Raw genomic sequence first — 62,208 nt, forward strand, 5'->3', positions numbered from 1 at the left:
CGGTATCCGTAGCTATTACCGGTGGACCGTCGGCAATAATTAATGTTATTACTAATGTTGTTAATGGCTTTCCACTTCCTCTCCATTAAGCAGGATTACAGTCGTCTGGTGCATAGACAGACCGACCCCGGCAGTTTAACGTTAATCGGACTCGACGGTGCTCTCAGTAGGTGGTCCAGGTTCACTGGCTCCATCCTCCTCCTCCTCCTCCTCTCTCTCCTCCTGCTTGTACCGGCCGTGCGGGACTGATGATGGCTGCTGCGTCTCTCTCCGGCCGTATGCTTGCTTTTGTTGTCGGTTCAATTGTTTTTTTTATTTCTTCTCTGTTTTTTTTACAATGGAGATCCCTTTGGTCCTGAAGGGGGGGGGGGGGGGGGGGGGGCAACATTTAGTGTTCAATCACCATGTACACCGTCCTCTATGTACATCCCAACATATAAGACACATTGTTAAGATACATAATATGTGCAGCCTGTAATATAGACCACATGATGCTTGTATGCTATAACGTTATCCTAAGGCTTGGCAATGTATTCATAACGCTATATTGACTTTGCAGTGCAAATCAATCGATTGATTGTCTTGATCGATACGCAGGCTTATATATTTATTCAAATCAGATCATCTTGTTTCCGTTAGCCTACTTGATCTGAACCCGATTAGCCTACAACAGATGTAGCCCAATTATGTAGTTGGCTGTATTTACTGTTAAATAATTAACCACTGTCTCTCTGTCGCTAGGTAAAACAGGGTTTACGGTCAACACCCCCACGCATGCACACACACACACACACACACACACACACACACACACACACCCCTCCCTCCATCCACCCATACATAGTATGTATACATCCCTCCCTCCCTGCCTCCCTGCCTCCATCCATCCATCCATCCATCTGCTGACATCGCCTTTCAAACACACACACACACACACACACACACACACACACATAGTCTAGTCTGCATCTGTCATTTAGAGAGAGAGAGAGAGAGGAGGGGAGACCTTAGAGGGGGAGACACGTACCGATAATGAATGCGGTGTGTTTGTTGCTATGGAGGATTCCTCCCCGGCTGGTCGCCGGTGTGCGGGTGTGTGGCAGGCTCGTGGGCCAGTAGGTAGGCTACAGTAGGTCGACGGGCGGTATCCCCGTGGATAACGTCACGCGCCGGCCGGCCCCGGTCCTTCCCGTTGTGTCGTGGGTGTTGCTGCTGCTGCAGTACGGGGAGGAGACAACACATATACACACACGCCACGCCACGCGACGACACGTACCGCGGTCCCTCCGTGACTATAGTGTCCCCTCTGACTGACGCTCTCTACTGCGAGGAGGCGCCAGACAGCATGGCCGCTGCTGAGAGAGAGAGAGAGAGAGAGAGACCGCGCACACAGCACTGACTGCAGCCCAGAGCCCACCTCTCCCACTGTCTGCAGCGCTGCTCTCTCTCTCTCTCTCTCTCTCTCTCTCTCTCTCTGTGTGACAGCTCCTCCATCAGGTGAATGATGGATGGAGCACAAAGAGGACCAGCAGCTCCACCACCTTCCTCCATTTTCAATTCATCACATGAGACATGCACTTGAAATATACAGTAGGCCTATATAGGCACTGGGCAGCAGGCTATATATGCAATAAAATAAAATAAAACACCATGTAAGAAAAGACATGTAAAGACTATTAAGAAAAAAACCCATCTAGGCCTATGTAGTAGGCTAACTAATAATTCCATTATTACAACTAACATAATTAGCCTATACTACTACTACCACTACCATCAATATAGGCCTATTACTATTATACTATTATCTTACTACTGCTGCTATATAGGCCTATTACAACTTCTAACCTAAAACTATTGTAGTCTTAAAATATTTTGTTGTTGGATAATTTTGTCCACAATTCCGTTGATGTGCTATACGAGAGATAACAGGCAAACGATCAAAATAACACATTATTGTACATTATCTAATTGAGTAGACCTAAATTAAGCAAATGTTTAACAATAATTTAACCATAGCGTAAAATGAAACCAATTGGACCCGTAATGGTCCCCTTTTTTTATTGTACTCTCTCAAGAGTAAAGATCCAATAAGGGACCTGGAAGGAACCGCCTCAAGGACCACTGGTGGTCCCCGGACCACTGGTTGAGAACTACAAACAAATAATAAGGCAGGACTGGATTTATGAACTATTAAAAAAAGAAAAATCATACCCAAATTACCATTATGCCTGCATGCATTCATAAATAATGTTTCCCATTGTGTCAGGTGTAAATATTTGATGATGCTGCATGTCATCTTCTGTAGCTACGGTACATACGGCGTGTGGCTATTCTGACTGTCCTGACTGACAGCTGTCATGTCAGCTGTTAACCAGGGTTTACGGCCATTAAGGTGTGGTCTGAAGATGTGTGTGTGTGTGTGTGCGCGCGTTTGTGTGCGTGCGTGTGCATGTGTGTGTGCGTGCGTGTGCATGTGTTTGTTTTTCTGCAATTTTCCAATATAGGGGGGGAAAAAAACGTAATTTTCACATTTTTATTATAGATTTTCATCAATGCAGGTTAAACAAGCAGTGTTTTTTTCCTTGTATGTACCTGCAGGCTACACAAGACATAATTATTACCAACTTAAACCCCGTTATTCTGGGAAAACCTTCACAGAACATTGCCGATAAGCGCATAACTCATCATGAACTTCGATCGGCTATTTTGAATGTATACAGTTGGGTGCCACCGATATTGTCCCTTATCATTTGACCCATTTAGGCCTGACCTCAAAACTTTTAAAAATCCTTCTAAATCCTGAAAAAATCCTTCTAAATTTTCACGATTTTTCAAAAATAGCAACCTACAAGCTCGTAGCGCGCCACGGTGGCGCGCTATGAGCTTGTAGATCTGCTATTTTTCAATAGCTAAATTATAACATGTTTAAAACACCAAAAGGGGTTCCCGCCCAAAATGGGTTAACTGTCCTTTTACGCAGATCACGCAAACCTCAGCAAAAAGAAAAGGACAATATCGATGGCCTCCAACTGTAGCAAAACCACAGTATATAAACCTGAGGGACTTTGCTCAGCAACGGATAGTGGGGGCACGGTGGCGCAGTCGGTAGCTCTGTCACCTCACAGCCTACATGTCCCGGGTTCGATTCCCGCTGGGGATGCTATGGGTGCTGGGGGCGTGTTCTCTCCTCCACGTCATCAGCACCCATATACCTTATAGGTGGGGTTGACAAAAGGGCCTTTCTGTGTGGAGCGCTAGCGCTAGTTTGCATGTTCTCCCCGTGTCCCTGGCCTAGGGTAGGTGCCCTCACAAAAAAACAGTAATTTTGGTCTCTATACTGCCTCCCCCTGGTCAGCCTGGGCGCCTGATGGAGGGGAAAGGAACTGGTTGGAATAACGTGTTCCTTCCACGCGCTAAGTCCTATACCGGGGAAACTCCCCCAGGTCAGGAGATAAGAAGCAGCCTGCTGAGCCCTGCTCACTCCTCATGCATTGAAGGAAGCATGAGTTCAGTTCGGGGCTCTCCCCAGGTTGGCAGAGGGAGATTAGCGCCCAGGATTACAGTTTAGGCAATTGGCAATGGGTTACAAAATCGTGGGATAAAAATAAAACATTAGAGATCATCTCTCTATAAATTGGAAAAAGTTATGCAGTTATATCCAGATTTGTATTGAATTTATACTATAGAGGAGAGGTTGCACGACGGCACAATGGTAATAGATACATTTCTGGACCACAATTTGATGGATCCCTGAAAAGTAGGCGTGGCCAGGTTTATGGCCAGGAGTAATTGTTTACTAATAAGTAATGGTTGGAATGGATTCAGGACCCCTGCAAACCTATAATTAGACATCCCACAAGTTCATGTTGGCCAATTCAAATACAATATTCTTGAAAAATCTGTGTGCATATTTAGCCACTTGTTCGAATGCCCCCGCCCCCTGTCAAAAACAGGTAAAATCATTAAAAAAATGAAATGAAAGAAAGCAGCAAATTATTTTTTTCTCTAATATCAACATGAACCTTCGTTAAAAAAAACAAAGTTGTCCTTTAAACTAGAAAACATAATAAAAATGCACATGTAGGCCTAACTATGAGACGAAAATTACATTTAAAACATTGTTTTTGTTTTCCATCTGTTTATTATGTACGCATACAGTTTCAACATCCTACCACCTTTTTCAGCATCAATAATTCAGATTTTCAAAAACGAAACTAAAACTATGGTCATTTTTCCTACACAACATGTTTCCTACTATTTATGCACTCGTAAACTAAAGTAAAATGAAGTATGTTGTAATATAAAATGGCATAATGGTGTTCTGTGCGCATGCGTTGCATTCCAATGCAGTTGGAACATGCATGCACGTGTGTGGGACGTACTGTATGTCTGCGCACACGTACGGCGTCATTAAAATAGCGTCCCACGACTCCCACCAGTTCAAAAAAATCACCGCTAGACCACTGGGCTCAATAATAAATTATGATCATAATCATAATGGTAATCACAATCATGTCTGTTGGACATCTCATTCACGATAGCTCCGATATGATGCTTCTCTGCGTCGAAAACCGGCGCCCTTGGTCCAATGTTTTCACTTTGATCAATGCAACACAACACACTTTTAGGTTAGTCCACTGCAGTATACACCACAACTGATACAATAAGATGTAATATAAGTTGTATAATGACATTGAGCCCGTAATGTTGGGCTCAATTTAGAATATCGAATGCTTTAAGAACTTAGTTTAAATACATCTTTCGGGATAAGAATAAAGTAAAGCAATAGAGGAAACATATACAAACATTACATGATTCACAATTCATTAAAGGTTATTTCGATATCAAATTATTATGAATGAAGAACCAGGCACAAAGTCATACAATGCCTATTATGGAAACTGTCCAAAAAGCTGTCATTTTTATGAATCAGCATTTTTTTCTTCTTACAATTCAACCATATACACGTAGGTAAATTCTCAACCTCTAAACTCAGCAGCTCTGAACTATATTAACTATGGTGAATTTAAGTAGAAAGATCATGCAGGTTCTTCCTCCTGGAAGTCCAGAGGACACTGGTAGTTGGACATCACACCTCCCATGACTCCAGGCTGCTCATCGGAGCCTGTGAGAGAAGTGAATAGAACAAATGGCAAAGACAGGAGGACATATATTAACATGCACCAGGGTCTGACAAAAGTGAGGACGCAAATTGTGATTGGCCAGAATGAGATGATACAGTATGTATACAGTATGATGATGTACGATGATAAGACTAGTGCCCCTCACTTCACGCGGGTGTGATTTATTTCCCCTAAACAAAACAGGTCTTCAAAATAATCAGTAAAACATGTGGGAATGAATTGTGGAGTTAATTAAACCAATCCTTCTGAAGAGGTTATCAGTCTCAGAGCCATTCAGATGAGCATAAAAATACAATAATCAAACGCAAAATAGCAGCTACACAACACTGCCCTACAAAGACAAAGTGCAGTAACTATGTTTTTGGACTCACCGACTTATTTGTGTATCCCAAAGGTCAAATTTTATGGGGGGATAAACGATTATCTCAAGAACATATTTACAAATAGTGTAATATCACTTATTTGCCGATATCTAATTTGGCTGACCAGTCGACCTACTATTGACCTACTATCAGTCCAAAAAAAATCCCTGTAGTTACTGGATCTTGGCTTTGTAGGGCAGAATACAATATCAATAAATAAAACTATACGAGATAAGGGAGAGGTGGCCTCCATTACGGGGACTGCCCATAAGTCCGACATCCCGTTAGTCCGACCTACGTGGCCGGTTAAGACTGAGGTTAGGGTTAGCGACCTACATGGCAGGTTAAGACTGAGGTTAGGTATGCGACCTACGTGGCCGGTTAAGACTGAGATTAGAGTTAGGGTTTGGGATAGTGTTAGTAATCGGTCGGACTAACGCGAGGTTGGAACAATGACATGTTACCCTCCATTACGAGCACCTACCTGGACTGTTGACCGACTCTTCAGCAGCCATTTTCATCTGCAATTTCTGTCCTACACAAAGTTAAATTCCCATTGATAATGAATGGAGAATTTATGTCAAATGTAGACTAGCAAATCAGCCATTTTTGTCCTACACAAACATTAAATTCACATTGACAATGAATTGAGAATTTATGTCATACTGTATGTAGACGAGCAAATCGGCTATTTTTGTCCTACACAAATATTAAATTCCCATTGAAATGATAAGAGCGCCCCTCACTTCACATTTTTTTTTATAAAGAAAGGACGCATTATACCAACCATCGCTGTGTCCATAGTACACACACTACTTTATCCTACTATAAATGAGGGTCAATGAAACTTACTGAGGTCCTGGAGGTCATCAGCTTCCTCCTGTTTAATACAGGTGGTCCTGGTTGGGTCGGGTTTCTCTCCAGTAGGGATTCGATGATGAGGCTTCTCTCTAGTGTGAAGTTTCTGGTGCACTTTGAGATCAGACAAAGCAGTGAACTTCTCCCCACACTGGTCACAGCAGTAAGCCTTCTCTCCGGCGTGAATTCTCTTGTGTTGACTGAGGCTAGAAGTTTTAGTAAAGCTTTTCTCGCACTGGTCACAGCTGAAGCGGGGACGTTTCTGTCCGGTGTGAATTCTCTGGTGTTGTTTGAGAGCAGACAGTACTCTGAACATCCTCCCACACCTCTCACAGTAGTAAGGCTTCTCTCCTGTGTGTATTCTCTGGTGTTCTTTATGAGTACACAATGTAGTGGACTTTTTTCCACACTGTTCACAGCAGTAAGGCTTCTCTCCTGTGTGAGTTCTTTGGTGTATTTTGAGATCTGCTTTAGTGTGGAACCTTTTCCCACACTGGTCACAGCCGTGACGCTTCTCTCCTGTGTGAATTTTCTGATGTAATGTTAGTCTACCCTTAAGAGCAAACGTTTTCCCACACTGATCACAGCAGTAGGGCTTCTCTCCACTGTGGATTGTTCTGTGTGATTTGAGAGATTGCTTTGAACCGAACCCTGTCCCACAGAGGTCACAGCAGTAAGGCTTCTCTCCCATGTGACTTCTTTGATGAACTCTGAGCCCATTCTTGGTATGGAAGCTTTTCCCACACTGGTCACAGCCATAAGGCCTCTCTCCTGTGTGAAATCTCTGGTGTATTTTGAGATAGCCCTCTTGGTTGAACGTTTTCCAACACGTGACACAGGCGAAAGGCTTCTCTCCCGTGTGAGTTCTCTGGTGTTTCTTCAAACTACCCGAGTCATAGAACTTCTTTACACATTGGTCACAGCTGTAACGTTTGTCTCCAGTGTGATGTCTCTTGTGTATCCTAAGGTGACTAATTTGTCTGAAGGTTCTACCACATTGGTCACAACGGAAAGGCTTCTCTCCGGTGTGCGTTCTCTGGTGCATTGTGAGAGTAGAGTTTTGTGTGAAGCTTATGCCACATTGGTCACAGCTGTACGGTTTCTCACCAGTATGGACTCGCCGGTGTTTTTTTAATGCACCCTCACCGCCAAACCGCTTCCCACACTGGTCACAGCAGTACGGCTTCTCTCCCGTATGGACACGCATATGCAATTTTAGGTGTCCAGACCGATTAAAACACTTCCCACATATTTCACAGCTGTAAGGCTTCTCTCCAGTGTGAATTCTCTTGTGTTTCAACAGGCTAGCTTTTATAGTGAAGGTTTTGCCGCATTGTTCGCAACAGTGAGGCTTCTGATCCATGTGAATTTGCCGGTGTACTTTGAGATAATAATATGAAGTAAAGCCTTGTCCACACTGGTCACAGCACCAGGGATTCTCTGTGGTGTGAATTCTCATGTGGTTTCTGAAACTATCCTTGTGAAGGTACTTTTTCCCACACTTGTCACAACAGTAAAGTTCCTCTCTAGTATGGATATGCTCATGAGATTTTAAGGCGCTATGCTGAGCAAAACACATCCCACATTTTTCACAGCTGAATGGCTTCTCTCCGGTGTGAAGTGTCCGGTGTCTGTTGAGTTTCGACACCAGACCGAACCTTTTGCCACATTGTTCGCAGCTGTAAGGTTTCTCTCCGGTATGTACAACCTGGTGTTGTTTTAAGTGTCCGGCGCGAATAAAACTCTTCCCACATGTTTCACAGCTGAATTGCCTCTCTCCTGTGTGAACTTTCTTGTGTCGCACGACAATAGATTTTCCGGTGATGGTTTTCCCACGTTGTAGAGAGTTCATCTTCACCTGCAGTTTGGACTCCATAGACAGATCTGGAATGAAGGAATTTAATTGACATTAATTCAGGGTTCACTAAGTCAACTCCATCAATAACAGACACTATTGTGGGGGTGATATGTAACAAAAAATAGGCTCAGTTGTTCACTTCCACCAGGATTCCATATGGAATCTTTGAAGTATGATGATTCAAGCCGTTTTCTCAAAGGATCTGGGCGTAAAATGAGAAGTAATGATGGCCACCAGTGTTATTGGTTCATTAGGTTTCGTATTCCAATCTTTGACATTTCATCACTTGAGTTGTGAAACCACTTTTACTCTGTTTTGTTTTTATGAAGTACAAATTCTAATGCAACAATATTTAGAAAATGTAAATTTCTGTAGTTGCTTTTGGCAGCTTGAGTCTATGTGAGTTGTATATAATGTATATTATCATCTTAACCTTAACTAACCTTAACTAATAATTAATAATGCCACCTTTTGTAATTAACCCATTTAGAACTTAGACCAGATTCTACAAATGTCTTATAAATCCTGACAGTTTTCTGAAAAAACTATGTTTCTATATCAGTGGTTCTCAAACTATTTCATGTCAAGGACCCCAGAAATCATATGCAATCGGCCCCCGACCCCCATCTGAAAATATGTTGTTTCAGGGATGAGCTTGTAGATCTGCTATTTTTCAATAGCTAAAGGATAACATAATGCTTAAAACACCAAAAAGGGTTCCCGTTAGTGGTGTGTCGGTCATGAACGAACAAATCAAATTAACTAGTTATTCATGGTGAACGAAACCGACCCGGTTTCGTTCACTAAGATAGAGGCCGTCCGTTCATTTGCAAACGAACATAATAAGCTTACTGAAACAGCACAAACTCATTACTGGACAAGGACAATGTTGGTGTAACCAGGAGATTCGATAGGGAATGTATATTTTAAATACACAAATGAACAAGTAAAAAGAAAGAACAAGCTTTAAAGCGGCTAGTGTCTCAACTCCTCCCCGCTTATGTGTTGCTAATCGTGGGGCACGGGAGGTGGTGTTTGTCTCGATTTCTCCACGGTACGCAGAGGCAAACCGATTTTACAGCTCGCCTCCTACAAATCAAATCAAAACAAATCAAACTAGAAAAAGTGCCCTTCTGGGCACAGGTCTCCACCAGGAGGATAGGAGTGTGTGTGAAATGGGCAAAATGTTTAGGAGCAATATAAACGTGTGTGTGTGTGTGTGTGTGTGTGTGTGACGCAGCTTGGCCTGTTGTAGCGCCACCATGAGGCTGATTTGAAAACTGTCAGTGGCATTTCTTCCAAAGCCTAGTGGGAATATGCATGCACAGTTTCACCACAATCGGATGCTGCGTTGAGTAGTTGTGGCGATTTGTACAAAACGGGTACAAAGCGGGCTACTCCTGAAAGGTTTAGAAGCCAATCGTAGGCAATGAGGGTGGATTATGAGAAATCAAACAAACCCGTCTTGATCACATGACTATGGAGAGCATATGTACCGATTTGCGTGAAATTTGGATAAAATCTGAAAGAGTAATAATAGAAAATGTGTTTTATATATGTCGGCCTCCTGGTGGCGCTATAAAGAGCAGATGTGAAAAATTCCAGGCAAAGGTTTTTCCTTGGCCTCTAGGGAGTTGGCATACAAAGTTATCCACAGATCCGTGCAGTTAGAGGTAAAAACACTTTTAGGCCAGTTATAGCGCCACCATGAGGCTGAGTTGAAAATGTTCCAGTGGCATTTCTTCCTCGGCCTAGTGGGAATGTGCGTGCACAATTTCACGGAAATCACATGATGTGTTCATGATTTGCAGCATTTTGTTTGAAACTGAGCACTCCTGCGAACTTTGGAAGCCAATCTTAGCCAATCAGGATGGAGTCTGAGAAATCTGAAAGACCTGTTTCTTTGAATGGCTCTAGAGAGACTGTGTACCAATTTGCGTGATGTTTGGACAAAATCTGTAGGTGTACTGTCCAAAAACTTGTTTTGCACAAAGCGGCCTCCTGGTGGCGCTATAACAGGCCGTTCTGGAAATGGGGGCAGAGGTTCATCGTTGGCATCCAGGGAGTGTGTGTGCAAAATTTGGCATCGACCGGGTTAACGGTGCCAGAGATTAGCTGTTCACAGACGGACACACGGACGGACGGACAAGTTATTTTTACAAGCACGGAGTGCAAAACATACTCTCTCCCCATGCCTTCGGCCTGGTGGAGACAATCAACCTTTATTTATATAGCATCAAGAAACCAGCGTGAGACATGGATAATAAATAGGTGCCTAAATAGGTTAAAATCAGTTCACATTGAAAGCCAGGGAAAAAAGGTGCGTTTTAAGAAGGGATTTGAGAATGTCAATGGTTTGAGCAGCTCTAATATGGGCGGGGAGGTTGTTCCAAAGCTCAGGGGCTGCCACCGCAAAAGCACGGTCACCTACAGACATTATCCGCCCACGGTACCTCTCCTCAAAACGCAAAGGAGGTTATCTCTCCTCTAACTGGCAGGCTACCTCTCCCTACAGTATATCCCCCACCGGTCCGCTCCCCAGCCCTGAGCCGTCCTTTTCCCCTGGGAGAGAGACTCAAACCCGAAGGAGATTCTGCACTCACCTCCGCGACCGAAAATCAACATGGCGGAAATTGTGAACAAAGTTGAAATGCTAATTTGGAACTGAAGAACCCAATAGGAGGAGGGATTATACAAAGTAGGGCGACATGGCTGATGTTGGCCGTACAACCAAATCAGATTAACCGTTTTACATAGAATATACATAAAATCCCTTATGTATATAGGATGAGAAAGCCTGATTCAAAAATGGGACTTTGTGGGGATAGAAAATACATAGGGGAGCCCCAAAAACACCAAAGAATTGAAAAAGTTGACTTTTATGTGTGGCCAAGTGGAAAATAGCATGTTCCCAGAAGAAACCACTAGATGGCACTAAACCCCTATGGGTCTTCCCAGGGCCAGGTGTACCAGAGAGGAAGTTGTAGTCAGGGACGGATTAACCCCCACAAGGGCCCGTGGGCCGGTAATTTTCTGTGGGCCCCTATAGTGCGTGTGCGTGCAAACGTTTTGTGTTTTTATCATCTTTTTGACCTAAATTTAACAAAATCAACAGCCAATGGAGGGCCTCAAACCCAGTACCGCACGGTCCAATTTCCCCGAAGGGCCCCTGAGAGCCAAGGGCCCCTGGGGCACGGCCCCACCGGCCCAATGGATAATTTGTCCCTGGTTGTAGTAGAGGAAGCAGGAAGTGCATTTTACTGCCACTGTCCATGATTGTGGAGAGTTGTTTATATTCTAAAACATGATTGTGTTCACATGCAACAGTAGTGAGCAGAGGAGTGTTGTACAGCTTCATGCTGCAAGCATTTGCTGAAGGAGGTTGATGACCTGTGTTTCATGTGCTGTGAGAGCACCAAAGAGTTCATGTAGTGACTAAGAGGTATCACTACAGTTATTTGTGCACCTTAATTTCAGTTTAGGATTGTTACTGTACTGTGAATTGAATTCTGACCCAAGCCTGGGGTCAAGGACTGTAACCACAACTGGACTGTAATAAGGACAGAGTATTGTTGTTAGCAAAGACAAGCTGCTCTTTTTGTTTTGTGTTTTTGTTGTTGTCTTTTGTTGTCAACCTTAAATTGGAAACTAACTTTAAAACTGTTCTCAAAACTGAAGGACAGTCTGATAATAAACAACCCCAAATGCAGTATTGTGTCCGGTGTCATCCATATCACCAGGTCACATATGTTATAGCTCCTTCCCCTTGTATGGCAGTGGTTTTCACCCCTTTTCATATCAAGGTCCATTATTTACTTTACATTTGAGCCATGGACATGACATTTAGCCTCTCAGACCCCAAACTTAGAATATTTTGTTATCATTGGATAGGATTCTGTCCACAATTCCATGTTGTATTGATGTTGGTACCATAGGAGAGAACAGGCAAATGTTGATCAAAATAACAATTCTTCTACACACTCTAATTGTGTAGGCTTCTTGTAAATTAAGTAATGCAGATCTTTAACAATAATTCTCTTGCGGGTCCATTTGGTTTCATTTTACACTCAAGAATTAAAGATCTATATATAAGGTGTACATTTGGTTAACAACTCTGCATTATTCAGCTGGTGATCACCTGGAACCCCCTCATCATTGACTCACTGCTCATGATCATGCATATTCATAGCATAATGGCTCTCTGCTTTTCATTAGAAAAGAATAAGCCTTATTATGCATGATAACCGTAACTTTGTCCTCCTTTACCGTTTAGTAGTATCACAAGAATAGTCATTGTCCCTTAAAAATATTTAAATAATAATACATAATATAATATATTGCTATGATGATCATGATGATAGCTCTGGTCTGTCATATAGTAAAACAGTGTATACAAATATCTGGGGGTGATGATAGACGCCACCTTATCATGGTCCTCTCATATTGAATATATCCGTAAGAGGATACAGCAGCGTATTGTACTCCTTACACCGTCTTAGATCGCTTGGTGCTAGTAGAAGAAGCCCAGACCAAGAGCATGCTTAGACTGGCGAAGAGTATCTCGTCTGACCCCTTACATGTTTTAAATTATGAATATCAACTGTTGCCCTCCATGAGGCGGTTTAGAGTCCCTAAATATAAGAAAAACAGGCTAAAGAACTCATTTGTACACCAGTCTGTTCTGCTTTTAAACCAAAATCGGTAAACCAGAGGATATGTTCTTGTTCCTGTCTGTTTCTATGATTTGTGTCCTGTAATGTATCTTTTTGTAATGTATCGTGTCTGTCTTGTCTGTATCTTGAACGGTGACATCATGGACGCAAAACAAATTTCAGTGCAAGCTGACAATAAAGTTGTATCGTATCGCATCGTATCATATCGTATCGTATATAGCTATTAGACTAAATGTTTACAGTAACATAATAAAACAGTATATATAGGCTAAATTAGGGATGGGAATTATCCATCAATTAATTAATTGATATTTTGATAACCTTATCGATCGATTAACCGGTTAGTTGATAAGATGAGTTTTTTTTGTTGCTCATATACAGAAAAAATACAAAAGGCAATTATATTCCTTAAACAAATATTTATTTGACCATTTGAGATACAGGTCCAGGCAATGGCATATTTGTATTACACTGTCTGTCGCATCACATGCAAAAGCAGAGACGTTTCTGTGGCTACCAAGGTCGGGGGGACTTTTTTATTAACCGACCCACATGTGCGTTCCTCTGCCACGCGCACGCAGACAGCATTACATTCACAGAAAAACACCCCATGACTGAACCACATAACTTTTGATTAATTGTTAACCGATACGTTTAATTGAATAATTTCTTAACGGCGCTTAACGATTAACATCACTAGACTAAATATTTAGTAAAACAGCACATATACATACCTATCCTGTGTAACTTGATCACTGGTTTCAACATGGTGGTCTGCATCACTGCTACAACTCTGTTCTTGAATTCACACTCTGATGGAAGACAAGAATATCATAATGTCATAACAGCCCCGAATCTATAGGCCTCTGGCATAGTGTTGCACGATTCCTTCTCAAAATGTGACTTTAAATGGCATTAGAAAACATGTGTTTTATACATTGCCAAAGCTAAAATAAAACATGAATGCAATTAAAAGGGAATAAAGAGATTGCAGAGTACACCACAACTTAACAGAAACAGCACTTAATTGCTGTCAGGAATAGCATAAAATGTTATAAAGCTTTTGAAACTAATATAGTAGGCCTAATAGCAGCAATATTTCGCATTCACTTGTGGTTTGATTGATTGATTGATGCATTTATTAACAGATTGGAGAATTACAGTACATTTCAAGCACAACTCAATACAAAACTGTTAACTGTGGACGACACCATAAAGTATTACACTTATTGTTTACAATAGGGCCCATCATGTTCAATTCATCATCATGGTATAAATTAAAACCTTTATTGGGATAAATTGCAGATTTCTTCCACCCATGTATTCACAATTGCGCACAAATAGCCACATTTATTCCCCCCCAGATGTGATTAAAAGGTAGCCTATGTGTTTATCTGAACCAGAACCACTATATCTATTGGTGCAGACCATGGTGCAGGAATACACATGTAGACTTTAAGGTGGTTGTATACTCCAGACATACCTCTGTAATAATAGCGCGTGACGGTGCGTGCGTGCATGCGCGCAAATACGGTTTACGCACAGGCATAAACACACAAAGAAACAAGTACAATGCACGTCAATAACACTCATTCAGAATGTAAACATTAAAAAACATACCTCGCTTCTTGACGGCGGTATATTTCTCTCAGCAGATATAAGCTAGTAGATACAAGACTTCCGGTGGACGATCCGGTGGACGATCTTCAAAATAAGAGTACTGTCAAGAGTGAACTGAATCCATTGAAAAACTATTTGCACATTAAATTAAGCATTTAAACGATGCTCTACAACACAAATAATAATGACATATATAAATTGATAAATGATGTTCACTGGAGTGCATGGTCTTTACAAATTGGACACTGGACAACAGTTCTATGTTTCAACTGGTCTGGCATATGCATGCGTTCGGAGAGACCTCATCTACAGTCTACAACACCACAATCTCCGCTAAGCCAGAGAGGTGTTAAAAGGTGTGGTGGGCCTTCCAGTGCAACCAGAGGAAAAACATGTGCCATTTCCAGACTTTAGTGCACGCTGGACAAAATACGGCTCTTCGTATCAACTGCTCTGACATACACACGCGTTCAATGAGACCTGCTGTCCTGAGACAGAGGGTCAATACTAAGAGAGAACCATCAGTTTGAAGTAGAATGCTTCATTCGGATTTTGAAAACTGTGTTTTACTGTTTTTGCATGTGGTTATAATTTAAATGGAGTGATGACCTGATGAAGATCCACAGGATTGAAACGTTGACAGACTAACTACTTTGTGGTGTGCGGGCTCCATCCATCTTTTAACTGAAGTCTCTTTAGCCCAGCACCCACCTGTCGATGTGCGTCGATGTGCCACGCGTTTTTACACCTCTCTGGTTTAGCGGAGTCTGGTGTTGTAATCTGTAGAGGAGGTCTCTCTCTCCGAATGCGTGTGTATGTCAGACCAGTTGAAACAGAACCGTATTTTTTTTTGTCCAGCATCCACTATAGTCTGGAAATGGCACATATTTTACCTCTTGCATCTTGCCCCACTGGATGACCCGCCACACTCTGGCTTCACGGATATTGTGGAGTTGTAGAGCAGTTCATACAAAGGGACGTTTTTGGTCCAGTGATCACTATAGTCTACTTTTTTTTTACTCTGGCCAAACTGGACGGCACACACACAGTAGATTAGGGTATGGGTAAAATGTTTTCTGTCTTTAAACTAATTAAAGGAGCATTCAGTGATTTGGGTGATTTGGAAAACCACCCAGTCCGCCCCGGTAACAAAATGTGCACATGCACGCTCTACAGTGGGGGGAAGTGCAACAGGTCAACAGCATGTGCACCAAGGCCCGCCCCCACTCGATCATGATTGGAGGAAGGCCCCTCTCATCCTGATTGGATGAAGGCTTTGCCACCCGCCACCAAAACTGAAACTAGGGTTTTTTGACCCCAGGGGCTCACTGGGGACAGGGAGGAACTCCTTATATGGTCAGCACACTCTATAGTAGGGAGGATTATCCAGAAAAAAAGAAAAAACAAGTGATATTTGAATTAAGTCAAATCACTGAATATACCTTTAAACTAGGCCAATTCATTAATTCAGTCATTATATCTCTCTTTTTATGACAAAAGCTAATTATGATTTGGTATTTCTAAATTGTTCTAATTAAATAGACAGATAAATTAAATAATAAGAATAATAAGAATAAGAATAAGAATATAATAAAATAAATTAAAATTGTGGGCCTATATTAATTAATTACATATGCCTATAACATGGATACACAGTAGGCCTATAAATATTAGTAGATTTGTATTGTATTTCTGTTGTTAAATAGGTGAGAGATTAACTATAAACCCCACACTGCACAGTACATAGAATATGGTAAAAATATGGTAAATGGTGCATTTATATAGCGCCTTTATCCAAGGCACTTTACAGAGATTGTGCATTACATTCACCCATTCACACACACATACATACACCAATGGCAGCGGAAACCATGCAAGGCACCAACTAGCACATCGGGAGCAATTAGGGGTTCAGTGTCTTGCTCAAGGACACTTCGACAGTAACTCTGCGGGAGCCCGGGTTCGAACTGGCAACCTTACGGTTACCATCCAGGCACTCTACCCCTGAGCCACCGCCGCCGCCGTTAATATTTAGTTACTGCAAGAGTGAGGTCTAGCCAAGTAGCCAACACCAACACCAACTTATTAAAGTGTCCTACAATGACCTACATCATAACCCCACACAGGCTTACAAGACACTCATACAATGTACATAATGATACAAGGGACCGTAGGAGAATGTGTGCCCATTTAATGGGGATCAATAGCCATTTTAAATAGGTAACAACCTTTAAGGGCACATAAGTACTCTAGTATAAGCAATTTAAAAATATATATATCATAAATGCATTTTTAAAATAAATGTATGTCTTTTAAAAACATAAATTCTGACTCTCTTATTCTGAAGTCAACCGGAAACCTTATATCTGCTAGCTCACACCCCGGAAGTAAACTGGAAATCTTATATCTGCTAAATAACGGAGCCGAAGTTTTCTCCCTCCTTTCCTGATCCTCTTGTTTCTCCTTCTCTCCTCCCCTCTTCTGTTCTCCGCGGTGACGTCAGAGAGGGCAGCGTGCACAGACAGTGCAGTGAGTCGTTCCTGTCGGTACAAACAAACACAAGAACACCGAGGAAACTCATGAAAAGAATAACAACAGATATTACAAACTTTACTTTAACAGAATAACACCGACAGACAGACAGACACGACAACTCACCGAATGACACGAGGTACGGTGGGTGGGTGTCGGCGTGAAATCTATCATCACAACATGAGCTAGGCAGGCTGAGTGTTATTATTGTCACTTTTCTCAACTCCATTTTACCCGACTGACGGGCGGAGGGATAAGGAAGGAACGGAGGAGGAGGGGAGGACAGATAGAGAGATAGAAAGAAAAGAAAGAGAGAGAAGAAGAGATGGCCGAAGCTCGGAGGACAGAGGACGAGGAGGAGAACATGAGAGACGCTCGGATGGATCAGGTGGTCAGGAGACAGCCCAGACCCAACTCATCTGGAGGTGATCAACTCTTTATGATAAATGATCATGGTTTTATTGTAAGCAGTGGGGGGAAAATGTACTCAAATTAATGTTTCAATACTGAAGTTATCAATACTGAAATATATAAATACTCCCTTATTATTATATAATAATAGGCTACTTATTTTTTACTTAATATACTAAGTAAAAGTAAGTAGCCTACTCATTTTGCAGAATGCCCCATTTCAAGTTTTCAAATGTAGGCCTATAACAAATCTTTTGAAAATAGCAAATCTACAAGCTCACAAGGGTCACAAGATCAAGGGTCGCAAGCTCACAAGGGTCCTGGAAAAATATTTGGCTATGCATTGTTTTGGCTATTGATTTTGTTAATAAAACATTTTCCAAAACATGTATTCGGTAATATAACATTACACTATATGTAACATAATTAGTCTTTTGCCCGAACAAGCTGGGTGATTGCACCATGACAAAAAGAACAGATCTACAAGCTACAAGGAAAGGTTTTGGAAATTCATTGGTAAAAATGTGTGGGAACCCTGTATATTTTCTGGAGTCCCCCAGGGCTCTTTACTAGGTTTACTAGACTAATTCCCTCTACACCAAAACTCTTTCCTGAAAATAGTTTACAAGCTCACATCATGTTGGACGTGACACTTGTAGATCTTTGGTGAATGTTCTCCCAATAATATGGACGCAAGGGTTCAACAAGGGGATAAGTAAGTTAATATCTAACTTAATGTCTATTATACTTAGTTGACGGGTGTCACCCAGGGTTCTACGCTAGGTCAGCTCCTTTTTTCTCCCCTCTAATCTCTAGTCTACACCACATCTCTTTGTAGAAAACAGCTGATCTGCAAGCTCACAATTTATAAGTAAAGCAAAAAATATGTAAGTGAAGTTTGAAGGAAGTTGTTTATTCAATTTGACCTATATTTCCTGCATATGATATAATACCTGTATGTGTTAAACACACACGTGCGCTTCAAAACACTTGTCATTTTTTCATCGGGTGTTTTTTATTATATCAGCCTCGAGGGAGGGTGTGTACGCACACTCACGTGTTGTGTCGTGTGCACCTGCTTGACCCCCACCCACCCACCCGCGCGCACACACACACACACACACACACACACACACACACACACACACACACACACGCACTACACGCACATTCCAGGGTGACAGTAATGGTACATGGTAGTGCCAAGACTGAAACCCATTATTTTAATGTTCAACACTCTCTCTCTCTCTCTCTCTCTCTGTGTGTGTGTGTCTCTCTCTCTGTGTCTCTCAGTCTCTAACTATTCTCCATTTGTTTTCCCTCCCTGTCTGTTTTTCTTTCATGCTGCCTCACCCTCTCCCCTCCCTGTCTGTCCTTTGTACCATTATCTTTCCCTCTGTCTCACACTGCTCCATTCCCTTTGTGCGTGCGTGCGTGCGTGTGTGCGTTTGTGGCGTGCGTGCGTGTGTGCGTGTATGCATGTGTACTGATTCTACTGAAAGGGTAGGCTATAGATTCTGACAGAACATTGATGTTAGAGCCACATTAGTGCAGCTGTTAATGTTTGCTCCTTTCTTTGGAGACTGTCATCCACAGTCACAGTGTTACTGACCTGTTGTTGGCTGACTAAAAACACTGCAATGCAGAAACACAAGTAAAAGTCTGCAATTCAAAATGTACTTGAGTGAAAGTACAAACGTATTGGCATCAAAATGTATTTAGAGTACCAAAAGTCGAAGTACTCATTGTTCAGAATGTCCCGTTTCAAGTTTTCAAATGTATAATAATCTTTTTGAAAATAGCAGATCTTAGTGTACAAGCTCGAGCTTGTAGATCAGTTATTTGCGAATGGCTGAAATTTATATAGGGGTGAAGTGTTTGATGTATGATTTGTAATTATAATCAAAGTAACTAAAGTTTTCAAATAAATGTACAGTAGTGCAGTAAAAGTATTTGCCTCTGAGATGTAGCGGAGTAGAAGTAAAAGTATTGGAAATCGGAAATACTCCAGTAAAGTACAAGAACCTCAAAATTATACTTAAGTACAGTACTTAAGTACTAGTTACTTTCCACCACTGCCAAACTTGAAATATAAAGATATAAGGTTTCTGCCCGACACCAGCGATCCAAACCCGTTTGGAATTAATTTGTCCAATCACCAGTGGTGGAAAAATAACTAACTTTTTTTTACTTAAGTAAAAGTATCAATACTGCAATGTATCAATTGGTACTTAAAGTACTAAAGTAGAAAGTAGTCACTATGCAGAATGTCCCGTTTCAGAAGTTTTCAAATATCTTTTGAAAATCTCAAATTTACAAGTCGGATTTGATAGGATAGTGGCTCAGGAGGTAGAGTGGCTGTTTGCGAACCGGATGGTTCCCAGTCCAATCCCGGGCTCCCACAGAGTTAGTGTCGAAGTGTCCTTGAGCAAGACTCTGAACCCCCTAATTGCTCCCGATGTGCAGGTTGGTGCCTGCCTTGCATGGTTTCCCCCGCCATCGGTGTAGGAATGTGTGTGTGAATGGTAAAGCACCTTGGATAAAGGCGCTATATAAATGCGCCATTTTATCACAACACAATGTGAGCTTGTAGGGGGCGTAGTGGTGTGGTGCTGTCGCCTCACAGGCACTGGGGACGCTGTGTCCCCTAGGGTATGTAGGTACCCTCACAAAAAACATGCAGTAGTCCTGGTCTCTAAACTACCTCCCCCTGGCCAGCCGGGGCTGGGCGCCTGATGGAGGGAAAAGGAACTGGTCGGAATAACGTTTTCCTTCCATGCACTACGTCCGGCCGGGGAAACTCTCCCTGTCAGGTGAAAAGAAGCAGCTTGGTCTCCTCATGCATAGAAGGAATCATGAGGTCAGTCCCCCCCTCCATGTTGGCAGAGGAAGCGTAGCGCCCAGGTTTACATTAGATAATTGACACTGGGTGAAAAAATGGGTTGCAATAATTGTGGGATACAAAAATAAATATATATTTTTTTATTGTAGTAAAAGTACAATGTTTGGATTTGAGATCATGTAGTGGAGTAGAAGTAAAAGTATTGGAAATACTCAAGTAAAGTACAAATACCTCAAACTTTTACTTATTAAGTACAGTACTTAAGTGCATGCAGGCTACTTAGTTACTTTCCACCGCTGGTGTTCCAAAACGTTAGTCTGGAGCCCTGCTATCAAACACCTTTGGAATGAATTGGTCTAATCACTCAACATCAGAGTCTGACCCAAATGCAAATGTCTCGTGTCTGAATAGAAGCACTGATACTTCTTGCTCTTTACTTGGCTACTGCCACTGTTTCTTGGACGGCTTTTTTCCCCACTTCTTGGAACATTGCTGCTGCAACTTGCTTTTGGCTACAAATATATAATGCTAATTAGAATCATTTATAATTGTACTATGTATTGTAATAATTGGCATTCTAATGTTAGTAATTAACCGCTTAGCCCTACTTTGTTGTACCACATGTAGCTAAAAATTCAAATACGAGATCTACAAGCTCACAGAGTGCTGCATAATATACACATACTTAGGGCTGGGCGATACTAGTGACACACTGGTGGTCATGTTCATTTTTTAGTCATGACATGACATGTCCCTGATAGTGGCGTGTCATGACTCATGAGTGAACTTGTGGTTAAATTCATGTTTCGTTCCATCTCTTACAATGTTGGAAACAGGGAACAGACACGGCCGTTTGCTTTTCACAGTCCAGTGGATTTAAAGTAGTTGAAGCGAAAAATATTTAGTCTCTGTGACACATCTAGGGGCCACAACCTGCATTCAAAGATGTTCCTAGAAGCTTTGTCATTGGTCGAAAACCCCCCCCCAAAAAGGGTCATTAAAACTTTGACATATTATTGCTTATAGAAGCTTTTTTTTTTTTTTTATAACTTTGTTTATTGGTTTTTTTCACAGAAGCATTATTGAAATACTGGAGTAGAAAAAGAATAGATGGCGGCATTAACAGCTTCTCTTCATAAACCCCACAAGTATAACATACAAGAATAAATACATTGAATTTTCACCCCAAAGAAAAAGGACAACAGAAAACAAGACAAACAAACCTTAAATACAGGATCAATAAAAGTTGAAAAAATAAAAGGCTGCTTATAGAAGCTTTAAGTAAAACTATCAATACTGCAATGTAGAAATATTCTGTTAAAAGTAAAAGTCCAGAATTGAAAATGAGAAATACTCATTGTGCAGAAGTTTTCAAATGTATAAATATCTTTGATCTACAAGCTCAGAATGTGTCGCATTGCGAGCTTGCAGATCGGCTATTTTAAAATGGCCGAAATAGGGCTGAAGTGGTTAATGTATATGCTTTATTGGGTAATAATATTCAAAATCTACAACTACAGTAACTAGTAACTAAAGTTTCCAAATGAATGTAGAATGGAGTAGAAGTACAATGGCTCAGGGGTAGAGTCGCTGGTAGAGCGGATGGGAACCGTGAGGTTCCCAGTTCGAACCCGGGCTCCCCCAGAGTGTCGTGTCGAAGTGTCCTTGAGCAAGACGATGAACCCCTAATTGCTCCCAATGTGCAGGTTGGTGCATGGTTTCCATGTGTGTGTGAATGGGTGAATGTAATGCACAATCTGTGTAAAGCGCCTTGGATAAAAGCACTATATATGCACCATTTATAATATTTGGATCCGAGATGTAGTGGAGTAAAAGTCTTGGAAATTGGAAATATGTAATAAGTAAGTGCAACTACCTCAAAATTGTGTAAATAAATGTACTTAGTTACTTTACACCACTATAGACGGGTCCCTGCAGAAATGAGTGCTGCACAGAGCGCTAAAGGATGTCGACCACCCACTTCAGACTGCTGGCAAATCCCATTTTGTTTGTGAAATCTGATCTACAGGACTGACTGTCCACACTGTTATTTGCAAGTGATCAGATGGGATTTGTGTATTCAGACATCAATCAACTGCAGTGGTTGCTGTGGTAACGAGTCAACGACGACGACAACAACATAGTGTAAGCGGCTCTGCCGTACCGCGGTGTGTCACACGCTGAAAATGGCAAATACACACGCTTGTAGATCAGCTGATTTTTGTGAGTGACACCGTCATACCACAAAGTATAAATCATGATTCAGTGTCTTGAGTATCCAGACCGAGACACACGTTCAGAAATCGGACTTGAATCCCATTTCAGACCACCTAACTATGTCAGGCATTCCGTCAGACTAGTTGATCAGTGATTTCTTTAATTGGTCATATCTACCCTTTGCATTTTTCGATTGCGAGGCCAAAAACACAATTTAATCGTTAATCACAATTATTCGTGCCAACTTGAATTTGTAATTGTGTGTGTGTGTGTGTGTGTGTGTGTGTGTGTGTGTGTGTGTGTGTGTGTGTGTGTGTGTGTGTGTGTGTGTGTGTGTGTGTGTGTGTGTGTGTGTGTGTGTGTGTGTGTGTGTGTGTGTGTGTGTGTGTGTGTGTGTGTGTGTGGCTGCGTGCGTGCGTGCGTGCGTGCGTGAGAATGTGTAGGGGGAAGGTAAAACTTGAGTGTGTGTGTGATGCCAGCAGTGTTGCCAGATTGTGTGAGAGAAATAAGCAACCAGGTCTACAAAAGCGAGCCCAAAAGATGCGGCTATGCTATTTGAAAATAGCTGATCTACAAGCTCACAACACCACAATGTGATGTGTTGTGAACTTGTAGATCTGCTATCTGCTAAAAAATAAATATATAATATAATACAAAATCTTGGAAAAAAGGACAAATTTGGAATATTTTAAACACAAATCTGGTATGGGGGTCCCTGGCACAAATATATATTTTTTAGATATAGTGTCCTTGGACAAATATATTAATCTGGGGGTCCTTGGGTGTGAGAATCATTGGTTTAAACAACATTAGGAAGCAAGCCCAAATAAGCAACTTCACTTTAGAAACAAGCCCAAAAAACCGAAACCCCCAATATTTACAAGCAACTTTACAGAAAAAAGAAGCCCAAAGTTAGTCATGGCAACCCTGGATGCCAGCTGGAGAAACATCTGGATGTTGTAGAGAAAAAAAAGAAAAGAGAAAAAAAAGAAAGAAAAACAGTTGATGACTGCAGCAGAACTCTACACCGACCAATCAGAAGGTCACTTCCTGGATGACCTCATCCCAAACGACCAATGGCAGCCAGGGAAAAACCTAGGAAGAGCTGTGTCCAGTTGGCGTTTGAGAGGAAAGAGAATGGAAATAGTTTGAAGCAGTTCAGGAAAGAGAGAGAGACAGACGGAAAGACAGACGGAGAGAGAGAGAGAGAGAGGAAAACAGGAGAAGTGACAGAGGAGAAGTGCAGAAGTCAAATGCTCACGTTTAATGTTGGTTGTGCAGAGTTTTTACTGGAGGTAAGAAGAACTACTAACTCAGCACTCTGCTTAAAGCTACTCCTGTTCTTTATGCTCTCTCTCTCTCTCTCTCTCTCTCTCTCTCTCTCTCTCTCCTCTAGGTATGGGCCCTGGGGTCATCATCAGACTTTATGTCTCTGCGTAGATATTAGTCTGGAACTTCGGTGTGGGAGATTCATTTCAAACGGGCGGTTACAAATGGATTGATTTTTTTTTGCTGATTGTTGTGAGCTTGTAGATGTAATGGGCTGTTTTGGGGCTAGTTTCATTTTGTTGTGAAAAACAGTCTGTGTCTTGTCTTGACTGTCTTGTCTGTCTGTCTGTCTGTCTGTAGGTCGTCCAGACAGACACAAACCAGAGCACCGACACAGGTAAGACACACTGCACTCTTCCTCTCATTGTCTTTATCACCCCCCACACACACACCCCTCCACCCTTTCTCCACACACTCCCTCGCCCCCTGCTGTTTAATTTGCCTCACCTGGTGACCACCTGTGTGTGTGTGACTGATACACCTGAAAACCAACCAAATACAATTTCCGTGCTCAGACACAGGTAGCTAGCCAGCCAGCCACCCACCCAGCCAGAGCCACCCAGGCACACACAAAGCTACTTAAGGAAAAATAGCGGAAATAGCTGATCTACTTGTAGATCTGCTATTTCTCTCTCTCTCTCTGTATCTATCTCCGTAAACAGTGCAGTCCAAGTGCAGTTGCTGAGGTCAGCTTAATGTTGCCGGGACTTCTTCCCCTCACTGACACACTCCTGAAAGTATTCACAGTGCTGGCTGGTTGCCGTAGCAACATGCCAGAGAAGGAAAGAGTTTTGGAGACAGAGAGAGAGAGAGAAGAGAGACATAGGAGAGTCAAAGACACACATAGAAGAAACCATAAACATGACTAATGAACCCAGAGATTTAAAACAACTGGACTTTAACTGAGGTGTGTGTGTGTGTGTGTGTGTGTGTGTGTGTGTGTGTGTGTGTGTGTGTGTGTGTGTGTGTGTGTGTGTGTGTGTGTGTGTGTGTGTGTGTGTGTGTGTGTGTGTGTGTGTGTGTGTGTGTGTGTGTGTGTGTGTGTGTGTGTGTGTGTGTGTGTGTGTGTGTGTGTGTGTGTGTGTGTGTGTGTGTGTGTGTGTGTGTGTGTGTGTGCGTGCGTGCGTGCGTGCGTGCGTGCGTGCGTGCGTGCGTGCGTGCGTGCGTGCGTGCGTGCGTGCGTGCGTGCGTGCGTGCGTGCGTGCGTGCGTGCGTGCGTGCGTGCGTGCGTGCGTGCGTGCGTGCGTGCGTGCGTGCGTGCGTGCGTGCGTGCGTGCGTGCGTGCGTGCGTGCGTGCGCGCGCGCGCGCGCGCGCGCGTCAGTCAAGGGAAAAGTGTTTTTATTTTTTACTTAACAATAATGCCAATGTAGAAACACTTTTACAAGTAGCCTACAAGTCTGGTAATCAAAATGTACTCGTAAGAATGTAAGAAAAATAGGAAAACATTCAGGATTAGACATTCATATTTGTTTTTAAGGGTTGGTGTTCAAATTGTCCCTGTATTATTTGTAGTTGTACAGCCAGCAGTGTCACACACAAAAAAAGTCGCCCCATCTACAAGCTGCCAATGTCGTGGTGAGCTTATGGATCCGATATTTTACGGCTACTTTTGAATGCCGTCCGGATATGTTGATGTCGATGATACTATACTGTGTGTGTGTGTGTGTGTGTGTGTGTGTGTGTGTGTGTGTGTGTGTGTGTGTGTGTGTGTGTGTGTGTGTGTGTGTGTGTGTGTGTGTGTGTGTGTGTGTGTGTGGGGAGTGAGTCATTCTTGTCTGCTCATAGTTAGAACTTTGTAAGTGAAAACAGACAAACCGCTGTGCTCTTGAGCAACATGAAAGTAGAAAATCCTCTGCTTGGGGTCCGTTGTTCTGAGATGATGAGCCAAGCAGGGACGCGTTACTGTTTTACAACAATGGAGACGACAATGTCACACAGAGAAAGAGAGAGAGAGAGACACACACACACTCTTTGCAATGCATTCACTACTACAGTGTTGATTTTCATTTAGTTTTAGTCACATTTTAGTCACCTGGAATGTTTTAGTGTTAGTCTAGTTTTAGTCAACTAAATGTCATACGATTTTTGTCGCCTAAATCTATAGTTGATTTAGTCGACTAAAATATATTTTGGCGGGCCTTGATGTCGTCGCATTGACTGATTTTACACTTGCTGATAGCAGATCTACAAGCTCACAACACATCACGCTGCGACGCGTTGTGAGATCGGCTATTTTCAGCATGCAACCAAGTGTAAAATGACTTATACTGGATCTCTTGTCCACTAGTCCCTTCCTAACATTTGAGTCTAGTTTTTATTTGTTGACGAAATTGTCAGTATATTCAGACTTAGTTTTAGTCATCATAGCTTAGTTTTCATTTAGTTTCCAGTTTAGTTTCCAGTTTTTGATAGATTTTTACAGTATTACGACAGGAAAGGGTGAGCGAGATGGGGGAAGACATGCGGCAAAGGTCGTCGGGATCGAGACTCGAATGTGTGACACGCCGTCAGGCTGGATTACCAGCCTAGGTGCCTGGACCGTAGCCCAGGCTTATATTGCGATTCTAATTATATAGAGGGTATCCGCGTGACATCATCTTCATACCCGGAAGTTAGGCGGGAACGCCTACTAAGTGGCAAAAAACTACTTTCTGGCCTTGACAGCCCAGCCCATACATCCAAACAGAAAAGTATCTGATTGCATTATACGCCATTAAACGTTAAACTCACTTGCCATTCGATTTGCCACTCTGTCTGGCTGGCTGGCTGGCTGTCTGTCCCTCTGTCCGTCCGTTCGTCCGTCCGATAATTGGCAGTCGCCAGCCATATATGGAGGAGGCGATGCTTCCTGTACCCGTGATCTGTATCCTGAAGCACTGGTTGAGTTTTCCCAAGTTTGCGCATCTACTATTGCACGTGCAATCCGTGCATGTGTGTGTCACACACATACGCTGTGTTAAAGGGAAGTTCCATATAGCTTTTGGCTGGAAGGTCGTTTCCTGTCTTATCTGCCCTCTAGCTATCTCCAGTTTCCTCGGACAGGACATGGAGCCCTGCTTTATGTGCGTGTGCGTTCAGACAGATGGAATGCGTTAAGGCACCCCTCTGTTGTTCTAGTCATAGTGTTTTATGATGTTTAAAAAACATCAGCTAGTCTTTGGTATTCCTTTTTTTTAGGTATTTATAAAATGTTGTCCAAACAGTAGAAAAATCTATTGTAATTAATAACAACTCTCTTTGTCAAGAGGTAGAGCCAGACCAATAATGCTTTTCTAAAATGTTTCAAACATTTCCAAAAATGGCCGAACTACGAGCTTTGTAGATCGACTCTTTTCAAATACGGCTAAAGTGGTTGAATAAAAATCTAGTTGTGAAAGTATCTGGGGTACAGGCAACCTACCTCAAATCCTAACCTAACCATAACCGCAAGCACGGGAGCAGCGCAAGTCCGACCGTTGTTCCTGCATGTCGGACTAATGCTCTGTCTAATTACTGCTTTGCTCGGACTAATTACCATCGGATCCCAGTATCTGCCCACCACCGCGGAGTCTAGGGCCTCATACACACGTATGCAACACCATCAAACAAATGTTTGGTCGTTTTTTTTAATGGCCTCCACAATACTTTTCCAATGGGAGTCAAACACCATCAAACAGAACACCATCAAACACAAATGTTTGGTCAAACCATGTGACTCCCATTGGAAAAGCATTGGCGGCCATTACAAAAACATCAATGACCAAACATTTTGTTTGATGGTGTTTGATACGTGTGTATGAGGCCTAGGGGTTCGAATCCACCGTGCTACATCTGGCTTTTGGAGCTGCCCACTGGCAGGTGAGCCAGTAGGGTACTACACAGTGCAGTGCAGTAATGACTTGGTGTTGTCATTTCCTGGGAACTCAGAGTACATATAATGTTCATGTTTCAACTTGAAAACTGAACGGGACTGTGCTAAAAAGAGGCCCAGGGCTTTTTACAGTTTCATGTTCGTCACATGAACCTCCTGTCTCCTTGTCTCCTTTCCTCATCATGTGTCCTTACGTCCTCTTACCATAGACTGATGTGTGTCCTACAGTTAAGAGTTACCGGATGGGAACCATGAGGTTCCCAGTTCAATCCCGGGCTTCCCCAGAGTTAGTGTGGGTGTCCTTGAGCAAGACTCTGAACCCCTAATTGCTCCTGATGTGCAGGTTGGTTCCTTTCATGGTTTCCTCCAGCATCGGTGTGTGTGAATGGGTGAATGTAATGCACAATCTCTGTAAAGTGCCTTGGATAAAGGCGCTATATACAGTAAATGTACCATTTACAGTACATACCGTAGAGTTTATGTGACCATGTGACTCAGATCACGCTGAGATGGAAAGGTCACAGCTTCAACCTCAGCTCATGTGTCTCTGTGGATTAGACGAGGTCAGACGAAGAATTGCATTATATGGTCAACACGTTGTCACATAATCTCATTTAAAACCATTCACCGTGCTTTACTTTCAGTGACAAATGTTTGAGACCGAAGACATTGAAGACAAATTACTATGTTTGAGCGATGTACTTTTATTCAGGTCTATATTTGTCACTGTGTTGATGACTGTGGCTTTCAACCGATCTGTGTCTGTATGGAAAACAAGATGGAGAGAGAGAGAGGAGATGACGGAGGTGAAAAAGTGGTGACTAATCTTTTCCCTTTTCTCTCCCGTCCCTCTCCAGCCAGGGCCCGCTGTCCTCCATCAGAGCTGCCATCAAACGGAGTGAGTATTCATCCCTCGCCTTTTACACCACATGTAACATATAACATACATATATAACATATATATGTAACATATAACATCGTAAACTACATTGATCCAGAATGCAGCAGCTTGCCTGGTCTACAACCAGAGTACAAAACTCTGATGCTGGCCTTCAACGCAACCAAAGAAATGGCACCCCCATATCTTGCAAGTCTGATCACACCCTGCAAACCCGCTCAGATCAGCCAACGCAGGGAAGCTGAAAGTACATCCATTAACCCATTTAGGCCTGATCTCGAAATTTAAAAAAAATCTTCTAAATCCTCCAGTTTTCTGAAATAAATATTTTCACGATTTTTCAAAAATAGCAGACCTACAAGCTCGTAGCGCGCCACTCGGTGGCGCGCTATGAGCTTGTAGATCTGCTATTTTTCAATAGCTAAATTATAACTGTTTAAAACACCAAAAGGGGTTGCCGCCCAAAATGCCGGGACAACGCTCCACACGTCCCAAACTCTTCTCCCTTCTGGAATGCACTTCCCATTACAATCAGAACTGCAGACTCACTTCCAATCTTCCGCCGTAGTCTGAAAACCCATCTCTTCAGACTCTTATCTTAGCCTGTAGAACTTGCTCTAGCCTCGACGACCTTACAGGCGTATGCAAAGGCTCAACTTATGTAATTTAGATAGCATTTTATGTAGACATAGCACTCTATACTGTACTGTATACGCATAGTTTCATTATATAGATATTCCACTGTTAGGTTCTTAGCTTACGTATGATTCTTAAAAAAATCTAAAAGTTAGATCAGATGGATCTCAGGCCACACTCCTGCTCATGTGTGCTTATTCTTGGTTAAAAAGTCTAGACTGGACCGTGTCCGAGTCGTGCCTGAAAAGTAATACATAAAATCAATCAATTTGTTTAATATAATTTAATCTTTGGTTAACATGCTGCTGCGTTCAGATTTAACTGGAGAAGAGAATTCTATCTCACCCATCTGTCTTTTTGTCTGTCTTTCTGCCTGTCTGTCTTTCTGCCTGTCTGTCTTTCTGCCTGTCTGTCTTTCTGTCTGTCTGTTAGCTTCCACAAGGTCCACCTCTCTGAGTGAGACGAGAGAGAGAGACAGAAGGTAAGAGACCTGCTAAGAAGGAACACGAGAGCAGTGTTGATTTTGTCGACTAATACTATGACAAAAAAGTTTGTCGACTACCTTTTTTCACTGACGAAAACTAAATGGAAACTAAATGAAAATTAAGCTATGATGACTAAAACTAAGACTAAATATACTGACAATTTCGTCAACAAATAAAAACGAGACTAAAATGTTGGGAAGGGACTAGTGGACAAGAGATCCAGTATAAGTCATTTTACACTTGGTTGCATGCTGAAAATAGCTTGTAGATCTGCTATTCAGCAAGTGTAAAATCAGTCATTACGACGGCATCAAGGCCCGCCAAAATACATTTTAGTCGACTAAATCAACTGTAGATTTAGTCGACAAAAATCCTATGATATTTAGTCGACTAAACTAGTCTTAGTGTTAGTCTAAACTAGACTAACACTAAGACATTCCAGGTGACTAAAATATGACTACAACTAAATGAAAACTATTCAAGAGACTTTGCATTGCGCTGTGAGCTCTTATCTGCTGTTTTCCGTGACAGACACCGGCAAAGCAACGGAGGATAAATTGGTCATGAGAGATCAGGCTATATGCAGTCCTCATGTAAGGTAGTTCAGTATTATTAGCTCAGCAGGATGTGTGGTTTTGAAACTATCATGTGACGCACTTTGGTGATTTGTTGTATATATTTCATAATTCTTATGTACTTTGAGGTGTATCATGGATGTATTATTTGCTGTTTTGTAATTTCACATGTATGATGTAGCATTGAAGTGTAATTTTATTTCTGCCTCTTGGCCAGTTCCCACTTGTAAAAGACTAGAATTTCGCGGGCCTTCGGCCCGCTCATCCCAGAGTTGCGTTGCCCCGCGTTGCGATACAGAAGTCCACAGGTACAGAAGTCCACAGTGACACGCGTTGTATGCAGCTGTTTTGTGTTGCAGCGCGTGCGCGCGTGTGCGTGTAGTGTTGTTGGTGTTGTTGTGATCCATATATGCGCCTTGGTTCGTCCCGTTTGTTCCACGCCAGGTGTAGATTTTTTCTGTGCTTGTTTTCATAGACGTGGCAACAAACAGAGACAGGAGCCGTGTGTGTGTCACACCAAAAGTGGTGACCTATAGAATCCTGTACATATAAGCATCACGCAATCGTCACCCCTACACAGCAGTCATTAATTAATGGTCTTGACTTGATTGCCTATGCGTTGAAGTTATATAGGGTGAAAAGCGTGAAATGCACAGGCTCATGTTACATCGCTGCTGGCTGCCACTGCCACTCTCTCTCTCTCGCTCTCTTCTCTCTCCTCCCTCGCTGGGGGGGGGGGGGGATTAGTTGCGCTGCCTTCGACAGTGCTATACTTCTCCAGCAGCGGTGCAGAACCGAGAGAGTGACACATTCTTTTGGATGTAAACTGCGCAACGTTTAGCTTTAAAGATCGGATTGTGTAGTCGCACCGGTGCTACAAAGTGAATTGTACAACTTGCACGGTGATATGTGAAGTCGCAAATGCGAGTACGTAGTCGCACTGTCGAGCCCTGTGTAGTGTAGTGCATTTTGCGCTGCATCGCGCGGCGATCCAAATCCCCCCCCCCCCGCGCGCGCGCGCACACACACACACACACACACTGTACGTAGCTTTTTGTTGTTGCAGCGCGCGCGTGTGCGTGTGGTGTTGCTGTTGTTGTTCGTATCCATATATGCGCCTCGGGTGTGGGGATCGCCATGTGAGGGGGCTAGCCAATAAGGGCCCTGTGTTGCATGTGGAGAGTTGTGTAGGTTAGTGTGTGTGGTGTAGCCGAACGGGGTGGTGAGAACATGAGGGGGATGTAGCACAGCAATCGGTGACCCCTACATTAAGCTGTGTTGCTCCCAAGATGCAGTGCAAATGCGTGTTGTAGCAACCGTAGCCAATGGGAAAACAGGATGCAGTGTTGCCAGGTCCGCGAATTGTAAGCGAGTTGTAAGTAGCGTGTTGAATGGCATTTTTTCTGGGCTTGTTTTCATAGACGTGGCAACAAATTAGGCGGGGGTGTCGGTGCTTGTGGCGTGTTTGTGTTTATTATTTATATTGATATTGTTTGCGAGTGTGGACGGGAGCCGGCTTTAGTGGCAGTGCGATGACAATTTTTACGCGGGTGGTGTGGAGTGTGGCCGAGCGGCGCGACATTAGGAGATAGGGAACGAACGACGCGGAGGGTAAGTGTGTGACGTGTTAGTGTGTTGTTGCAGTGTGTGTTGCAGCGTGTTGCAGCGTGTCAGTGACGTAGTAGCTGGTGACTTTCTTTTCGTGGTTCGGGCTTTGGGGACACCTTCTCAAATGTATAATAGATACGCAGTCTCAATGTGTTTTTACTGGTTAAATAAAATAAAAACACACAAGGTTTGTTGTGTGCAGTGGTGGAGCAAAAGTACTTGCCTGTTTTACTTAAAGTAAAAATATCAATACTGCAATGTAGGAAATACTCTGTTAAAAGTAGTGAAATTTAAATTCACTTGAGTCAAAGTACAAAAGTATTGGTATCAAAATGTTCTTAAAGTACCAAAAGTAGAAAGTGCTCTTTATGCAGAATGTCTCATTTCAAGTTTTCAAATGTTTAAAAATCTTTTGAAAATAGCAGATTGGCTATTTTCAAATGGCCGAAATGTATAGGAGTCATGTATGTTTTGTAATAATAATCCAAATCTACAAAATAACTAGTAACTAAAGCTTTAAAATAAATTTAGTGGCGTAAAAGTACAATATTTGGATCTGAGATGTAGTGGAGTAGAAAGTATTGGTAATTGAAAATACTCAAGTATAGTACAAATATATAAAAAATTGACTTAACACATTGTCTGCACTGACGTGTATATATATACATTTTATATTGCTTTATTTGGCTTGCGCATGCGTAGACTACTGCTATAATAACGACCTTCTCTGGCTTTTTTTCCCTCAAACTACGTCGCTGTCCGTTGTGCTGATCTGACATCCGAGTTTCGGATCTGACTTCTGATTTTTCACGGCATCACGATTGAAATATTAACGTTTCCGATAGCTAGAGTGAGCTAATGCTTCTCCTCTGATTTGCCGAGATGGGAAAAGGCAAGTGCTTGAGTAGTAACCTCCCCAATTCCGGCCCGTGCAAGCTAACTACCACTTGTGGCCACACGGTAGCAGTCTTAAGTGTTAAGTAAATGTACTTAGTTACTTTCCACCACTGGTTTTGTGTCATTATTTTGCACACCCAGATAAGCGGAGCTCTCTCTCTTGCGCGCGCTCTCGCTCTCTCTTCTCTCCTCTTCTCTCCTCTTCTACTTTTTTGAGGGGCGCTAGCCCCTCCTATATACAGCTTTTGTCCCCACACGTCTCAATATTTGCCATTGACAATTAAAGGAGAAATTAGGTCAAATATGGACGTGTATGTGGAAATTTCTCGATATAGTTTGAGCTGCTGGCCTGACTGGATGCATTGGATATTATCTGAATAGAACATAGTTATAATATGGAATAGAAACCAAGATGATGTTGGTGAATATAGTCAGAAAGAAAAGTAATGGTGTTTACTTTTATGTGTACCTTGTTTATAATCCATAGTTACTATGTATTATAATAATAATAATAATAATAATAATATGGGTAATAATTGTAATAATAATAATAACAATGTTACTATGTAAATGCATAGATGCAAATTAAATGTGCATAATAAACAAAATGTCACTATGAAAGTGCATAAGACTGCGCAGCTTTTATTTGTACTAAGAGAAATTGCCGTGGTTGCGTGGTATCGAAAATTGTATCGAAATATCAATACTTTTCCAAATATAAGTTGAAAAAACAGTATTGTGACAACACTAGTATAATGATAAGAGCGCCCCTCACTTCACAAGGGTGTGATTTTTCTCTACATTCCTATAATGATGATGTGCGGTGACTTCCTGTTGTCCCTGTGCGGTGACTTCCTGTTTACCCCTGTTGCGTTGCCAGGCGACCAGAGATCACCATCCTGTCGGCGGAGCCTCTGGCCTCCATTTCCGGGTTCCCAGGAGCCTCTGCGGGCATCCCTCCTGCCCCTCCCCCCAGCGCACAGATCTGGGGCCCAACCATCCCTCCCTCGTCCCTACAGGTAGGTGTCTGTCTGTCTGTCTGCCTGCCTGCAGACTTCTCTAAATGTAATTGTCGTCATGTGGCAGCCAAGTGTACTATGGACTTTTAATGTTTTTCCTGTTCATGCCCCCCCACCCCAAAAAAAAAATCAGCAAGCCCACAAAATCCAGCATACCCCCACCCCTGTGACTTCATGTGGCAGCCAAGTCTGTGTGATTTTGATGTATTTATTTTATTTATATCACTGTTTACTCTCTCTCTCTGTCTCTGTCTCTGCCTCTCTCTCTCTGTCTATGCCTCTCTCTCTCTCTGTCTGTCTCTGCCTCTCTCTCTGTCTCTGTCTCTGCCTCTGCCTCTGCCTCTCTGTCTCTGTCTCTGCCTCCCTCTCTCTGTCTATGCCTCTCTCTCTCTCTGTCTGTCTCTGCCTCTCTCTCTGTCTCTGCCTCTGCCTCTGCCTCTGCCTCTCTGTCTCTGTCTCTGCCTCCCTCTCTGCCTCCCTCTCTCTCTCTCTCTGTCTGTCTCTGTCTCTGCCTCTCTCTCTCTGTCTCTGCCTCTCTCTCTGTCTCTGCCTCTCTCTCTCTCTCTCTCTCTCTCTCTCTCTCTCTCTCTCTCTCTCTCTCTCTCTCTCTCTCTCTAGCCTCCTCCATCCTATGAGGAGGTGATCAGGGAGAAGTCACAGGAGCAGGTTCTCCTTCCTCCTCCCTCCTCCTCCTCCTCATCTTCCTCTTCCTCCAAGACCACCATCGCCACTCAGACGGACACCGGCTCCGCCCCCAAACTCCGCCCCGCCCCCCGTAAGACCCACACTTTACATCAGTTCACTTCATGGCTGCAACTATCCAGTATTTTCTTTGGGATTATTTTGTTGATTATTTTGCTATATAACTGAATTGGCATAAACCAAAGAAACAGAACTCAACTTACTCACGAAGGACTAAAGACAAACAAACTCACAGAACTTAATACCAAAGGAAATTAAGCTATTCATTTCAATAGAAGTTGCTCAGTGGCGTTTTGAAGCACTCGGAAGACTGCCGGAAGTATAATTATAACTCAATGGCTCGAGCAAGCGAAAGTTTAGCCTATAGCCTAGCCCCGGACCTCAAATTTGAGGTCTTGACTTACACACGTGACGTCATGAACGTCCGTCCACCTCCATGACAGTGCTGCAATTCCACATTTCGCCAGTAGGTAGTGGCAGCTTCAACGTTGGATAGCCTTACTGGGGGCTTGGGTTCAATCAGCCACTTCACACCCAACTCCACACTTCTCTCATTCACCTCCATTCACCACCTTTAAACACAGAAGGAACACAATATAATACAAGCCACAGACATATTCCACCTCAACACAATAATTCCCAAACTAACCAAATACAATCATAAAAATCACACCCGTGTGAAGTGAGGGGCGCTAATATATTAAAGTCTAACTCATGTTGATTAGGTGATGTAATGGTGATGTAAAACAAACGGTGCCAACACAAACATTAAACGCCATTAACAATAAAGAGACGTAAATTACGTAGATTTCCCCTGTTATTGTCAATGCGTTTACTAAACAAACTTTGAAGTAAAGACAAACATTACACCTGTGTATAGGAGGGGCTAGCGCCCCTCAATAAAGACCTTGGTCCATAACACATATATATAACTTTGAAAATCTAATTGGTTACGTTATCCACATATGTCGGTGTCGTCGCTCGGCCCCCTCGGCCAATTGGATTGCCTCCGTTGTGTTGGTGCCGTCACTCTGCCAATCAGGGATTGACTGATGACGTAACTATGTATGTTATTGTTTATGTAAACACGGTGGTTCCTGATTGGCCGAGGGGACCACCAAAAATTCACAATCCCTGATTGGCTGAGGCAGTCACCGACATACGCAGCCGAAAACAGTTCGCTCACGCAAGTAATTATTGATTATTTTTTGAGGGGCGCTAGCCCTCCTATGCACAGCTTGGTGTCTGTGCTCTGTGCATTTGTACCATGGAAATGATTTGCTTGGGCGTGGAATGTGATGTATTTTGATGATAAGAGCGCCCCTCACTTCACATGAGTGTGATTTTTGTAATCAATTAAATCGATTCTTATTTGACTGTCAATCAAATCTGTTTAAAACCTAATAGTGTGTGCGTGTGCGTGTGCGTGTGCGTTTGCGTTTGCGCGTGTGTGTGTGTGTGTGTGTGTGTAGTCAAACCAGTGAAACCTGCCCGTCCGTCCTTACCCTGCGCTCCCGAACCGTCTCACGTTGATGACATCACCGCCTCCGCAGGCCAATCATCGCTCGGCTCGCCGTCCGACTCTCTGGGAGCAAGCGCACACGCTGCTGAGGCTGAACGCACTCTACTCACACACTCCTCGACGCACACACACTCGTCGACACACACGTACCCGTCCACCAACGCACCTCTGTCCTCGACCTCCGACGCACAGACCGACCAATGGGAGCCCTTCTCTGCTGCCGTGGCAACGACCCCTCCCACTGACCCTGCCCCGAGGCCGCGCCCCCGCTCTAAGCCCGGCCTGCGGCCGATTGGCCGCCGCGAGGTCAAAGTTCAGACCCTGGTGAAACTCCGCGAGGACGGCCTGGCCACGCTCGCCGCCCGCAAGGGAAGTGACCTCAGCACACAGGAAGCGAGTCAGCAGCAGGGGCGGTACCTGCGCGAGCTGCTGGACGCGTTCAGCTCCGACGACTGGGGCTTCCCCGACCAGCGCAGCGACGACGACGACGGGAGCGGGCTCAGCCAATCGGACAGCGACGAGGAGGAAATGGGAACTCTGAAAGCCAGAATCCTGGCCTTCGAACAACAACAACAACAGCAGTCTGCCGACGCCGGCTGTGGAGACGCTAACCACGGCGATGGTGGTGCCGGTAGCGAGGAAGTCGCGACCCCCCCTAAGAGACCGGAACCCCGGCCACGCGGCCCGCGACTCTCCCAGGGGCCACTTCCGACCAAACCAGCCCCTCCCACCGTCTCCCCCAAACCCAAACCCTCCTCCTGCAAAGGATTATGGGAAGAGGGAGGTTCGCCGGCGTCGGCGGACTACTCGGGTGTCTCGGAGACCCCGAAAACGAGCGACACCAGCACTTTAAATCTCAACTCGGCCCCACACCAACCCCCAACGGACTTGGCTTGTTCTGGTGCCCCAAATCCAGAGGCCGTTTTGGCACGTGAACCGCCTCAAACCGGCGAAGGCCCCTCTGTCCTCCCCCCAAAACCACCACCACCTCCCAGTGAAACCCTGCCCCCCGGCGTCCCCCCAGCCCCGGTCCCCACCCCCAGACCCCCTCCACCCAAAGCCACCACCCCCTCCGCGAGCAACGACAACAGCTCTAACCCCTCCACGACCACCGCGACAAGCCACAGACCCCCACCCAGACCGACGGTCGCTCCCAGGGCCGGTTCCGGCACGTTAAACCGGGAAAAGAGCACCGTGGCTGGGCCCGTCTCTCTGGCTATGCCCCCTCCTAGACCCCCCTCCTCAGTGGAGGTGGGAGCTGACATGGGTGACGGAGCAGAGACGCAGGCTGACGCACAGAGACAGCCGGGTTCAAACGCCGAGACCACGCACAACACGTCCAACATCCAAGCTGGTGAGCTGTGCTATGATTGATTGATTGATCGATTTATTAACAATATGCAGAATAGGTACATTTCAAACGAAAGCACAACTCAATACAAAAACTGTTAGTGTGGACGATACCATGATAAAGCATTGCTCTTGTTTACAACAGGGTCCACCGTTTTCAATTCATTCAAATTCAACATTTAGAGACGTACAAATTCTATAATAAAAAAAACAGGAAATCATCATATAAAGGAAGTAAAAAGAGTTTTGAAAGGAGTCAAGGGATTCACAGGTCTTAAAATGGCCAGATGACTAAGTGGGCGGGGTCTCAGTAATGTCTGGGGCAGTGTAAAACACTGGTTCCCAAACATTGGGTCGGGACCCATTTGTGGGTCACGGACCATTTTTTGAATGGGTCACGGCTCGAGTATAAAAAAGTCCCATTGTCTTTTGTGAGTGAGTACTTTTTTAACCATTGGGTGTTATCAGTATTGATGTTGAGTTGCACACGCTCTGTACACTCCCCCTATCATTCAGTGTACGACCTGGGCTAGATCAATGTTTGAACAAGGTGTGTTGTTGGTGAAGGAGGGCTTGAATCAACTGAGATACAGTGCTTGAACAAACACAAGAGAGGAAGTTTGACTTCTGTGATAAGATAAATCCAACAGCCCTTCATAGCATTGTTATTCTATCACAATAATAAATTATTCATTAATGACTCGGATGAATCTGAGTTTAATGAAACGCTAAGACACTACATTTATTGATACTGTGATAAAAATATAAAAATAAAGCCTTGAGTGTCTATATATATATATTGATTTATAAGTCGATTAGCGATGCATCTCGATTCCAGTACACGATGTATTTCCCGCCTCACTGTGTGTCTAAAAAACACAGTGCATTCTAATGATCCATAATAAAAAAACCCGATTGATTTACTTCCGTTATCTTTAATTACACTACAAAGTAAACAAACATATTAAGCAGCTTTCTACCAAAAGTACCAAAATACAAAAACATTGTAAAAAACGAAAACAAAATAATAATATATATATTTATACAGCTATAGACAGCTATGTGTGTCCCTGGCTGTGTCCGAGCACGAAAATAGCGTTTGGTTGGTTTTCACCACCAAGTGTCACTGTTGCACAGCCTAACACACACACACACACACACACACACACACACACACACACACACACACACACACACACACACAGTTCCTGGGGGTCTGGATGTTCTGGGGACCCCCACATGGTAACTGTAATTTCTCGACCGTTTCGGACGTGGTGCGGCTTGCCGGAAGCAGGCCAGTACCCCGGGCGCGTTCCTGTGGGTCTGGATCTTCCGGGGACCCCCACATGGAGTTGCACCACTCTTACATTTGTTTTGACATTTGTGAATCGATTCATAATCGCCCATGTCCGCATCCTGATTAATCTATGGATCAATTTAATTTTCCACACCTAATAATTATTAAGATGAACCCGTTCAGATGAGAAAGTTGTTTGTTAAATCAATGCTTTTTTCTTTTGTTGTTTGTTTGTTGTAGTGAAAACAGGAAGTGGGCGACCAGTACTTCCTGTCAAACCACCAGCACTGACCTTGCCACGCAGAGCCAGTGGTGAGAGAGAGAGAGAGAGAGAGAGTGTGTTTGTGTGATTGCATGAAACAAGACAATAGAGGACTTGAGGAGAGATGTGTGTGTGAGAGAGAGAGAGAAACATGGCATGTTTGTGCAAGAACAACACAAATGACATTGTTTCGTGTGTCACATACTGTAATTCTACTGTACATCGTGCGTGCGTGCGTACGTGCGTGCGTGCGTGCGTGCGTGCGTGCGTGTGATTTCATGTGTTTTTCAGTGTCTTGGCTGTGCATAATAATTATCCACATAACTCTTGTGGTATGTGTGGGTGTTTCACATGCTGACACATGAAAACACACGCGTGCATACACACACACACACACACACACACACACACACACACACACACACACACACACACACACACACACACACACACACAGAGAGAGCAGTGCATAAATACAGCACATGACGTTCTGTTGTTATTGTGAATAAACACGTTTCTTCATCATGGAGAACATTTACTTTAAGACTGAAGGCATCAACCAAACTATTAAATATTAATGGCAGACTCCGCCTTTTCACTGAATTTAATTTGACACACATTAATAAATCTGACATTTATTCCTGCACAGCATTTCATAATGGCATCACATACTGTAGACTTTAATCTACATGGATTCAAGAGATTGCTCTCAAAGGTGCTGACACATCTCGGACAATCTACAAAACAACATGTCTGGATATTATCTTTCATGCAAACTGATGTAGATTTCTTTGCGTAAGCCGACAGAGATTTGCCAACGCCTTTTGAACTTGCGCACATCGGGAGGTGTTGTATATCAACTCTTGTAATTTCAGCAGATCTACAAGCTCACAGAGTAGAGTTGTCCCAAAAACCGATACTGGTAGCTGGTACTCGGGCCGATACCAACCTCAAGTACTCTTACTCGGTACTTGAAACCGGGCCCGATATTCTGACCCGAGTACCAAAACATCCAATTGACACTAGGCTGAACGAATGCAACGGGAGCAAGTCTGACCCAACACTGCAGCAAATCGCCAAAAACAGCCAATCTACAAGCATAAATGACAACTGACGAGTGTAGATCAGAGATGCCTTTGCATCTATATGACTAAAATAAGTGGTTACTCAACATAAAATTAAAAGTACTTGTATCGGTTCTTGGTATCGACGAGTACTAAAAATTAAGTACTTGTACTCGTACTCAGTCTGAAAAAAATGGTATCAGGACAACTCTATCACAGAGCTTCCAGGTTGGCTATTGTAACAATACTGTAGGTCTTAAAGTGTTAATAAATACCATTTTAAATTGTGCCTTAATACCTTTGTCCTACACCCACAGCTCCATCGCTGGCCCCCAAGCTGTCTGGACCCCCACCAGACCCTGTGGCACCCAAACCCCCACCCTCCCAGACCGGACCACCGCCCAAACCCCCAGCGGGACCCACGAAACCACCGAGCCCCGCGTCTACCCCGGCACCCTCCAAACCCCCCGCACCACCCACCGCGCCCCAGAGGAAGACTCCTGCCGTGGCCCAGAGCAAGGCCGCGGAGCCCTCTCTCCCTCCACGGTGAGCTGTCTGGAACAGACCGTCTATCGGTGTTGATTTCATCGACTTTAAAACTATGACAAAAAATGTTCGTCGACAACCTTTTTTCACTGGCGAACACTAAATGAAAACTAAGCTATGGTGGTTAAAACTAAGACTAAATATCGACAATTTCGTCAACTTTTATAGTCTAATTAAAACTAGACTAAAATGTTAGGAAGGGACTAGTGGACAAGAGATCCAGTATAAGTCAGTGTAAAAACGTGTGATGTGATAGTAAAGTTGAATCTCTCTCTCTCTCTCTCTCTCTCTCTCTCTCTCTCTCTCTCTCTCTCTCTCTCTCTCTCTCTCTCTCTCTCTCTCTCTCTCTTCCCGCCCCAGGCCAGCGGCGGCTAAGTTCCTCCCACTTCGCCCTCCACCAATCAAAAACATTCCGAGCCGGCCGCCCCCTCCCACCGTCACTTCCACTTCCTCGTCTGCAACCAATCCGGTCCCTCCCTCCAAGTTAAGCTCCACGCCTCCTCCCTCGTCGGCCGAACAGCCTCCTCCCGTCAAGGAGAGTCCCGCCCCTTCCCCCACACCGTCCAGTCAGACGCCTGCTCCCTCCAAGGATAGCTCCGCCCCTTCTCCCACACCGTCCACTCAGACGCCTGCTCACTCCAAGGAAATCTCCGTCCCTTCTCCCACACCGTCCAGTCAGACGCCTGCTCCCTCCAAGGATAGCCCCGCCCCTTATCCCACTACGGCCAATCAGACGCAGGGTCAAAAGACATTGAAAAGAGGCCCCCCTCTGCCGCCCCGACCCAAACCTGGACACGCCCTTTATAGTAACTATGGGGTATGTATGTCCGCACGCACATACAGTACGGACTTTTCACACACACACACACACACACACACACACACACACGAGAAGTGATAACCAAAATATAGCCTGGGCTGCATTCGATTTTAAGTTTATGATCCGGTCGGGAGTGGATGATATCGTTACGTCATGTTGTGTAGTCATTGTTTTGCCGGAACCTCCTGGAACTTCCTTTCCCTCAAACCGGAAGAATAAGGGCCTTTCTTGGCCCCACCCTTCTCCCATTGTTTATATTTTGTTTAGTTTCCAAGATGGCCGCAGCACCAGGAGGGGGTGGGTGGAGGGCGGGGTTGAGCGGGCGGGGTTGACATATGCCCTTACTGGGCTGCATTCAAGACACTTGCCTTGTGTCTGACACCTGACTTGTGTCTGAACACAGCTTTGATGGATGTTTTGATGGTCAAACCATATGGGCTTCCATTGGAAATGCATTGGAGCGGCCATTAAACACAGACGCAAGACAAACGCAAGACAGGTGTCTTGAATTTGTGAATGCAGCCCAGTAAGGGCATATGTCCCTTATTATAATAACCTTCCCAATAAAACTCATTCTCTCTTTATTGGGAACAATCGGTTTGAGGTTGAGGGCTCCGGCCTGATGACTACTAAACAATGAGTAGAACATGACGTAACAATACCATCCGCTCCCCACCGGATCACGCGGCAATTTAGTAACGCAGACCAGGCTTTCCTAAAAGCCTGGTGGCGTGAGGTTAAAGGGTAAGACCACTTTTTTAGAGGTTTGGGTTGTTTTCTTACCTTATTATGGTCAAACTAGTCCAGTCCAGGAGTTATTTCGCTCCATAGTGCAGTTTTACAGAAAATAGCGTTATAAAAATACCAGCCCATTGACTTACATTGTACACTGAAACAGCTCTCAAAATCACTCTTTTAGTTCGTAAACAAACACAAACAAAGTTGTTTCAGACAATATAGAGCAACACCAAAACTCATGTGGTTTTATTTTTTCATAAAAATGTTAACTTCCTGTTGATTTGTCCATTTTTATTCAGAAGAAAACCCGGACTGGATCCATGGATCCGGATCCAGATCTTCATATAGTAAAATCAACAGGAAGTTACCATTTTTATGAAGAAATAAAACCACATGAGTTTTGGTGTTGCTCTATATTGTCTGAAACAACTTTGTTTGTGTTTGTTTACGAACTAAAAGAGTGATTTTGAGAGCTGTTTCAGTGTACAATGTAAGTCAATGGGCTGGTATTTTTATAACGCTATTTTCTGTAAAACTGCACTATGGAGCGAAATAACTCCTGGACTGGACTAGTTTGACCATAATAAGGTAAGAAAACAACCCAAACCTCTAAAAAAGTGGTCTTACCCTTTAACCAAAATATAAAGTGTGTGTGTGTGTGTGTGTGTGTGTGTGTGTGTGTGTGTGTGTGTGTGTGTGTGTGTGTGTGTGTGTGTGTGTGTGTGTGTGTGTGTGTGTGTGTGTGTGTGTGTGTGTGTGTGTGTGTGTGTGTGTGTGTGTGTGTGTGTCTCTAGATTGGGTATGAATGTTTCTGTACATGTATTGTTGTAGAAACCTTGTATCTTCATGTTTCTATTTTATTAAAGGGGAAATTAGCCCCTCACTAAGTCCCTCCCCAGCCCATCCTTGTCCAATAGGCACGTTAGCAGCGAAGAAAGCTTGACCTGCATAGCAACCGTTGCTAAACTATTTGGATTGGCATTGGACAATTGCATTTTGGGGTGGGATATAGTGAAGGGCTAATTCCTTCCTAGCCGTTTTGTTTTTACAAAATTATGTTGATAATATGTATATTGACCAAAAAAATAACTTACAAAAATAAAGATATAGGGCGCTGGTCCTTTAACAAAAGGGTAGGCGGGGTCTAACGTCAGCTCACGTAGAACCGGAAGAGTTGCAGCAACAACAACACTCCATGGACTAACCTTTCATATCATCTAGAACAGATGTAAACTAAAAACAAAAACAAAATTGAGCGATTGAATAAGAGTTCTAGCGTTTGATCCGCGGTAAATCCGCTAATTCGGTATGGAACCGTTTTCTTACCATATTATGGTAAGAAAACAGCTTGTGCCCAATTCCCCTTTAACAAGAGTGACTAAATAACTACATTGGAACACATTTTGTCCATTTCCTGAAAAGTATGTGTTTTCGATATATGCAAGGTACATTATGTTTGTATGAATAATTGATCATTAATTGATTGTTAATTCATGTTTTGGACTCCTTTAGAAACAGGAAGTCCTGGTCGTGCTGGACGATCCAAGCCCCGACCCGTCGTTGGAGCCTATCCTGAGTGAGGGGAGCGGTCAGAACGCGGTCACCCCACCCGTTGACCAATCACAGTGTCTCCTAGACCTGGAAATCCAACCAGACGACCCACCTCCTCCCGAGCAGAAGGACCAATCGAAAATGGCCCCTGAGAGCCTCAGCCTATCAGAGTCTCAGGTATCTCGTCATGTCGGGTAGTCGGTGTCGGGTAGTCGTTAAAAGTTGATTTCTCCCTCTGTCATTTCCTCGTATTTTATTTAAATAATGTCATGCAAATTTGTCCAGTGCATAGCCTACTGCAGGCCTGGTTGACTAGAACTAGAAGACATTTTGATGCTCTTGCTACTGAAATGAGCGATTATTTATATGGAGAAATCCCGTCATTTAACATGCATCTCTATGGGGGAGAAGGACAGCTTGCCCTGTCTCTTTGCTGCTAACGTACCTATTGGACAAGGAGGGGTTGGGGAGGGACTTAGCGAAGGGCTATTTGGTAGAAAACGCCCCTGTTCCACCAAGTGTCAATGTGGGGGTGAAGAGTGAATGCGACTGCTGGAGAGCAAACTAAATCAGTTTGCTGAGAGGCGATGAGATGGGCCATTGTCTATTGTCTGACACTCTCCGCTCGGCAGATGTGTTTATGGGGTTTTATTAAAGAAACATAAAGAACTTAGTTAAAGGGTGCTCAAACGTATGACAACAGAATCACAGCAATCAAACCAGTAAAACTAAAATAAAACGGTCAACAAACTATACGGCATCCCACACCCACACTTTTATATTCAACTGAGTGTCTGACAAGTGCTGATGGGATGGATTGGAGCCAATAGGTCATGGACATTCATTAAATTCACTAAACTAAATCTGTAGCATTCAAATCAATTTGCAAACAGTCACTTTAACTTAACAATTAGCCCGCTGTTCACGTAGATCCCATAAATAAGCTTTAGTCTGGCCCCCCGCCAATCCCGTAAATTACGTGATAAGGGTCTCTATATTATTTAATCCATGTTTTGATCGGATCGAGTCGACAGCTGTTAGCATGCTAGTGTCGAGTGTGACACTGGACCGCACCATCTTAAGTTGTGTGTGCAAAAGTGCGCATCTACAGTACGTGCATTCTATGTGCTGCTTTCAATGGCCTTTATCTCCAAATCGACGCTATGAATGTCGTTTCAGGTCAAAACAAGGTTTTTCAACAGCCGGCGCTGTGATACTCACGGTTAGGTTTTTTCTGCACCCAGTGAGAGAACAACAACCGGTCAAGACACCACACACACCATTACGTCATCGGAACATCCGGTTATGGATATTTGGCTCTTCAAAATAAGGGTTGAAGGGGGAAAAATCTTTGCAATGCGTGATAAATAAATAAATACATTAATGATTTAAGATATTGGATTGGCAATACAATGTTTTAACTGAGTAATAGAGTGCAGTAATTGACCTGAACTGAATGTGTCTTAAAGGTATATTCAGTGATTTCACTTTCACTTCACTTCACTTATTTTTTCTTATTTTTTGGATAATCCTCCCTACTAAAAAGTGTGCTGACCATATAAGGAGTTCCTCCCTGTCCCCAGTGAGCCCCTGGGTTCAAAAAACCCTAGTTTCGGTTTGGGCTTTGGGTGGCAAAGCCTTCATCCAATCAGGATGAGAGGGGCCTTCCTCCAATCATGATCGAGTGGGGGCGGGCCTTGGTGCACATGCTGTTGGCCTGTTGCACTTCCCCCCACTGTAGAGCGTGTGCATGTGCACATTGTGTTACCGGGGCGGACTGGGTGGTTTTCCAAATCACCCAAATCACTGAATGCTCCTTTAAATGGACATCTGCCAACTAATCAGAAACAACTAAGTTTATAAGCATAAATGGTATTATAATAACATACCATCTGTTGCAATTCAACTTTTTTTGTTTCAGTCCATCCTTCCCGAACATCCTGCTGGACAAAAACAACCACCTGTCATTACACCTGAGAGGTAACACACACTCACACACACACACACACACACAAGTTATTAGTGCAGCCACGCCCGGCAACCGGCGAAACCGGCCTGAAAATTAAGATCTTACCACCCATGCCAAAGCACCAGCTCTCGCCCAGCAGTCTGCTGTCACCCAGGCGGATGCGTGCACGCTTCTCGCCCTCAGGCGTCTTACTGGTGGTGTGTGTGTGTGCGTGTGCGCGTGCGTGCGTGTAGCGGTCCCAGGTGTGTCGCCAAGTTCGACTACGAGGGCGAGGAAGACGACGAGCTCACCTTCTCTCAGGGTGATGTCATCGCTCTCCTGCAGCTGATTGGCCAGGAGTGGGCGCGAGGCCAGATCCACGGGCGAATAGGAATCTTCCCCCTCAACTTCACCGAGGTGGTGGAGCCCCTCCCACTGCAAGCGCCGTCGCCGGGAGAAACGACCAATGACACACCGGCACGGGAAGAGGCTGGTGAGAATAGACACACACACACACATACACACACACACACGCGCACTCTGATTATATTATTAGCTTTATATGTGGAAAGGAGGTTGATTTAAACCAGGGGTGCCCACACTTTTTTGACTGGGGAGCCCACCAAAAAATTATCTATCAAGTGACAGTTTTATTTTTAATGTGATCTATACCTTTGTGATCTACTTTTGGGCACCCCTGATTTAAACCAACAAGGCTATCGTTGCTTTCATCTGTATGTCACAAAATGTTAATCTTTGTCCGCTTGTCACTAAATGTTGTTTACTCTGTCTGAAACAGGGCCAGCTGTATGTCAGGACAAAACATCTGAGGTGAGGACATCATGTCTAATCAAATTTACTTGGCTTTTAGGATGGAATCAAGGAATATCCCGTTTAGAACTTGGAAGTTGGATATTAAGTCACAAAACCCTTTGTGCGTGTGTGCGTGTGTGGCGTGGCGTGACGTGTGTGGTGTGCGTACGTGCATGCGTGCATGAAATCTGAAGAAAGCAGACCTACTGTGTTTGGCGTCTTTAATCGCTTCATGTCCTGACTCCTAATACATAATTGCGTCAGAAGTAACGAGTGTGCTGTGACTTACTATCGTGCGTGTGATTGTGTGAATAAACGTCTAGTGCTTGTCTCTTAATTAATGTGCAAACTGTACATTTCTGCAATCTCCTTTCTGTCTTTGTTGCTGCACACACACACACACACACACACACACACACACACACACACACACACACACACACACACACACACACACACACACACACACACACACACACACACACACACAAAAGGTTTTTGTAACTTAATAACCAACTTCCAAGTTCAACCCTTGTGATAGGATATAGATATCATGTTTAAGTTTGACATTGTTTATGTCCGTGTGTGTGCGTGTGCGTGCGTCCGTGCGTGTGTGTGCCCTTCCAGATAGAGGAGAGGGCCATAGCGCTCTTTGACTTCCCAGGACAGGCTGCAGGTGACCTGTCCTTCCACAAGGGGGCAGTGATCAACGTGGTTGAGCACATCGACGCAGAGTGGAGGAGAGGCAGGTTGGATGGGAAGGAGGGAGTGTATCCTGTGGCCTTCACACAACCCTACACTGGTAATACATAGCGTACTGTAGCTTTAATACAACCCATAGAGTACTACTGTATACACTATACCAGGGGTTTTCAAAGTGGGGTCCCAGGGGTCTTTGGGGGGATTCCAGGCCGTCGGCGAGGAAGATTAGTTAAAGGTCTTAATAAATATGCTTTTCACATATTTTTGAGCATTCTTTTGATTGGTCATCATATTATCATATATTGGTATACATAACTAACATTTTTGTGAATTTTAATGTTAAGATCTCTCCAAGCGCGAAGGACACTCTGTCTTGATGTATCCTCTCTGGTTCTGAAGGACACTCTGTCTTGATGTATCCTCACTGGTTCTGAAGGACACTCTGTCTTGATGTATCCTCTCTGGTTCTGAAGGACACTCTGTCTTGATGTATCCTCTCTGGTTCTGAAGGACACTCTGTCTTGATGTATCCTCTCTGGTTCTGAAGGACACTCTGTCTTGATGTATCCTCTCTGGTTCTGAAGGACACTCTGTCTTGATGTATCCTCTCTGGTTCTGAAGGACACTCTGTCTTGATGTATCCTCTCTGGTTCTGAAGGACACTCTGTCTTGATGTATCCTTTCTGGTTCTGAAGGACACTCTGTCTTGATGTATCCTCTCTGGTTCTGAAGGACACTCTGTCTTGATGTATCCTCTCTGGTTCTGAAGGACACTCTGTCTTGATGTATCCTCGCTGGTTCTGAAGGACACTCTGTCTTGATGTATCCTCTCTGGTTCTGAAGGACACTCTGTCTTGATGTATCCTCTCTGGTTCTGAAGGACACTCTGTCTTGATGTATCCTCTGGTTCTGAAGGACACTCTGTCTTGATGTATCCTCTGGTTCTGAAGGACACTCTGTCTTGATGTATCCTCTCTGGTTCTGAAGGACACTCTGTCTTGATGTATCCTCTCTGGTTCTGAAGGACACTCTGTCTTGATGTATCCTCTCTGGTTCTGAAGGACACTCTGTCTTGATGTATCCTCGCTGCTGGTTCTGAAGGACACTCTGTCTTGATGTATCCTCTCTGGTTCTGAAGGACACTCTGTCTTGATGTATCCTCTCTGGTTCTGAAGGACACTCTGTCTTGATGTATCCTCTCTGGTTCTGAAGGACACTCTGTCTTGATGTATCCTCTCTGGTTCTGAAGGACACTCTGTCTTGATGTATCCTCTGGTTCTGAAGGACACTCTGTCTTGATGTATCCTCTCTGATTCTGAAGGACACTCTGTCTTGATGTATCCTCGCTGGTTCTCAGCTCCAAGTGGGTTGGGGAGCCTCGTCGCTCTCGGCTCCTCCAAAAGCAAATTAACCCATTTTGGACTGAGAACAGATTCTACAGAATGTCTTCTAAATCATTTAGAAGACAGTTTTCTGAAAAACCTACATTTCTATGTCAGTGGTTCTCAAATTATTTCATGTCAGGAACCCCTGGAATTATTATGTATTTCGCCACCGACCCCCGGAAGCAAAATATTTGAGTTAAAAACGTTCACTCTGAAAGAATATATATTCAAAGATTTGCGCCACATTTTCACGATTTAAAAAAAATAGCAGATCTACAAGCTCGTAGCGCGGCGTTACGAGCTTGTAGATCTGCCATTTTCAATAGCTAAAGTATAACATAATGCTTAAAACACCAAAAGGGTTTCCAATAACCATCCTGAATGGGTTAATCTTTGGGACAAGAACAATTTCCGCACCAGTGTGGAGCAGATGAGGCTGGAATGTGAGTGTTGGAATTTGGCTAAGGTGTCCTGAGTGCTAGTGACTATTTCTCGTGCCACTAATTCTCGTGCAACCCCCCCATGGTGCGACGAATCTGCTGTCTGGAATTGCGTGATAGCGAAAATGACGTTGGTGACTTTACCTCCATTTCATATACCTTGACTGCCATCCTATAGGAAAAACAATATTGACCCCTGCCTAACAAGCACTTCCTCTTCCTGTTTCCAGCTCAGCCAATAGTGGACCAGCAGTCGGAGGTCGGAGGCGTGGCCAAGGTCCTGTTTGACTTCACAGCAGAGTGTGACGATGAGCTGACTCTGAAGGTAAACTGTGTGTGTGAAGGTAAAGTGTGTGTGTGTGTGTGTGTGTGTGTGTGTGTGTGTGTGTGTGTGTGTGTGTGTGTGTGTGTGTGTGTGTGTGTGTGTGTGTGTGTGTGTGTGTGTGTGTGTGTGTGTGTGTGTGTGTGTGTGTGTGTGTGTGTGTGTGTGTGTGTGTGTGTGTGTGTGTGTGTGTGTGTGTGTGTGTGTGTGTGTGTGTGTGTGTTTCTCTCAGCACAGACAGCTCTGTAACCTGGGGTGGCACTGTTGGCCGGCTAGCGCTGTGTGACCTGGGGTTTGCACTGTGGGAGTAGTAAAGGAGTACAGTATACAGCAGTATAGTTGCACCGCTCAGTTCACACAGGAGTGATCTTTTTTTGTTGATCTGTTTTTTTGCCTATGCCCATAATAAGGACGCCAGGTTAAACGCTTTTATTTTCAAAGCTCCATAACTCGGAATCTACGAGTGCTGTCCTTGGTGATCGTCAGCCATCCAAAGTTCGGATGTCATTTGTGACTTTGTCTCGCATCGCTCCCGACTTGTAAACGTTTGTGGCGACAGGTATACAGTGTGCGCTAATGATAGCCAATGGTTACAGTGAGTGTGTGCATGGGGCTACAGCGGGGAGGAAACCGATTCTCTTAACACAATCAGCGCCGGGATTCCTTCAAAATAGGAGCTCTGGGGTGCCGGAAAGACATGGCCGCTTTTACTCTGAAACCCACCCCCCGGAAACAACCCGGAGAAAAAAACTGAGAAATAGTTTGCTTTACTTTGCTAGCTTACATTGCTATCGTTTTAATTTATACGATATATGATCCAAAAAGCGTTCATATTTTGAACGAGAGGCGGATGAGGAGCAGAAATGAAGCGCTAGTATATCCATCAGATCAAAACCACGGAGAGCGCCCTGGATTAGGAGAGACGAGGCATTCTTTCTGCCGCTCTAACAGCTAAGTCAACGGGAAGCTAATATGGCCGTAGAACGCGAAGGACGGTGGCCGAGTGTCCGACTGAAAAATAAAAAAAGGAAAGAATTCAGAATATTCTCCCCTCGCCTGATATCATTGAGGATGCGCTAGGACGTGTACACACGTCCAATGCATCCCTCAATTGGATTCCCTAGGACGTGTGGCCACGTCCTACGGACGGAAACGGTTAAAGTGGACGCAGGCGCTGGCACAGCTTAACTACATTTATGCTACCAGCCTGCAACAAAGAAAGAATTAAGTGTGTCTGTGACTTTTATTAATGTTTATCCAATGAAAAGTGTCAAGAAGAGCTTGTGATTAAATTGCTACATTTGCAAGAACTGTGTTCCAAAAATAAACAAAATGTCCTGGTGGTTTGACTCATATGGATATGAAGAATCAACTGACTGCGAGAAATGAGTTTACTGCTGCTGAATTAGTCAAATTTTCACCGAAAGCAGACTATCACATATGGGTGACTGACTGTCGTAAACGATATTGAGGCACCTCCCCAACAATATCGCAGAGACAGTTCGTTTATTTTTGGACCACAATGCTTATATGAGACCACTCTAAGATGACCCAATGGTGTTCCCCATAGAGAAATTACTTGCGCAAACCAGGGGATGAGCGCGTCTATATGTGTGATATAACTGATAAACATCAGACACTGGACAGTGACAGACCTTTCAAGATGAGGGGCAGAGATAGTATATTACTTTCCATAGCACTATTATGTCTCACGATAATCTCACCTTCAATCACGTTATATCATTCCCAGCTGCGTTATATTGATCCCACAGTTCTGTAGCAGAACAACTGATAGATCTCATTCTGTCTCCATACTGTACCACCTTCTCTCTCGCGATCTCGCTCTCACTCTCTCTTGCTCTCTCTCTCTCTCTCCCTCCCCTGCCCCCTCAGGTGGGGGACGTCTTAACAGAGGTGGAGACTGTGGACGAGAAGTGGATCATGGGAACTGTAGGCGGGAGGCGTGGCATCGTCCCTAAGAACTACATTTCTCTACTATAAGGAAGTAGCCTGAAAACTCCACCCCCCCAACTAAACACAAACTGAACCGGTACTGACCAAATATGGGCAAACATGGATGTCACCACAGTCACCGGAGGACACAGTGTAGTGCATTGGTTTTTAACATGGGGTTCCGGGGACCAAATGGACCCTTACAGGCCTGTAACTCTGAGTGTACAAATGGAACCAAATGTGGTTCCATTTGTTACACTCAAAAGAGTAATTTGGACCTCTGGTGGTCCCTGGGCTTGGTGCTGAGAACCAGCGGTCTAGGGCTCACGGTGGGGTGTCTGTCTCGTGTCGGTGACTTGGTGTACTTTTCCTTTCATCAGAGGCGATGGTTACTCGGAGAGAGAGAGAGAGAAACGGGAAAGGCTTCCATTTATGAACAGGAAAGCCCTGCAGTGAAGAAAGAGGATTGTTGGAATTCAATGTCTATTAAAGGACATGAAAATGTGCCTACAATGACATTCCCAAAATATGGACAGTGAAAGTGGTTTTGTTGTTGTTTTGCGGCGTGTATATTATAGGCAGTCAGTTACTCTTACACATTGTTTGGTGCGTAATTGTACTCTGCCTTGGAGAAGACTAGATGCCAGCACTCAAGTTACCACAACACATGTGCTTTAATCTAAAGTGCCTTAAAATAATCTAAACAAGTTGATCGAGAAGTAACTCGTAACCAAGTCTAGAATTATCATGAGTACATTCAGAAGTAGATCCCTGACGTGTCTAGGGCTTAACCCATTTAGACCTGAGACCAGATTCTACTAAATGTCTTCTAAATCTTGACAGTTTTCTGAAAAATCAAATGTTTCTATATCAGTGCTTCTAAAACGATTTCATGTCAAGGACCCCCAGAATTATATGTAATTGGCCGTGGATCCCAATCTCAAAATATGTTGTTTCAGGGACCCCCCCAGAAGCAAAGACATGAGTTAAAAGTGTTCACTGGCAAAGAATATATATTCAAAGATTTGCGCCACATTTTCACGTGCCGTGCTACGAGCTTGTAGATCTGCTATTTTTCAACAGCTAAAGTAGAACATAATGCTTAAAACACGGGGGTTCCCGACCACAACAGGCTTAAACTGGGAGGACACTATTTATGGTATAGATTTAAAACGAGCTGCATCACAGAACCAATGCAAATTACCTAACATTAGGACATATGTGATGTGTTCCCAAAGCACTGGGTGTAGGTTTGGTAGTAGCCACAGACGTATCGGTAGTAGGCAGAGATCTCTGATCATGGGGGTCTTACGCCAGATTCCTTGACAGTAATCAAGTGTTTTAAAGGTTTCATGACATTCATCAGAGCACTTGTTTGAGCCAGACCACAGAAAATCTACTGAATGTTAAAAGTTCAGTTTTCTTGGGTGCAATTGAGCTCAGAAAACCTAAGAAAAATTACGAAAACTTTTTTTTAGATTGAAACACGACAAATGAGCGGTACCTGGGGTGTGTTTTTTTTACTGACAACTATAATGGAGAGCCCAACATCCTCACTAGGACCTGTCACGGTGACTGGGAACGCTGAATTATTCGCTGCCTTGACGACTTGAGGAAATAAAACCTCTCCTACATTTCCGCTGTGAACACTTTTCTTTTTCTCCCTTATTGGTTGTTGTCTTGACAACATGAGAGCACAATGGCAGCATTACCATGGCGGCATGGCGACATTGATTGAACCCTGATGCATTTTTGAACATGTATTCTTTTACTGTGAAGGTTTTTATAACCCATTTTTCACCCCTGTGTCAATTATCTAATGTTATCCTGGGCTCTACACACCCTCCGCCAACCTGTGAAGGTTTTTAACTCGTATCTTTGCGTCTGGGGGTGTCCCTGGAACAACATATTTCCATATGGGGGTCGCCGGCCACATACGTATAATTCTGGGACCCTTGAAAAAGTCTGAGAACCACTGACATAGAAACGCAGGTTTTTCAGAAAACTGGATTTAGAAGATATTTTGTAGAATCTGGTCTTAAATGGGTTAACAGAAGTCGTTGCATATTAACTGTCCATGTTACTGTATGTTTCCCGTTGTCGTACGTCATCGGGACACCAGTATTCCTTTAGAAACCATACAAGTATAATGAAATATCTTCTAGAATGTTGACCATTTTGATAAAGTTAGTAGTTTCTTTTTTCGCTTGTGCTATAATTATTGCTCTACCTTACAGCGCCTGTAACGTTGTGGTTAGCATGTTGTGCGGGTTAAGACGCTAAATCCACCAAGACACACCAACATTATGTATGAGATAACATGTATTTACTGTAACCAATATACTGTCCACACATACTGATCAAAGTGTGGAAAGGCTACACATTGTGAGCTTGGAGATCTGCTATTTAGTTAGACCAGTGGTTTTCAACCAGTGGTTCGGGGACCACCAGTGGGTGGGTTCCAGGTGGTCCCCAACTAAATGATGGAGAGTTGGTAACCAAATGGACCCTTATTAGATCTTTAACTCTTGAGAGCGTAAAATGAAACCAATGGTTTCAATATACCGTCCACACGTACCGATCATAATAATAAATGTTGTTTTACGGCACAGTCTTACGCTTTGTCGTATACCGTGCTCCATACAGCAGATATCCAAGCTCGCAAAGCATTGCAAGGCAACACATTGTGGGCTTGGAGATCTGCTATTTAGTTAGACCAACTTGCAGCCCCTGACTTCTAAAGCAGTGGTTTTCAACCAGTGGTCCGGGGACCACCAGTGGGCCTTGAGGGGGTTCCAGGTGGTCCCCATGCAGCTAAATGATGGAGTGTTGGTAACCAAATGGACCCTTATAGATCTTTAACTCTCGAGAGCGTAAAATGAAGCCAAATGGACCCGGGAAATGTATAATATTGCTCAAAATCTACATTACTTAATTTACAAGAAGTCTACACATTTAGAGAGAATGTAGAGTTGTTATTTTGATAAATGTTTGCCTGTTATCTCTCCTAATGGAACACAACACGGCATGGAATTGTGGACAAAATCTTGACACGACATCAAAATATTCTTACGTTCTGGGTCTGCCATGCTAAATCTCATCACATGGTGGTCCGTGGCTCAAATGCAGAATAAATAATGGGCCTTGATATGAAAAGGGTTGAAAACCACTGTTCTAAAGGGAGTAGTTGTACTCCACATTCCTCTCTGTTGCAGGACACAAAAAGGCTAATTTATTCTTCATCACACAGCCTTTTTCGCTCGAGAACAAAAACACTACTTTTCGGATGATAGTGTCATTTTTGTCGAGCAACACTTGTTGAAGAGGTCGCGTGATGGAGTGCAAATGAGCCTTAATGCTCAGTCAGACGTGAAACATTTGTTTTGTCGAAACACTACAGTACATCTTAAACACACTACATTTCAAGTTGCTAGTACTTTTATGATTGAGTCTGCAGTGTTGGCTGAAACTCTCAAAGTGCTTTTGTATTTATTAAAGGTAAGACAGGATTTTCTCTTGAATCTATTGAAACACATAATTTACCCAATGTATTTTTTAAGGTCCAATTCAGCAACATTCAACAGAGAAACGCATGCTTGTGTCTTTAACATGCTATTGTTTTGTCTGATCATGTACCTAATTAACATGTTTAAAATGTATCACCAAACATTCCAAATGTTTAATCCCAATAAACTGAGTATGAGACATTTTGCTCTCGTTTTGTTTCTCATCGTCAATTGTTGTGTTGTTTAAATTATGTTGCACAGGCTTTGATGAAGAAGTACAGTAGATATTCCAGTATGTATTGTGTTCTGTGCATGGGGCCTAGTGGTACGGAAGTGTCTTTGTAAGATTAGTGGAAGCAGGATGGCAGTTCTGGAGAAAGTACTCAAATATTTTACTTGAATAAAAGTAGCAATACTGCAATATAGAGATACTATAGAGTAAAAGTCTGGAATTCAAATTGTACTTGAGTAAAAAAGTACAAAAGTATTGGTACCAAAATGTACTTAAAGTACCAAAAGTAGAAAGTATTCTATGCAGAATGTCTCATTTCAAGTTTTCAAATGTATACCAGTATTTTGAAAATGGTAGATCTACAAGCTCACAATGGATCGCAACCTTGGCGCATTGTGAGCTTTTTCTAATGGCCAAAATGTATGTTGGGCTGAAGTGGTCAATGTATGTATGTCCTGTAATTATCTAAATCTACAAAGTAACTAAGTTTTCAAATAAATGCAGTGGGGTAAAAGTGCAATATTTGCCTCTAAAATGTAGTGAGTGGAAGTAAAAGTACTGACATTTAGAAATACTCTAATAAAGTAAAAGTACCTCAGCATTGTACTTAAGTACAGTACTTAAGTAACTGTACTTAGTTACTTTCCACCACTGCTCAGGCACAGCCTCTTAGGCTGAGCTCACACCTTTCATGCAATTCTGTGCTCGTTGGATGCATGTTGTGTTGTGTCATGGCCGCCCAATGTATTGCCAATGGAGGTCACATGGTTTGACCCAACATTGTGTTGTGTGAGGGGGAGGGGCGCAGTCGTGCGCCCCTCCCCCTCACACAACACAATGTTGGGTCAAACCATGTGACCTCCATTGGAAATGCATTGGGCCGCTGGGCGGCCATGACACAACACCCAACGAGCACGAGAATTGCATGAAAGGTGTGAGCTCAGCCTTAGGCTGAGCTCACACCTTTCATGCAATTCTGGTGCTCGTTGGGTGCTCGTTGGGTAGTGTCATGGCCGCCCAATGTATTTCCAATGGAGGTCACATGGTTTGACCCAACATTGTGTTGTGTGAGGGGGAGGGGCGCACGACTGCGCCCCTCCCCCTCACACAACACAATGTTGGGTCAAACCATGTGACCTCCATTGGAAATGCATTGGGCCGCTGGGCGGCCATGACACAACACCCAACGAGCACAGAGAATTGCATGAACCGTGTGAGTGCACCCTTAGGCTGAGCTCACACCTTTCATGCAATTCTCTGTGCTCGACTGCGCCCCTCCCCCTCACACAACACAATGTTGGGTCAAACCATGTGACCTCCATTGGCAATGCATTGGGCGGCCATGACACAACACAACATGCATCCAACGAGCATCCAACGAGCAGAGAATTGCATGAAAGGTGTGAGCTCAGCCTTATGCTGCGTCTGTTGAGAGGTAGATCAGTGGTTTTCAACCCTTTCAATATCAAGGTCCATTTAATTCAGCATTTGAGCCATGAAGTGACGGACGGACCAGCATTTGATGACATTTAGCCTCTCAGACACAAAACCAAAGAATATGTTGTTGTGGTTGGATAAGATGTTGTCCACAATTCCATGCTGTATGTTGGTACCATTAGGAGACATAACAGGAAAACATTGATCAAAATAACAATTACTTTACATTCTCTAAATGTGTACACTTCTTGTAAATTAAGTAATGCAGATGCTTAACAATAATTGAACTCTCAAGAGTTAAAGATATAGAAGGATACATTTGGTTAAGTACCAACTTTCCATCCTTTAGCTGGGGACCACCCCTGAAGGACCACAAAAATAGCATGAACAGCAACATAATTCTGAAAGTAGGCACAATTAAGCTATTAAGTTAAAACAAGTCCAACACTTACATGTGAATGACATAGTTCGCCTGAAGGAATGGTACCGGGACAAATTATCTTTATTTTTACTTTATTTACATTTTTCAAACAGTTCAAATGAGATAATAAAGCTGAGACGGGAGAGCGGAGAAAAAAAGTATTCCAGGCTGGTTGGTTGGTTTGTTTGTAGCCTACTATGAAAAGCTCTGTACTTACAGTTAAAATTTAACATCAGATATTTGAGCAGCCTACACAATGTAAGCTATACTGTCTGAAGTGGTTTTCTTATATGACTATATTAACTTTGACTGGAATCACTTTCAAAAAACTTTACTCAAGTATACCTGTCAAGGCTGTCAAATAGACTTCATATACCACTGAGAAATACTAAATTAATGGGCAGATTTGGCACATTTAGGGGTCCACTAGCCTGATAACATTATTGGCCATATGTGCAGTGACAGTTTAGTTCTGTGCCACCAGAGGGCGGCCTGCACCTCTCTGGTGATTTCCATTTAACTCTGTGACTCATTTTTAGTTGTTATATTTCCATGCTCGTGTCAACAAAGAGAAACCAGATTCAATATTCTATGCCACCAAAGAGTAGACTGACATTTTGTAGCTGTTTTACTAGTTTTCTAGTTGTCTTTAGACGATGTGTGCGTGTTTTAATAGCTCTGGACCAGAGCTATGTGTATGACTATGGCCTGGTATGGACCAGAGCTATGTGTATGGCCTGGTATGGACCAGAACTATACGTACGTGTGTTCTTGGACGGACCCCAACAAAAAAGTGCAAATGAATTATTATAATAACAAGTGGTGGTGACATTCGTCATTTGCAGTGTGATAAAGAAAAATAGGCATTATGGTCAAAGTAAAGTTTTCCTTCAGTGTCAACATTTTAGATGTTTAGGATTATTCGCCCGGGCATAATATATTTGACCAAAACCAAATCTCTCTTTTTTTTCCCACAGTTCTGGGTCACGAGCGGATTCTGACGGATTACATGTCCTGTCCATCATGGTCCTGTCACATACTCTGACAGAGGGATGGATGGTGGTTGTTGATGGTGTGTGTGTGTGTGTGTGTGTGTGTGTGTGTGCGTCTGTCTCTCTCTCTCTCGGGTGCGTTTATAGCAGCGTGCGTGGGGGCGTGGCCGGACGGCTACCTTGCCAGTGACGTAACGGTGAGTGACAGCCAAGCGGCTTACTGTATATCAGCTTCAGCCGAGCGCAAACAAACACACATTATTGAGCTGCTGAGCGCTGTCTGTATGCATGCAGGTGGAAGACATTCACCACAAGTAAATACAACGAGAGAGAGAGATTCCATTGGATTGTTTTTTTTCTCCATCGCGGTGGCCGTGTGTCGAGGTAAGAAAGTTGTCTGTCAACTTTTTACTTTTCTACTGTAGCTCACAGTAGCTGAGTAGAACACTATATGCTACTCTACTGTCTGAAAACGCAACAATTGTACTTCTGTGAGCCACTTCTGCTCTCTCTCTCTCTCTCTCTCTCACACACACACACACACACACACACACACACACACACACACACACACACACACACAATGAGGTCCTGGTAGACTAGAAAACGAGTGTTAATGGCCACAATAAACAACTATCCTGTAACCTATAATGTGGGCCAAACTCCCAAAACCTCTACAGGTGGCAGTAAAAAGTTTGTGAACCCCTATACACACACTGGCGTGTGTGTGTGTGTGTGTGTGTGTGTGTGTGTGTGTGTGTGTGTGTGTGTGTGTGTGTGTGTGTGTGTGTGTGTGTGTGTGTGTGTGTGTGTGTGTGTGTGTGTGTGTGTGTGTGTGTGTGTGTGTGTGTGTGTGTGTGTGTGTGTGTGTGTGTGTGTGTGTGTGTGTGTGTGCGCGCGCGTATATTTCCATGATATTTGAAATCACATATATACTATACACATACAGTAGGTGTCAAGGACATGTGAGACATGTTTATGCAGCAGTCAGATCTGAGTGGAATGTAGAGAATTCAGCATATAGACAGTCAGTCTAGTGTCCTGACGATGTACAGTGGTACTACTAGGCAGGACAAGGTTACTGCTGTGATAGAGGAGATGAGTTTGTTATCGCCTATAATGGTGTGATAGAGGTGTCTTAATTAGCTCTGGTCCATAGCGTTCAACGGACTTCTCCTTGTCCTTCTAAAGGCCTATTCGTACTCCAGTTTTAGCTGATAAGGTGACCACCGAAAACTACAACATGACGTCACTCCACGGTGATAAGCGACTCACTGCTCACCCCAACACATCTCTCTGTTTTTACTAACGGTGGTCGGCCTTATCACCTAATACTGGAGTATGAATAGTACCAGAGCTAGAGGTATCTTTTCTATTCTTCTTTTGGCTAATTCGCCATCATTGCCACAGTGGTGGATCATCTGTCTATATCTGCTTCTGTTCGGCCATTCCAGCCACCATGCATGTCATCTCTCACTGCATTCATCATCATCATCATCATCATTTTTCGACCACGGTCGAGATCATGCATTTCACAATGCCACGCCACACTTCCCGGTCCTTCATTGCCATCCCCAGTTCCTGCTTACTGATGCATGTGTCCCTATAGCGATGACATCAGGGAACGTTTTCTACCTCTGGTCTGCTTTGAAGCAGGATTCCAGAGACGAAGGGAAGATATAACCTCATGATCAGCTCTGTAGCAGTGGCCGGAAAACTGTGTTCTTCTGGATCGGACTAGGGAAGAAACACGGGGAAGGTTGCCGTATATTAAAGAATGTAATCGTTTGTGATCCGAAATAAGAATCGTAGCGTCCTCAATTCTGCTACTGTCTTTTCGTCAGTGCCACCGTTTTCCAAGCCACCTCACAGCATGGCTGGTCTCACTACAGTCCTTACTTTACATGTTCCCTCTCACTCTTGCTGGTATCATGCATCTGTCACAAATCACTCCTGACACTTGTCCTCCATCCGTTCCACCCTGCCTGCACTCTCCTCTTCACCTCTCTTCCACACTCCCCATCTAACTATAAATGCACAGTCTCTCTGTGTGTGTACGTCTGTACGTCTGTATGTCTATAATCCACGTAACTGGACTGGAGAACCGTTTGCCCCACCTACTTCAAATTCAGCACACACGTTCCACACCCCTACAGGGAGTGCAGTGCCCGGTGTCGAGTCGGTCGGACCCACGGTTGTCCAGAACCGCCACAAAAGGCCTCTGCCCGGACCACAGCTGATATCACAAGGCCTCTGCCCGGACCAGACTCCATATTTGGGCATGCCTAAATACGGGTTCGTCCCACCGACTTCTGACATCATTCTGACATCTGCATAGACTCCATATTTGGGCGACTGACCGAAACTCTTGTCACATTGTTCACAATGGAAAGGTTTTTATCGAGTGTGGATGCGCTGGTGTGTCTTCAAGTCACTTAATGCAGGGAAACTCTCGTCACATTGTTTACAATAGTAAGGTTTTTATCGAGTGTGGATGCACTGGTGTGTCCTCAGAGTATTTGAATAAATGAAACTCTTGTCACACCATTTACAGCAATAAGGTCTTTCTTTCTCCAGTGTGGATATGCTGGTGTCTCTTACCTATCTCAATGAAACTCTTGTCACAATGTTCGCAGTGAAAAGGTTTTTTCCAGTGTGGCGACGCTGGTGTTTAGTCAGGGCACCGGAATCAGTGAAGCGTTTGTCACATTGTTCACAGTGGAAAGGTTTTTCTCCGGTGTGGATACGCTGGTGTTTATTTATATTACTTTGATCACTGAAACTCTTGTTGCACTGCTTGCAGAAGAAAGCTTTTTCTCCAGTGTGACGACGCTGGTGTTTCTTCAGGTCACCCAACTGACTGAAACTCTTGTCACAATGTTCGCAGTGGAAAGGTTTTTCTCGAGTGTGGACACGCTGGTGTGACTTCAGGTTACTGACTGACTGAAACTCATGTCACAATGTTTACAATGGAAAGGTTTTTCTCCAGTGTGGATGCGCTGGTGTTTCTTCAGGTCAAATGATGCAGTGAAACTCTTGTCACACCATTTGCAGTAATAAGGTTTTTCTCCGGTGTGGATACGCTGGTGTTTATTTATATTACTTTGATCACTGAAACTCTTGTTGCACTGCTTGCAGAAGAAAGCTTTTTCTCCAGTGTGACGACGCTGGTGTTTCTTCAGGTCACCCAACTGACTGAAACTCTTGTCACAATGTTCGCAGTGGAAAGGTTTTTCTCGAGTGTGGACACGCTGGTGTGACTTCAGGTTACTGACTGACTGAAACTCATGTCACAATGTTTACAATGGAAAGGTTTTTCTCCAGTGTGGATGCGCTGGTGTTTCTTCAGGTCAAATGATGCAGTGAAACTCTTGTCACACCATTTGCAGTAATAAGGCTTTTCTCCGGTGTGGAGACGCTGGTGTGTCTTCAGGGCACCGGAATCAGCGAAACGTTTGTCACATTGTTCACAGTGGAAAGGTTTTTCTCCAGTGTGGACACGCTGGTGTCTCCTCAGATGGTACAATGAAGAGAAACTCTTGTTACACTGTTGACAGATGTAGGTTTTCTTTCCAGGGTAACTCATCTGAGGCTTCTTTCCTTCTCCCACCAGAGCTACATTCTTGGTAAACTGCTGATGACTGTCAGGTTTTTGTCCATCTGTGTCTCCATGTTTCTGGCTGGTTGCAGAACAGTTTATTTGCTGACGACGGGCTGCTGAAGGGATCTCTTCTTCCCTCAGTGTTTGGCAGTAGTTGTGGTCGTTGTGGCTCCTCTTCGTGTGTTCACTTAGGACAGCGGAGGCACGGGCATGTGGACACTCAGAACACGCGACCTGGGAGTCTCCTTCCATCGTCAAATCTTCTGCTATGAATGGACGTTGACGGGAATGAAGTGGGTCCGAGTCTAGAACCCGCCGCAGTGGTGTCCGGTAAGAACTGAGACGTCTAGATCCCTGTATAATACAGAGATACCTGGGCTGTAGATCCCTGTATAATACAGAGATACCTGGGTTGGTTGTAAGGCCAGATATCCTGACTGGTAGGGAAGGCGATGGAGTCTCCCTTGGTGAGAGAGCTGGTCGAGGTACTTGAAGGTTGAAGTCCCACCTGGCAAGCAGCGTGGTAAAATACAGCTTGCATTTAAAATGAAGGTGTGATTTCCACCCTTTATTTATACAGTGCTCGGCTGGTGATGATCTGACTTCTCACTGATGTCACGATGAGTCAGTTACTTTCCATCCTTAGTCAGTTATTTTCCATCAGCATGATGTCAGCACTAGATGTCTCTGCCGGTCCCATATATGGAGCTGTAGATCAACCATGCCCAAATATGGAGTTTGTGATGTCAGACTTGGATAGGTTAGTTAGATAGCTCCAGAGCCATAGAG

General features: G+C 43.7%; 3 protein-coding genes across 7 annotated transcripts in view; 2 read left to right on the forward strand and 1 right to left on the reverse strand.

Annotated features, from left to right (window-relative positions):
• Window positions 1-4,144: 4,144 nt before the first annotated feature.
• Window positions 4,145-14,567, reverse strand: LOC306914181 (uncharacterized protein). Its single transcript, XM_079491128.1, has 4 exons — window positions 14,516-14,567; window positions 13,630-13,707; window positions 6,359-8,248; window positions 4,145-5,125 (listed from the first exon to the last, which is right to left on the reverse strand). The coding sequence occupies exons 2-4, from the start codon at window positions 13,673-13,675 to the stop codon at window positions 5,040-5,042; spliced, it is 2,022 nt and encodes a 673-aa protein (XP_079347254.1). The 5' UTR covers window positions 13,676-13,707; window positions 14,516-14,567; the 3' UTR covers window positions 4,145-5,039.
• A 2,405-nt stretch (window positions 14,568-16,972) lies between these two features.
• LOC306914483 (uncharacterized protein) lies at window positions 16,973-54,937 on the forward strand. Of its 2 annotated transcripts, XR_013788688.1 has the most exons (18): window positions 16,973-17,472; window positions 24,147-24,183; window positions 28,555-28,595; window positions 29,664-29,712; window positions 33,677-33,815; window positions 34,434-34,590; window positions 35,990-37,393; window positions 38,927-38,998; window positions 40,330-40,558; window positions 40,919-41,375; window positions 43,629-43,844; window positions 45,589-45,647; window positions 45,870-46,108; window positions 46,415-46,446; window positions 47,056-47,230; window positions 49,186-49,280; window positions 51,171-52,635; window positions 52,669-54,937. XR_013788688.1 is itself a non-coding variant. In XM_079491521.1 (17 exons), exons 1-17 carry the CDS (start codon window positions 17,373-17,375, stop codon window positions 51,276-51,278), a joined length of 3,609 nt encoding a protein of 1,202 aa, XP_079347647.1. In that variant the 5' UTR covers window positions 16,973-17,372; the 3' UTR covers window positions 51,279-54,937. The 2 variants fall into 2 exon arrangements, 1 of the variants encoding a protein (XP_079347647.1); XM_079491521.1 differs by having other exon boundaries at window positions 51,171-54,937.
• Window positions 54,938-57,976: 3,039 nt separating this feature from the next.
• LOC306914433 (FHF complex subunit HOOK-interacting protein 1A-like) overlaps window positions 57,977-62,208 on the forward strand; it is a 30,330-nt gene continuing 26,098 nt past the window's right edge. For 3 of the 4 annotated variants that reach the window (XR_013788681.1, XR_013788682.1, XM_079491449.1), the window contains exon 1: window positions 58,067-58,202. The gene's annotated coding sequence lies outside the window, so the exon portion shown is untranslated. Of the gene's footprint in view, window positions 58,016-58,066; window positions 58,203-62,208 lie in introns of those variants that run through there. The other variant, XM_079491448.1, reaches the window with a different exon arrangement.

The sequence above is a fragment of the Electrona antarctica genome, assembly GCF_951216825.1.
Source record: "Electrona antarctica genome assembly, chromosome: 21".
Classification (NCBI taxonomy): Eukaryota; Metazoa; Chordata; class Actinopteri; order Myctophiformes; family Myctophidae; genus Electrona; species Electrona antarctica.

Coding starts and splice junctions, on each gene's coding strand:
- LOC306914181 (XM_079491128.1), bottom strand. CDS start 13,675: ATGCAGACCACCATGTTGAAACCAGTGATCAAGTTACACAGGATAG. Junction 8,249..13,629: donor GATCAAGTTACACAGGATAG/GTATGTATATGT, acceptor CCTTCATTCCAG/ATCTGTCTATGGAGTCCAAA. Junction 5,126..6,358: donor TGATGACCTCCAGGACCTCA/GTAAGTTTCATT, acceptor CTTCTCTCACAG/GCTCCGATGAGCAGCCTGGA.
- LOC306914483 (XM_079491521.1), top strand. CDS start 17,373: ATGGCCGAAGCTCGGAGGACAGAGGACGAGGAGGAGAACATGAGAGAC. Junction 38,999..40,329: donor CTTGCCACGCAGAGCCAGTG/GTGAGAGAGAGA, acceptor CTACACCCACAG/CTCCATCGCTGGCCCCCAAG. Junction 45,648..45,869: donor CCTGTCATTACACCTGAGAG/GTAACACACACT, acceptor GCGTGCGTGTAG/CGGTCCCAGGTGTGTCGCCA.